Here is a 72089-nt window from a genome sequence, read left to right as displayed (position 1 = left end):
GATTTCTTGTCATCCTTGGTCCTTCTTCTGTAGTCATAGGGCTTGTTTTCCTTCTCAGTTGATACTCGACTGTCTTTCTTTGGCTTCGGACAGTCTGTTATGAAATGACCAGATTTACCACAGTTGTAGCAAACATAGAATTCTTCTTTGGATTGGTTTTTTTCGATATTTCTTCTGGAATTTTCCTTGATTCCTCCCCACAAACCTTCCAAATTTCTTCACAAACAATGACATAGCATCATTACTCAGTTGATCAGCAGATTTGTCAACTGAACAAGTTGGTTCCAGTCTGACAGCAATTAAAGCAGTTGTGGTAGTAGGTGTGGAAGGTTCTCCTTCTCTAGTTTGTAGTTCAAACTCGTAAGCCTTTAGATCAGCAAACAAGTCATGAAGTTCGACCTTGTTCAGGTCCTTAGATTCTCTCATTGCCATGGTCTTGACATCCCATTCTTTGGGAAGACCTCTGACCACCTTCAGTGTCACTTCTTTGTTTGAATACACTTTTTCAAGTGCATTCAGCTCATTGATAATACCACTGATCCTCTCATCATATTCGTGTAAGTAATCTCCAGCTTTCATCTTGATGTTATCAAACTTCTGAACAACAACTGATAGCTTGTTCTCTTTTGTTTGCTCATTTCCTTCACACAGCTGGATCATTTTCTCCCATATTTCTTTGCCAGTTTTGCACATCTTGATTTTGCTGAAACTGACTTTATCCAGCGTTTTATATAAGATATCCTTAGCCACATTGTTTAGGTTGGCTTTCCTTTTATCCTCGGTTGTCCATTCATCTCTGGGATTTTCTATGCTATGAGATGCCTCACCAGTGATGGCAACTGCTGTATTAGCTTTTAGGATCTTCATGGGACCATCAGTAATGACATACCACATGTCGTCATCTTGTTCAGCTAAATGAGCCTGCATCCTGATTTTTCAGTCGTCAAAATCTTCTCTGGAAAAACATCGGTATTTTATTGAATGAAGACACGTTGATCAGTTTTGAATAAGAGTATCTTGAGACAAGATTCAACTGCTCTGATACCACTTGTTATAATCGGTTGATAGGTTGAAATGTGTTTAGAAGGGAGGGTTGAATAAACACTCATGATTTTTTGAATCTTTTCGAATGAAGTGTCAGTTCTGTGACAAATTGAAACTAGGAATCTTGTCAGTCAATGACAATCAGTTTAACTGATAACAGTTGCGGAAATAAACTGACTGAAAGATAGAATAAATAACTAAAGTAATAACACAAAGATTTATGGATGTTCGGAGAATGAAATAACTTCTACGTCACCCCTTCTATCACAAGGATAGGATATGCACTAAAAGACTTTGATCGATACAAAGATTGTACAGACCCACTTGAGTTTTGACTTAACACTGTCAAAACTGAAACTCTTAGTTAACTGAAACTCACAGTTCTTCGACTAACTTAGCAATACTGATCTAGATAAGATCAAATAAACAATAAAACTATTTGTGCTTGTAAGCTCGAAATATAGCCTCAAATGCTATAGATAAATCAAATAAATTTGAGCTTTTGATCTTTGAGTGAGAGATATGAATTCAGCAGGGTAACAGCAAGCTTGAGAATTGATAGATCGATTGGTTGCTTGCTCAACTGCTCTTCTTACCTATTTATAGGCTTCTCTTCAATGGTAACATTAAATATAATTTAAAACAATATATCAGTTGATTGCCACGTCAATATTCTTTTGATATTCGTACACTGTAAGCTCTGAAATGCGACGTTCCACTACGAGTTGCAGTATGATTTGTACTGTTGTCGGTTGAATGTCCTTTTCAACTGATGACTGTGTACAGCTGAATGATCAGCTTGATAAGTAAACGCTGGTAAGCTCTCAACTGAATATATCAACTTATCAGTTTCCAACTGATCAGTTAGTTGTCTTTGATAGTTCAGTTCAGCTGGTTTCAGTTGCCTTCGATAAACTGCGCATTAATCTTCAGTTAGGAAACTTGTCAGTTCTTGATCAGTTAGTCAAATAGATTTAAACACAGTTTGTCAAACCACAGAAATTAAGTTTCCAACATGTCTCATACCAAGCTCTTGTTGCTTGTTTAAGACCATATAAATCTTTGTTCAAATGATAGACATGATCAAGAAAAGAGTGATTGATAAAACCCGGAGGTTGTTCAACATAAACTTCTTCTTGCAATTGACCATTCAGAAATACACTTTTTACATCTATTTGATAGACTTTAAAGTTCTTGAATGATGCATAGGCAAGGAACATTCTTATTGCTTCTAGTCTTGCAACTGATGCATACTTTTCATCATAGTATTCCTTCTTTCTGCCGATATCCTTGTGCAACAAGTCTTGCTTTATTGTGTGCAACTGAACAATCTTCGTTCTGTTTATTTCTGAATACCCATTTTGTACCTATAATAGTTTTGCAAACTGGTCTTGGAACTAAAATCCAGACATTGTTATGGGTAAACTGATTTAGCTCCTCTTGCATTGCATTTATCCAGTTAGGATCCGCAAGAGCTTCATCAGTTTTCTTTGGTTCCAGTTGTGAGACAAAATCAGAATGAATGAACAAATTAAGCATTTGATTTCTTGTTCTTACCGGGTCAAATGGATTACCTATCACCAATTCTGGTGGATGAGATTTATTCCATCTGAGTTCAGCATTAGTTGTTTCCATATCAGCAACTGCTTCTGTTGGCGACTGAATGTTTTCAGTTTCAGTTAGAGCTGTATCAGTTGGTAACTGAATATCATCTGTTTGTTCCACCAACTGATTATCAGGAGCAGGTTCATGTTCAACTGATTGATCTAATATTTCTGGTTCAGGTGTTTGAAGGATATTTCTTTTGATATTATTTTCTTCTTCACTTTCATCCTCCAAACTGATCTCTGTAAATCGATCAACTAGCTCAACTGGATCAGTTGGCTTATCAGTTAGTACAGTTTCATCAAAACAAAATAAATGGATTCTTCAACATTTAAAGAATTTTTATTAAAAACTTAACATGCTTTGCTAACTAGAATATCCAAGAAATATTCCCTCTGCAGATTTAGCATCAAAGGCTTCTAAATGACTTTTACCATTATCAAGAATAAAACATTTGCAGCCAAATATCTTGAAATAAGAAACCACACTTTTTCTTCCATTCCAAATCTCATATGGTGTTTTCACATGATTCTTATTAATCATTGATCTGTTCTGAGTATAACATGTAGTGTTTACTGCTTCAGTCCAAAACTTTTGAGAAATACCAGAATCAACAAGCATTGTTCTAGCAGCTTCTTTAAGGGTCGGATTTCTTCTCTCAGCTACACAATTTTGCTGATGTGTTCTAGCTACTGAGAGCTCATGCTTGATTCCAGTGTTCTCTAAAAAAGTTGAAAGATTTTGATTGATGAATTCAGCCCCTCTGTCAGACCTTATTCGATCAATCCCAACTAATTTTTTATTTACATGTCTTTTGAAGAGCTCAATCAGTTGTGCAACAGTTTGGTCTTTTTATTTGAGAAAAAATAACCCAAGTAAATCTTGAAAAGTCATCCACAACTAGGGTGTATTTCTTTCCCCCTAAACTCATGACTGGTATTGGACCAAAAAGATCCATATGCAACAGTTCTAAGCATCGGGAAGATGATTTACAACCTCTGTTTTTGAATGAAGATCTTACTTATTTACCAAACTGACATGCTGAACAAACTTTATCTTTTGAAAAATCTATTTTGGGCAAACCAGTTACAAGATCATGGTTACTTAGATAGGCAGTAGATTTAAAGTTTAAGTGGTTCAACCTCTTATGCCACAACTAGTTTTTAGAAGATTTGGAAGCAATGAAACAAATTGGAGCATAAGGTTGTTCAGTCTAACTGACTTTCTAAGTATTTCCACATCGATTTTTAGTTAGAATGACCTCATCAGTTGAGTCTCTAAATTAACAAGTGTGTCTGTCAAACTGAAGTGATAAATTATTGTCGCATAAATGATTGATGCTTATCAAGTTATACTTCAAATTCTCAACTAGAAAAACATCTTTAATTTTAAAGTTACCATGGATAAGCTTACCCTTACCCACAATTGTATCTTTGGATTTGTCTCCAAAACTGATGTTTGGTCCAGTATATTTGATCAGTTGAGATAGCAAATTTGCATCTCCTATCATATGTCTCGAACAGCAACTGTCTAGATACCAAGTTGTTTCTTTGATTGTACCTATTACCTGCAATCACACAGTATATATAATTTTGGTACCCATAGTTCATTTGGGTCCTAAATTGATTAGTCCTTTAGAACCCAGACTTGGATCAGTCTAACTGACCTCCCAGTCACTGTGTTCCAAATGATTTTTCTCGAAGTCTTGGCAATATGTGTTTGATGTGAGGATAAAACAGTATGACTTGTATCTTTTTTCAACTGAATATTCTTTTGATATCGTTTCTGAACTTGCTTACAGTTGTAGTAATTTTAATAGTCATTCCTTGAGTACTGATTTTTGTGACTGAATTGTTTAGGTGACCAGTTTCTTGTATCAGTTGAACTCTCAGAGCTATATCCAATTCCATACTATTTTCCTTTGTTCTTACTTTCAGTCAATTGAACAGCTGGTTTACTAGGTTCTGAGAATTCATTTACCATGGTTGATTTTACAAAGGTAATATACTTTCCTTTGTTTTCATTCAACCTTGGTTTTGTATCACTTGCAGAATTTTCAACATGATTGTTAAAGCCTAAACCAGTTTTATCATCAACGAATTTTTGTGAATTCTGCATTTTTGTCAGTGCAACTGAAGACTTGTTCCAAGCTTGAATCAGTTCAATATGTTTTGAAATTTCTGTTTTTAACTGACATATCAAAGGTTGATTTTCAATCATTTCAGCTTTTTGTTGAGCAATCTCCCTTTTTAAATTCAACAGTTCAACTGACTTATCAGTTTCTGTTTTTTTGTCATTGGGATCAGTTTGCTCAGTTCTAACCTTCGGAAATGATTGAGCAAGTTTGTGACACTCATCTACCATGTCATGCAATGTGGTAAAGAGTTCCTCACGAGTGAATTCAGAAGAGCTGAAGTCAAATACCTGTTCACTTGCTGACTCCAGTTTAGCATCATCTTCCATTAAGCACTGGACTTCCTCTTCATCTTCACTTGAACTGATTGGGCTTTCTGGTTCTGACTCATCACTGTCAGTTTCAGCCCACTTAGATTTACTCTCTTCAGCCAAAAGCACTTCATGTTTCTTTTTAAAAGATTTATTGTCATCCTTGGTCTTTCTTCTGTGCTCATAGGACTTCTTTCCCTTTTTAGTTTATACTCGACTGTCCTTCTTTGATTTAGGACAGTCTGGTATGAAATGACCAGATTTGCCACAGTTGAAGCAAGCATCGGATTCTTCTTTGGAGTGATCTTTCTGATACTGCTTCTGGAAGTTTCCTTGATTCCTCCTCATAAACCTTTCAAATTTCTTCACAAACAATGACATAGCATCATTGTTCAGTTGATCAGCATATTTTTCAATTGAACCAATTGGTTCCAGTCTGACAGCAGTTAAAGCAGTTGTGGCAGCAGCTGTAGAAGGTTCTCCTTCTCAGGTTTGTAGTTCAAACTCGTAAGCTTTTAGATCAGCAACCAAGTCATGAAATTCGACCTTGTTCAGGTCCTTAGATTCTCTCATTGCCATGGTCTTGACATCCCAATCTTTGGGAATACCTCTGACCACCTTCAGTGCCACTTCTTTGTTCGAATACACTTTACTGAGTGCATTCAGCTCATTGATAATACCACTGATCCTCTCATAATATTCGTGTCAGGATTCTCCAGCTTTCATCTTGATGTTATCAAACTTATGAACAGCAACTGATAGCTTGTTCTCTTTTGTTTGCTCGTTTCCTTCACACAGCTGGATCAGTTTCTCCCATATTTCTTTACCAGTTTTGCACATCTTGATTTTGCTAAAAGTGACTTTATCCAGCGTTTTATATAAGATATCCGTAGCCACATTGTCTAGGTTGGCTTTCCTTTTATCCTCAGTTGTCTATTCATCTCTAGGCTTTTCTATGCGATGAGGTGCCTCACCAGTGATGGCAACTGCTGTATTTGCTTTTAGGATCTTCATGGGACCATCAGTAATACATACCACATGTCGTCATCTTGTGCAGTTCAATGAGCCTTCATTCTGATTTTTCAGTCGTCAAAATCTTCTCTGGAAAACATCGGTATTTTATTGAATGAAGACATGTTGATCAGTTTTGAGAATAAAAGTATTCTGAGACAAGATTCAACTGCTCTGATACCACTTGTTAGGATCGGTTGATAGGCTGAGATGTGTTTAGAAGGAAGGGTTGAATAAACACTCATGATGTTTGAATCTTTTCGAATGAAGTGTCAGTTCTGTGACATGCTGAAACTAGTAATCTTGTCAGTCAATGACAATCAGTATAACTGATAACAGTTGCAGAAATAAACTGACTGAAAGATAGAATAAATAACTGAAGTAATAACACGAAGATTTATGGATGTTTGGAGAATGAAATAACTTCTACGTCACCCCTTCTATCACAAGGATAGGATATGCACTAAAAGACTTTGATCGATACAAAGATTGTACAGACCCACTTCAGTTTGGACTTAACACTGCCAAAACTGAAACACTTAGTTTACTAAATATCTCAAAGTTCTTCGACTTAACTTAGCACAACTGATCTAGATAAGATCAAATAAATAATAAAACGATTTGTGCTTGTAAGCTCAAAAGGTAGCCTCAAATGCTACAGATAAATCAGATAAGTGTGAGCTTTTGATATTTGAGTGAGAGCTATGAATTCAGCAGGGTAACAGCAAGCTTGAGAATAGATAGATCGATTGATTACTTGCTCAACTGCTCTTCTCACGTATTTATAGGCTTCTTTTCAACGGTAACTTTAAATATAATTTGAATCATTATATCTGTTGATTTCCACGTCGATATTCTTCAGACATTCGTACATTGTAAGCTCTGAAATGTGGCGTTCCACTACGAGTTGTAGTCTGCTTTGTGCTGTTTTCGGTTAAACATCCTTTTCAACTGATGACATATACAGCTAATGATCAGCTGATAAGCTCACAACTGAATATGTCAACTGATCAGTTTCCAACTGATTAGTCAATTGTCTTCGTAAGTTCTGTTCAGCTGGTTTCAGTTGCCTTCGATAAACTGCGCATTAATATTCAGTTAGGCAACTGTCGGATTGGTTTGAGTACTTCAGTTACTACAAGTTACTTAATCAGTTAGTCCAATTAATTACTTAGTTTGTCAAACAACCGAAATTAAGTTTCCAACAACTACCTTCAGCGCTGCTTCTTTATTTGAATATACCTTTCCAAGTGCATTAAATTTGTTTATTATTATGTTGATTCTCTCATCATATTCGTGCATAGATTCTCCAATCTTCATTTTAATATTATTGAATTTTTTGAACAGCAACTGAAAGTTTTTTCTCTTTGGTTTCCTCATTGCCTTGCAGAGCTGATTCAACTTTTCCTATATTTCTTTTGCAGTCTTGAACATCTTTATATTGCCTGAAAGTGATTTTATCCAGCGTTTTGTACAGGATATCGTTTGCCACATTTTCCAAGTTGGCTTTTCTTTTGTCCTCTGTTGTCCATTCTTCGCTTGGCTTTTCAATACGACGTGGTGCGCCATCAGTTATGGCAACAACATTATTTGATTTCAGTATTCTCATGGGTCCGTCAGTAATGACATACCACATGTCATCATCTTATGCAGCTAGATGAGCCTGCATCCTAATCTTCCAGTCATCGAACTCTTCTCTTGAGAACGTTGGAATTTTGTTGAAGGAAGACATTGTAATCATATTTTGTAGGTAGGAATATTCTGGAACAAGATTCAACTGCTCTGATACCACTTGATAGGATCGGTTGGTAGGTGAAAGAGTGTTTAGAAGGGGGATGGGTTGAATAAACACTTGACAATTTTACCACATTTTCGAATTATGAGTCAGTTTAGTGATAAACTGAACTCGGGAATCTTGTTCTGTCAATGTCAATCAGTTAACTAATGAAAATGCGCAAATAAACTGACTGACAGATAGAATAAAACTGAAACTAAGAGACACAATATTTTTTGATGTTTGTAGATTTCAAACACTCCTAAACACAAGACTTTGATCAATACAAGACTTGTACAGACCCTCTTCAGTTTTTGACTTAACAATGACAAATTGAAACTCTTAGTTTCAATACAGTTTATCAGTTGTCAACTGATCTGAAACTACTCAGCACAACTGATCTCTATAAGATCAAATATTACAACGATAAGTGTTTGTGCTTGTAAGCTCAATGTATAGCCCTGAATGCTATGAATGTATATGCTAAGTGTGAGCTTTTGAAATCTTTTGAATATGAACATAAAGCTTGTGAGGAGATTTCAGCAGAATGACAACTTGGTAGTCTGGTTCGTTATGTATTCTTAACTGCACTTCTCGACTATTTATATACTTTTCTTCCAACGGTAACAATGAATACGTTTGAATCTTTCTATTCGTTGTTTCCCACGTCAATATCCTTCTGACAATCGTACATTGTAGCATTGCTGAAATACGGCGTTCCTACTGAATGTAGCAGTCTGCCTTAAACAGTTGTGGGTTGATAGTTACATTCATTAACTGATGACGTGCCAAACTATTTTATCAGTTTGACACAACCCATAGAATTAGCTGATAGCTCTCAACTGATTGTAGTGAACCTGATCAGTTCCAACTGATCATCCAGTCCTACTACATAGTTCAGTTAGCTTAGTTCAGTTGCCTTATATGCGCACTAATCCTCAGTTAGGCATCCAATAGTTTGCATATTTTTAGATCAGTTCTTTTCATTCTTCTTGATCAGTTTGTTCAATCTTTATATACTCGGTTTCTCAAACTTCCGAAATTAAGTTTCCAACACATGTTATGTATATGTATTAACTATTATCGGTACCGGTGTTTTGAGGCTTTAGAATCACTAGGCATGTGTGATGTATGTGAGCATTTTGAGGAGGGGACTAGAGGTGCCGAACTCTGAGTAGGCAGGGCTAGATGTGCGCACATGACCCGAGAACTACACTTTTCCCCACATCACATTTTTATGAGCTTTGAGTAGAAATGTTCAGTTTTATACGTTATTATTATATGAAGTTGGTTTTCAGTACTTTACTCGTTTTATTTTGTTCATGCATGGTGGAGGGCCAAGTTAGAAAATTTGAAAAATGCAGTATTTTATCTGTTATTTGATCACAATTATTTTGTTAAAGGTGTATGTTTCAGCATTCGTGCATGCATGCAAGATTTTAAATTTAGAAGTTTACTTTACAAATAAAAAATTGTAGTATTTTTAAGTAGTAGATGTTTCAAAAAAAAAAAAAAGCAAGAGTATGAGCTTCCTCATCAGCATGAAGAAAATATTGCTGTTAATATTGAGGATGAGCGAGTTGTTGAACAACCAGATACTTAAGTTGATAATATTGCAAAAGTCAATCGAGCTGGTTTTCCAAGTGACCAGCCCGAGGTACAAGTCCTTACCTCTGATTAAATATTTGTTTTTATTGTTAATTAAGTATTATGATGTTCCCCATGATGTGGACATGACTTCTTCTTTTTTTGCTAACCAGCCATCATCATCGTGACCTTTGCATGAGGTTTCCTTGACCATGGTGGATGAATGGGTCAAGTCTTGGACCGAATTCAATTTTGTAGATGTTACCACGCCAGTCACCCTTCCAGATGTTAATAATTCAGAGATTCCTATGTTTACCGAGGATTAGAGTGATTATGAGATTATCACATAAGCTAAAATGACTACATATTGTAAGGTTTAGGAAAGTCGAGATACGTAACCTGACTGTATGCAATATAAGGTTTTACTAAAATAAGTGTTCAATTATTTTATTGTATGTTAATTTCATGAATATGTGTTTTAGTTCATGGTTTATTTATTGTTTCATGCATTAGAGATTTAAGTTGTATTTCGCGCTCGAACGAGAACGGAGACCAGGGATAATTAGGAAAAATATTTTTATTAAATTATTATTTTTAATTACTTAAATTATGGTGTAATAAGGGAGAATTTCAAAAATGGGCATTGGTGGAGTTTTTTTACTCGCCCGATCATATTTTAAATCGGTATGCAAATTTTAGCGAGTCGGAGGACTTTTTGAGGATTCGAGCAATATTTTCAAAAAGGTACCTAAAGAAATATTATTCGAGAGTGTTATTGGGGTTGTTGAGTTTATTTAATTGCTTAATGGGCCAAAGACCCTTTTAATTCCTTTATTTTTAATTCAGGGCTCATTATCACCTTTTATTATGATTTAAACACCTCATTAGCAAACCCTAACCCTATTCTAACATCTCGACCGCCCCCGTCCTCCCATCAGCAGCAGATTTTCCTTCGAAACATCGGCAGTCACTCGAATTGTCTCCTAGGTTTTCAGGAAAACTCCTTCCCTGCCTCTACGGTGCAAGTTCTACGCGTATATATCAAGGTTTACGAGCGTATAAACGCAAAGGACATGCCATAAATCCCATTTTTCTCATCATTCACTGCTACTTTATTCTGGTGTGTGTGTTTGCATGAGGAATCCTTTAATCTTTTACGTTGAATCGTATATGAATCGTTTTGTCACAAAATATGCATTTGTTGTCATGTAACTCACGTTTTATTTTTGTTGTCGTGTAAGGGGCTGCTGATTTGTGATGCTATGGAGCTGAACACATCGAGGGTTAAGGTATATAAGTGCTGGAGTCGAGGGAACCATGGTGAGGACCGATCGAGCCTAGGTTATGTTTGTGAGGTTTGTGGCTAGATCGAGCTTGGGGATGAGAACCGGCTGTAGGGGAGCCTATCCAAGCCACGGTGCAGTCGGGGGTTAAGACGTGGTCTAGGAGGGCTCAACTGCAGTTGGTCATGTTGTAGGGGTCGGTCGATGTGCTTGTACCGAGAAGGCTTGAGGTTGGGCTTGTTTTTTGGTGAATCGTGTGGGACGGTTTGCTTGGGCAGTATGCGTGGCTAGGGTTGGTCCAATAGGGCATCCTTGGCGTGATCTTACTCCTTGGTGACATTGGCTCAAGGCTGGTTTGAGCCGGTTAGCTCTAGGATAGAAATATTGGGGGCTAGATGCATTAGGGTTTGTAGAAAATCAAAGTGCCGAAAATCCAGCAAGTTTCAGGGGCTGTTTGAGGGACTTAAGTGGTCGGATCCAGGTGGTTCAGGGGCGGTAGGGTACGATTAAGGCGTGGTTTATGGTTGGAAAGAATTGGTTGAGTTTCAGGTTAATTCGGATTAAAATTGGGACCCGGTCTAAGTTTTAAAACGAATTATAAAAGTTCTTGCATGGGCTCGAGTTTATGTCTAAGGAGCGATTATAATTATGTTTTGAGGTGTTTTGAGGATTTTGGTTGGCTTTGGGTCGAAATTTTGAGGTCCAGGGGTAAATGATCATTTTGCACACGGGCCGATTTAACAGTCCTGGCAGTGCCCTGATCAAAATTTGACATGTTTTAAATGTATATGTTATATCGATCATGACTTTTTATGCATATATGAAAATATGTTGCATGCTTGATTTTAAGGAAATTTACGTATATACATGATTTTTATAAGTGATGAATATGTTGACATGTTTTGAAAGATGTGAGTTGGTTGTGACTAATACAAACACGGATGCGAATATGAATATGTAAGGCCAAGGCTCAGTTGATGGTAAAACTTTCACTGATGTCCCCTCTGCTGGGTACCACGGTTATACGTAGATGGATCCAACGAATAGAGATGATATGAAAGTCACAACTAATGAACGAAATTCAAATAAAGAAAATGAACACGTATATGATGATATGATGAGACATGTTTTCACATTTTATGTTTTGATACGATATGGTTATTGTAATACCCGGTTACTCGTACAATGATAATAGTGCGTTTATGTCGTTTATTATGTAGTTATTTAGCTCATTAGATTTCACGTGATGATTGTGGTATCAATATTGAGATTGAACATGATTTTTATATTGTTCATGGTGTATTGAGAATGAATATATGTCTAAATAGTTATAGTAAGATGTGTAGGTAGAAATAGTGTAATGAAGTGGTAGGAAATGAGATGAAAATATGGTAGTTTTTAAGGGTTTTAGCATAATGATTTGAATATTGATCCAAATTGTATGAGGCCAACACCATTAGAAAGCTAAGATATAATGCTACGATTTTCATGTTTTGGGTTTTGTCCAAATCATTGTGGAAGACAAGCCAAATGTGCCCCGAAGTGTGTCGTGTATACCGTCATTCCCTCACTGACACATGTTAGGAGAATAAGCATAACGTTTTTACTCAGACCTCCAAATGACATGAAACCAGTTGGAGATTCAAGCCAAGACATAGGACTACAACTTTCATGTTTACCAGCTTTTCAAATTATGAATGGAAGAGCTATTTCTGGAGCAATCTTTGACGAAGCAGTGCGCAGAGGCAGAACATGTGGCACCCGAGCGGTAGAAAATGACTGTCCGAGCGCCAATGCACTACAAGTCTCGCATTTTTACAGAAAATTCCGCGCCCGGGCGGTAGAAAATGACCGCCCGGGCGCCGCTTTGCATAAGAAAAGATAAGTATCGATTTTCTAAGCCATTTTATCAGTTCTTTCCTTTCCCTTCACAGCAAGACACGAAAGAAAAACCAATAAATCTTCCTCCAAAGCTTCCTTCTTCATTCCTTTCAAAGTTTTGAAGCTAGAACTTAATTCTCCATCATAAAGAGTTCCTAAGGGTGTAAGTTTTCTTCTCTTTTAATTGTTCTACATGTAAAGGAGTAGCTTTCACCTACTAGAGACATAGTGACTGAACTATTGGTTTATTGACAGCATAAGACTGATAAACATCGTCTCAAACCATTGTTCTTACGCTTGAACTGTAAGTTGGCATGTTCTTGAAGTAATACGTGAGTAATATTATGATTTCAAATACTTCTCATTGACTATTGTTATATGTACATTGTTAGTATGTTTATTGATGAAAACATAGCACCATATTCCATTGTTATGTATTAAATATTAAAGAAACTCATGAATATTGAAGATGGGTGCTATGTAATGAACATGAAAGGAAAATGTCTGATTTTACATGATATAGAGCTTGTTGACATCATGGGTGGTTTTAAGTCCACCAAACCTATTGGCCAATATATGTTCATGGGGCGTGGGGTTGCCAAAGGTTGCTCCCTGACGTCTAAAACAGTAGTAGCTATATAATAAAGCAAGCACGGTAGTACATGTCAACTAATGAGGCTCAAGTACAAAAATGAACATGAATATATGCTATAGTATGACATGGTTTAAAGATTCATTGTCGTTCACGACTTGATATGTATGTTCCTTCTACGCATATTGATACGTATAAGTGCCAACTTATTGAGTTTTATAAACTCACGTAGCTCATGTATTACAGGATCAGGTAATGAAGATACATAGGATGCCGGTTCTCCAATGGATGCTTGTGACGTGCCTCACGTCGACAAGAACCTGGACGTCTTATTGTATAGCTTCCGCATATGTATTATAGTGGATTGTCTGTCAGGGCAGGGTTTGAAACAAGTTTCACGACGTTTATGATTATATGTATAACAATACAGTGTATGTTTGAGTATGATTATATGTATGTATAGATATTGTTGCTTGAGTTTGGATTTTACAAAATATAGGGACATCGTGCCAAAAATTTTAAAAACCGTCAAATTGATATCCCTTGTTTGAATTGGTTCATACTATAGGTATATCATTCAAATCCTATTTTGATTATGGTAATCATGTCAAGTATAGAGTAAGGGTGTGACAGTTACGTTCATGCTTTTAGATCATTAAATGTATTTTAAGTACAGTACTTTTCATTGTTGTATGTTATATATATGTACTTGTTATAACAATTCAGGTGTGTTGAGTTTTTAGACTCACTAGGTGTGAATGATGGAGGTGAGCATATTGATGAGGAGATTGGATGCGCCGATGACTGAGAAGACGGAGTTGGATGTACGCACGCTAACCTGATGACCATACTTTTTCTGCACATTATGTTCATGAGTTAGGAGCGTTCGTGGATATTTTCCTATACACCCGTTTTAAAAATGTTGATGGTTGTCAGGATTTTTGCAGGATTCATTTGTGAATTTTTTTTAAATGACAGTCTAGGGTTTGACGTTTTTCCACATTTTTTAAAATTTTTACTGATAGTTGAATACTTCTATTTTAAAAATGTGTAATTTTTCAGTGGTTATCGCATTCTGAATAAAAATGTATATTTCGAGATTTAGCTTTCAAAAAAATAATTATAGTAGTATTTTAAGTAGTAAACGTTTCACATATTCTCTACTTCCAGCAACTCCAGCAAGTGGAAATATGGATAATCAATATTATGATAACTCTCCAATAATTCCTTCTATTGGTGAGAGTTTGGATGTCTAGATTGCTACTGCTTATGTAATGACCGGCCATACCTCAATATTTCAAAAACAGCTCAAAATGGTCTATCCAAAAATGAAAATGACAATAATCAGTATGAGATTGAAGAAGAAGAGTACGATTTTGGCTATTTTAAATCTATACTCACAGACGGAGACACTCAACGCAAGTAGGCAATATTGAAGCTACACAGTTTGCTTCTGACACCAAACTTTCTGAATTCAAAAGCCAGATGCTCAAAGATCTTGCTTCACTACACAAACATAATTTCAAATTCAATAAGATTGAGTTTCTAAAGACTCATAACACATAGTTTGTTGCAATGCTCTCCGGCCATATCACTCAATTTCAGCAAAATCTCGAGGCCAATATTGATAATTTATAGTCTTGGCTTCCAACCTTCAAAAATTGATGGATTATATGTAGCATGGTGATGCCAAAAAAAAGGAAGAGTTTCGGAATCTGGAAGATCAGATAACGTAAGAAGAGAAGACAAGGAAGCAAGAAGAATCTTTAAGAGCATAAGACGCAATAAAGAAAAAGATCCAAGACTACCATAAAAAAGATGGTGGTCAGGAGGTAGTGGTGGTGTTAGAGGAGGAAGTGGAAATGGAGCATACCAGCAAACATATTTGATACCCCCATAAGAGCCCGGGTCATTAACGGCCCGGGATATAAAAATGGATAGCCCAAATCAGAGTCAATGTGCAGAATGCTTTCTTCAGCAGCCGGGCAGAGAGACGCCCAGGAAATTTTCTCTTCGGGAAATCAGGAGCCCGGGCTATCATACAAGCTCTCGGGAAATTTCTACCTGGGCTACCTCGAGAAGCGCACCTCACTCGAGTGTATCAGTATGGGCTACCTTGTTCTTAGTAATCATTGTTGTCAGAACTACAGGGTTTGGCGTGTCAAAGAAGTCATCAGAAGCAGGGTATGGGCAGCCGCCTTACCATATTTAGCAGGTGAGCACAGAAAACTAGGTAATCATGGGATTTCCTCCTATAAATAGCCGGTATACTTCTCATTTGAAAGATTCTGGATTTCTGAATTCTTAAGCATTTCATGTATATTCACTCACATATACAGCTTTTATCCTTCTTCTTCACCTGCTGACTTAAGCATCGGAGTGGTCACGTCGGACACCCCTCTGGTGCCCATTCACGAGTTCATTCTCTTGTTCGCAGGTCATTGTTGCAGAAGCCATCTCACAGAGAAATATCTTCATCACTGATATCTTCTTCCTTACTCATTTTCCCTAAACATTTGTATTATCATCCGATGGATTGCACCCAGCTCACCCGATTCACCTGGATATCATCATTGGCACCGTCTGTGGGAACTTGAGTTCAAGAAATTGACATGGCTCCTACCAGAAGGACAAATCAAGATACTTCCCAAGCTCTCGGAGATGATGAACTTATCTCTGGACAAGGTGGTCTTCCTCCCACAGGACCTCCGCCTGTTATCACTTTATCCCCGGAGGAGTTGGCTAATATTATATCCAATGCCGAAGAGAAAGCCGTAGCCCGGAGAGATCTTTCTCATCTTGATACACAGCCGGGAGGAGAGCATGATAGAGAGGAGGAGGTAGGGGAGGAGGAAGTAAGGATGGAGGAGATAAAATCTAGTGCCGGTTCCAAGTCCCCGACTATCGCGGAGGAGTTGCAAGAAGTGGTGGAGATTGGACCAGGCAAGGATATCCGGGTGGCTCAGGATCTTGACTCATCCACCCAGGTTAGTTTAATAAATTGTTTAAAAACTAAAGTTAATGTTTTTTCCTGATCCCAGCAGGAGTTGGTCGGGGTCTCTCCCCGAGTAGTTGAACATCATCTGAACATCCTCTTGGGATCTCAACCTGTGAAGCAGAAGAAGAGACACTTTGGTCCACAGAAGGACAACGTAATTGATGTACAGGTTCGAGATTTGCTGAAAGCTAGTCACATTCAGGAAATAGAATTTCCTACCTGGCTCTCGAATATGGTGCTGGTACCAAAATCTATCGGGAAGTGGAGGATGTGTGTTGATTTCAGAGATCTCAACAAGGCTTGCCCCAAAGACCATTATCCCCTGCCCAGAATTGATCAGATGGTGGATTCCACCTCTGGCTATGAACTGCTTAGTTTCATGGATGCTTACCAGGAGTATCATCAAATTCCCTCTGGCCAAGAATTATCAAGATAAGGTCAGCTTCATCACTTTGGGAGGCACATTTTGCTATGTTGTCATGCCTTTCGGATTGAATAATGCTGGGGCCACATATCAGCGTCTAATGAACAAGGTATTTGAGAAGTAGCTGGGGAGAAATGTGGAAGTGTATATTTTGATTACATCTTAGGCAAGTCTATGAAGGTTTCTTGCTTCATCTCTGACTTAGAAGAGACTTTTTCCTCTCTTATGCACTATGAGATTAAGCTTAATCCAGCCAAGTGCATATTCAGCGTAAAGAGTGGTAAATTTTTTAGTTTTATGCTCACTGACCGGGGGATCGAGGTTAATCAAGAGAAATTCAAGTCAGTGTTAAAAATTTCGTCCCCTCGATCTATCCTGGAAGTGCAGAAGCTGACAGGGAGATTTGCTTCTCTTTCTCGGTTCATATCCCGGTTAGCACATCGGAGTTATCCATTTTTTAAGGTTTTTAGGAAGGCACTAAAGTTTGGGTGAGATGACAAATGTGAGCAGGCCTTCCGAGACCTTAAAAGCCATCTGGTAGAGCTTCTTGTCCTAGTGAAGCCAGACCCCGGGGAGAAATTATTTGTCTATCTGTCAACTATGGAGTATGCTGTCAGCTCGGTACTTGTGAAGGAAGATGGCTCTGATCAGAAGCCTGTCTATTATGTCAGCCACGCTCTTAGGGTTCCCGAGTTCCGATATAACAAAGTGGAGAAGATAGCTCTAGCTCTTGTTATGAATGCCCGGAAATTGCGACCTTATTTATAGTCACATCAAATTATTGTGTTACTAATAGTCCTCTCGGGAGGATTATGAATCATTCAGAAGTGTATGGGAGATTGATCAAATGTACAGTCGAGCTGAGAGAGTATGACATTGAGTACAGTCCCCAGGTTGCCATCAAAGCACAAGCCTTGTCAGATTTCTTATCCGAGATGGTTCAACCTGATGAAGAGGAGGTACGGAGGGTATTTGTGGATGGAGCTTCTAGCCTTTCTAGATGTGGGGTAGGAGTAGTGGTAATAGCTCCCCCGGGAGAGAAGATTAAATTGGCTTTGAGGATTGACTCTCGAGTGACTAATAATGAAGCAGAGTATGAGGCTGTTCTAGCCAGCATTTGAGCTGCCCGGGAGATTGGAGCTTCCCGGATCATTTTGTATTCTGATTCACAGTTAATTACCCGACAGATAAAGTTCATATATGAAGCTAAAGACGACATGATGCTTAAATATCTAAAGCTCATCAAAGCCCAGGCCGAATCTTTTGTGGATTGGAGTATTGAGCAGATCCCCCGGGACAAGAATGGGGAAGCAGATGCTTTGGCTAAAATGACCGCTTCCTTATCAGAATTCAATACCCGGGAAGTATTGCATGTTACCCGGCTAATTCTTTCCACAGATGAAGAGATATTGCCAACACCAGAGGATTCTTGGATGACACATCTGATCAAATTCATTATCAATAATGAATTGCCTGAAGATAAAGTTCAAACTCAGAAGATCAAGAGACAAGCTACCAGGTTTGTTCTCTTAAATAATATCTTATACAAGAGATAATTTCAAGGACCTCTGTTAAAGTGCTTATCTATGGGAGAGGTGGATTATGTCCTCCGGGTGATTCATGAAGGGAGTTGTGGAGAGCATCTCGGAGGAATAGCATTAGCCAAAAAAGCAATGCTTGCCGGATTTTGGTGGCCTACTGTTAGCCAAGACGATGCTCGAGTGGTTTGGGCATGTGAGGGTTGTCAACATCATTTTAATTTTCAGCACAGTTCGATCACTCTCATGAAGCCTATCTGGGCGTCTTGCCCTTTGATAAGTGGGAGATGGATATTTTTGGCCCCTTTCCAGTTGCCCGGGCTCAGACGAAATTTATTTTGGTGGCAGCTGATTATTTTTCTTTGTAGGTAGAGGCCGAGCACTTGGCCAGAATTACGAAGAATGATGTTTTGAGATTTCTGTGGAAGAATATTGTATGTCGTTTTGGAGTCCCCAGGAGATTAATTTCAGACAATGGGATGCAGTTTTAGGGAAAAGATATCACAGCCTGGTGCCAGGAAATGAAAATCACTCAGTCTTTCACTTCTGTTACTTATCCTCAAGCCAATGGTGAAATAGAGGTTGTGAACAGAATTATTGTGCAAGCCTTGAAAACTAGGCTACAGCGAAAAGGAAAAGACTAGGTGGAAAAATTGCCTAGTGTTCTATGGGCACATAGAACTACTCCCCGAGCATCTACTCAAGAGACTCCTTTTAATCTGGTATATGGTACTAAAGCAGTTCTGTCGGTTGAAATAGGACAATTTTCTGCCCGTGTAAAATCTTACCCGGATGACAATTATCAAAGCCGGGCAATGGAGTTGGATCTAGTAAGAGATAAGAGAGAGGAGGTTATAATTCAAATGAAAGCTTACCGAGGCCAGGTTATGAAATCATACAACAAAAGAGTTTGAATCCGAGACTTTCAAATAGGAGATCTGGTAATGAAAAAAGTTAATCCAACTGGAAACGTCGGTAAATTGGAAGCTCGGTGAGAAGGGACTTTTAAGATAACCCAGAAGGTTAGCTCGGGAGATTTTTATCTGGAGGATGCTCAAGGAAGCTCTCTCAAGCAGCCATGGAATGTATTTAATTTTAAAAATAAAATATTACGCTTGGAAGATGTAATTGATGTTTGAGGATATAATGAAGAGATCTTTTTCTTCTCAGAAAGTGTGGAGGTACAAAGCTCCGGTTAATCTATAAGTCTCGGGACATGATCCCCAGCCCAAGGCTCCTTACCTTGGTTATTGAATAAGCCCAAGGCTCCATACCCTGGCTCGGGACATAATACCTCGACAATTCCCAAGTCCTGGGAGATGATCCCCGGCCCAAGGCTCGTACATTGGTTATTAATAAGCCTAGGGTTCCATACCTTGGTTGGGACACGACACCTTGACCATTCCCAAGTCCCGGTACATGTTCCTCATCCCAAGGCTCCGTACCTTGGTTATTAATAAGCCTAGGGCTCCATACCCTCGCTCAAGGCAACACACCTCGACCATTCCCATGTCCCTAGACATTATCCTCGGCCCAAGGCTCTGTACCTTTGTTATTAATAAGCCCAGGGCTTCATACTCTGGCTCATGGCACCACACCTTGACAATTCCCAAGTCCAGGGACATGATCCCCGGCCTAAGGCTCCGTACCTTGGTTATTAATAAGCCCAATGCTCCATACCCTGGCTCAGGGCACCATATATCGACCATTCCCAAGTCCTGAGACATGATCCCAACTCAAGGCTCCGTACCTTGGTTATTAATAAGCCCAGGGCTCCATACTCTGGCTCGAGGCACCACACATTGACCATTCCCATGTCCTGGGACATGATCCCCGGCCCAAGGCTCCGTACCTTTGTTATTAACAAGCTCAGAGCTCCATACCCTGGCTCGAGGCATCACACCTCGACCATTCCTAAGTCTGGGGACATGATCCCGGACCCAAGGCTCCGTACCTTAGTTATTCATAACCTCAAGGGCTCTATACCCTAGCTCGGGGCACCACACCTCCACCATTCCAAAGTCCCGAGACATGATCCCCAACCCAAAGCTCTGTACCTTGGTTATTAATAAGCCCAGGGCTCCATACCCTGGCTCGGGGCATCACACCTCGACCATTCCCAAGTCCCGGTACTTGATTCCCGGCCCAAGGCTCGTAACTTGGTTATTAATAAGCCCAGGGCTCCATACCCTGGCTCGGGGCACCACACCTCGACCATTCCCAAGTCCCGGGACATGATCCCCGGCCCAAGGCTCTGTACCTTGGTTAATAATAAGCTCAGGACTCCATACCCTGGCTCGGGGCAACACACATCGACCATTCCCAAGTCCTGGGACATGATCCCCGGCCCAAGGCTCCGTACCTTAGTTATTAATAGGACCAATGCTCCATACCCTGGTTCGGGACACCACACCTCGACCATTCCCAAGTCCTAGGACAAGATCCCCGACCGAAGGCTCCGTACCTTGGTTATTAATAAGCAAGGGCTCCATACCCTGGCTTGGGGCACCACACCTCGACTATTTCCAAGTCCCGGGACATAATCTTCGGCCCAAGGCTCTGTACCTTGGTTTTAAATATGCCGAGGGCTCCATACCCTGGTTCGGGGCACCACACCTCAACCATTCCCAAGTCCCGGGACATGATCCCCTGCCCAAGGCTCTGTACCTTGGTTATTAATAAGTCCAGGGCTCCATAGCCTGGCTCGGGCACCACATCTCGACCATTCCCAAGTTCCGGGACATGATCCCCGGCCCAAAGCTCCGTACATTGGCTATTGAATAAGCCCAAGGCTCCATACCATGTTTCGGGGCACCACACCTCGACCATTCCCAAGTCCCGGTACATGATCCCTGGCCTAGAACTTTGCACTCTTGTTATTTATAAAATAAAGTGTTCTATACCCTAATTTAGGGGTTATACAACTCGATCGTTTACTAAGCACCGGGATTTCTATTCGGTTCAGGGCTCAACATCCCGACTACTTATTTGAAGTTACTGGTTATTTTCCAACACTTGGAAAATTTCTGAATTTTATCATTCACAAACAGTGTGGGATTAACTTTGCAGAGGCCGGTTAGTTGTATGATGTTTTCATTTATGGAAGCAAAATAATTAGAGAGAAAAATGAAATTTCATTAACAAGAGCCCAGAGGTAAAAGTTTAAAAGCAAAAAAAAAAAAAAAAAAGAGAGCAAAGGAAAATACAAGCCTACTCTAAGTCTATATGGTCCGACCCTGGCTGCTCTCCTTCTTAAGTATCCTCCTTCTCCTCCCCAGCATCCTTGGGAAGGGATGCTATGGCTTTATCAAGGTCAGGGAAGCCTTTCATATACCTAGGCAGGAGCTTGGCCTCTTCAAATTGTTCACGTCATTTGTAAAATCTGGTCTTGAAAAGGGGATAGGAGCGATCTTCGACTTCCGCCTTGAATTCCGAAGATAAGAGGAAGGAGGCCTCCAGTTGCTCCTTATTTAGCAGCCAGGGCCCTCTCGGCGGCCTCTGCCCAGGACATTTTTCTTTCCATGTCCTCATACAAGGATTTACTCTTGGCTTCAAGGATAGAGAGATGCCCTTGTAGAGTCTCCTCCCGGATGAGGCCTTCATTAATATCGTCCCGGGCCTTTTTCAGCTGCTGGTTAACCTTGTCTAGGGAAGCAAGGAGGACAGCTACCTCTTCTTCGTGGGCAGTATGAGCCCGAGCAAGCTCTCCTTGAATCTGCTCATGAAGCTCTCGAGCAGCCCGGGCCTGATGGTTCTTTACAGAAGCTGCTGCAGCCACCTCTTCAAAGTCTTCCACCAGGATTTGAACACCCTGTTCAAAAAAGAGGATAAAAAAAAGGGAAGAGAGAAGGGAAGGAATACTTATGGATAAGAGCTGGTTTGAGCCCTCGAAGAATTTGGCGGTCGGCCGAGAGCTCTTCAAGAAGGCATCTTCAACAGGAATAAGCATTTATTTAAGGAGGTGGACCCTTGTGGGAGTCGCTCCCTCCGAGAAGATGCTGGCCCGGGTCAACTGGCCAGGCTGAAGCAGCTCTTGCCGTGGTTGATCTTGTGTAGGAGGAGGGGTTGATCGGGTGGTTTGGGAGGTGCCCTGGTCTTCCGCCCGGTTATTCTCTAGCAGTATCAGCTCCGGGCTTGTTGCAGCCTTTCGCTTCATCTAATTGAGAGGAACATGGTCTTCGGATTCTTCTTGGGAGTCAGCCCGAGATGCCTCCCTTTCTTGTTGAGTATTTTCCCAGACAGATTTAGTCTGTAGGGCCGCCTCCTCCTCGGCCAATCTTTTCTTCTCAACATCTTCTCGCTGAGCTGCCACTTTATTCTCCTTGGCCGCCTTCTCGGCCTCCCATTTTCTAGCAAAAGCCTTTTGCATCTTGGAGTTATCTTCACAAGGAGAAAGAGGGTTAGTATGGTTACCAAATAAAGAGATAAAAAGAAAATGCCTTAAAGAAGAGAGTTACTGGGTTGAGTGCCCGAGCCTGCCAATTCATCGACTACCTGATCTAGAGGGTCTTCTACCTGGTCACTCAACCCGTAAGCGATTAAATTCTCGTTAGAAATGAGGATGGAAGAGGAAAATTTTTGACCCTCCACTAAAGCTTGGCTTCAAAGGTAAGGTTCTTCAAATTTGTAAGCTCGAGGGAGGCCAGGTTGAGTAGGGAGAGAAGGAAGAAAGCCGGTTAAACAAGAGAGAGGGGTCGGGAGGTGGATGTAAAAGTAGCGCCCTTTCCATCCCTTCTGGGAAGAAAGAATATCATCAAGGAACCTGGACTTTAGCCGGGCAGACAGGGAGAAGGCATTGTCTCCCAGCCGAAAAACGATGAAATAAAGGAGAACAAGGGGGTTGATGAGAAGGCTGTTCATTTTGAAGAGGATGTAGGTAGCGTTATTATTCGGAAGGAGTTGGGATGGAATTGATTTACAGGCACACCAAAGAACTTGGCGACCTCAATATAAAAAAAGAAATGGGAAAGCGAAGGCCATTCCTAACCTGGTCTTGAAAGAAGGTAGTGAAACTAGGGTGAGGTTGATCGTCCCTATCATAGGGGCCGGGAATTAGAATAGGAAGTGAAGAAGGGATAGAGCCCAGAACTCGGAGCTCCTCGTCAGCCCCCGAGCGCAGCGTGCTGCTCATTGAGGTGAACCAAGGAACTCCTGCAGTATCCGATTGAGGGAGGGAGGAAGCTCGGGTTTTGCTCTTTCCCTTGCTCTTTTTCATAGCTCGGGAAGGACCTGAAGACAAGGATTTGGACTGTTTAGCTTTGGGTTTTTTAGAAGGTTGGATAATAAAACATTGTGGGGAGGAGAAGGGGTTGAGTCGGAACGCATCACGGTGGACTCTTCACTAGGCAAGCCTCGAGCATTCGCTCCGGAGGTGGAAGAGGTGGAGTTCGACATATTGGGAATAAAATAAAGAAGAAAACTTACAAGTTTGAAGGAAGGAATTGGTGGCTGATCGAACGAAGAGGTTGCTGTGGACGAAAGTTCGCCTGAGTGAAGAGGAGCGCCGTGGCGGAGCGAGAGAATTTGGGAGTATTTGAAATTTGAAATTTCAGAAAGTGATAAATGAAGGGGGTGTGTTGTTGTATATAGGTGGAGGGAATTGATCTTAACCGTTGACCTAAAGTTGAATCGACCGGTCAGGAGGCATCTTTGAAATTGTGCAGGCATATGAAAGGACGTGCACGGATATCGAAGCGTTAGACTTATCATATTCTCGGAATACGAAACGTTTCGGACCGTTGGAATTCTAGGGCATACGTCATCATGACATCAGCCCGACTGCCCGAGAATACTAAACGACAAGAATATTCAAAGTCCGGGAGACATGAGGCCCCGACATCTTATGTAGAGACCGGCAGACCTGAGGTCCCGGCACCTCATCCCATCTCTAGGGTATTTGAAGCCCACGATGCTTTTATAGCCAGGATTGATCATCTTTTTGTTGGAGTCCAAGCACGACTGATCGGAACAGCGAGTAAGACTCTAGCCAGACTATTTAAGAGATGGGTGGTGATACACCCATAAGAGCGCGGATCATGGATGACCCGGGATATTAAATGGATAGCTTAAATCAGAGTCAATGTGCAGAATGCTTTCTTCAGCAGTCGGGCGGGGAGACGCCCCGAGACATTTTCTGCCCGGGAAATCAGGAACTCGGGCTATCATGCAAGCACTCAGGGACTTTCTACCCGGGCTACATCGAGAAACGCACCTCACTCGAGTGTATCAGCATGTGCTACCTTGTGCTTAGCAATCATTGTTGTCAAAACTATAGGGGTTTGGCGTGTCAAAGAAGTCATTAGAAGCAGGATATGGGCAGTCTCCTTACCATATTTAGCAGGTGGACACTGAAAACTAGGTAATCATGGTATTTCCTCCTATAAATAGCAGGTATACTTCTCATTTGAAAGATTATCGATTTCCGAATTCTTAAACATTTCACGTATATTCACTCACATATACAGCTTATATCATTCTTTTTCACCTGCTGACTTAAGCATCGGAGTGACCAAGCCAGACACCCCTCCGACGCCCATTCACGAGTTCATTCTCTTGTTCATAGGTCATAGTTGCAGAAGTCATCTCACAGAGAAATATCTTCATCACGGATATCTTCTTACTTACTTATTGTACCTAAACATTTGTATTATCATCCGGTGGATTGCACCCAGCTCACCTAATTCACCGTGTTATCGTCAATATTCATAACATAGATCTTTTGATAGGACTGTTGGTGCAAAAGATCTTTTGATAGGGCTGTAGGTGCAGCAGACTTTCCTTTGCTTTGAAATTTTTGTGACCATGCAATTTCGTTAATTCAATGTAATACATTGTTTTTCTCCAAATATTATCTAATTGTTATAATATTTTGATGTATCATTTTAAGTCTAACAACTTAGTTTTTTCATCCCAAAATTAAGAAAATTTGTAAGATTGATCAAATTCATTAATTTTGAATGATAACAAATAGTATTTAGTTGTTTCAGGAACCAACTGCATTTTTATAATCCATTTACATGTATTGAGTGACTCGAGCTTTTCGATTCTAACATATTATCAGTAATAATTTATAATTCATGAGATTAGCGTTATATTAGTTTAAAGTTTGTTGTAAGTATAACGATTTTAGACATATATACACAAGATATTTTTTGAATTAAAAATCAGTTTAAGTATATTTTAAAAGTCTTCCTTTATGATATTTTCCATGAAATAATATGTACGTGTGTGTGCGCATATATATATAACATTCTGTTAGGTATATTTTGTAAATAATGCAACTAAAGTATTATTTGTTGAGTAATATCACATGTATAACTAAATTTGTACAACAAGTTTTAAAACACAAAAATTCAATACAAAAATTTCATTTATCAAAATCTCATGAGATAATAGCAAAACATCATTATATAATAACAAAAATCTCACAATATAGTTGTTGTAAATATTACTGTACAATTTATTTGTAGTATCTTTTGCATTTTTCTTATTTGTTTTATAATTGAGTATATACGCTATGTGTAGTTTTGAAAATTTATATATCTTTAATCTAAAGGAAAAAAAACACCCTTTATTGTCTCGAGGGCCTAAGTTCAGCTCAGACTTCGAAATTCTCGTGTACGGCAGTGCTTGGATCACCCTATTTTTTAATAAGGTAGGTAATGGGTAAATGTGAAAATAGAATGTGTAAATTAATTTTTTTAAAAAAAAAAAACCATATAATACAAAGTACTCTCTTTATTTTCCATGAATCGCCCTTATAGTAATAACTGTATTAATATCATTACATCTATAAAATTAGTATTGGTCCGTAAACATATTTAAGGAAAAATCTGCTTACCACATCCACGTGCGATGCGGCCCACTAAAGGCTGCAATTGGGTGTGGCTATATCTATACTCGAAGAGGAGCATAGTCTCCCCCCAAGCAATTAAGTGGCAGCGGCCCATGTGCGGCTATTTGAATCAAAATTGATTTGAAATGATATCACTGTCAATCACACCCACTAAAATTATGTTTTTCCTGTCTCAACTTTCTTTCTTATTTGCAAATTAAAATTACATAAAAATTATGAACTATTGAAATTGGCTTAATTCCAAAGAAAATGAGACATTAAAATAAAACCGACAAGTTGTGAAATTTTTTGGAATACATATACGACTCATGCATTATGTGCCAAAGGAGTGCATGCTGGAGTTATAAATTGATCCATAATCTTTCTACTAATTACCAAATACAAGACCTAAGCAGTCATTAGCAACAACACTTTTTTTTCCTGAAAAAATTAAAAACTTAATTGAAAAGGTGACATCGACAAAAATTACTTTCTGAATATTAAAGCCACAGCGCTCCAGCTTCCTTAAGGAGTGGGACCAAAGTGCCATTGATATGTGAAGCCATAACTCTGTCCATTGCTCCGATGAGTTTTCCGCCGATAAAAACCACCGGCACGGCGGAGTTGCCTCCGAGCAGCCGTGTGAGGGCCTTCTCAATCTCTTTTCCTTTGGGATCTTGATCGATCTCGTAAACTGTAGGGCTGACTCCCATCCCACTGAACAGCCTTTTCACTGCATGGCACATACAGCACGTGCTGACGCTGAACACCACCACCGCGCTGCCGGAGGCGAGCCTCAGAACCGTCTCCATTGGCTCCGATGAAACATTGCCTCCGCCTCCACCACAAGAAGAGGATGAGTAGTAGCTTCGTGACTCCGATTGGCAGTGCATGATTTTTAATATGTTAATTCTCCTCTTTCTAATTGCTTTCAGGAATTAAGTGAGAGCAAAAGCCCAGATATAAGCTGCTGCCGCAAAAAGGCAAGGAGTAGTGCGTAAAAAGGCAAGTATAGAGGAAGCGGTATAGAAGGAGAAAAAAGTGGAACGTGTGTCCGAGGATTCTTCGGATTACGGATGATGTGTGAAATGATAACTAGGAAGACAATATTTATAGCGTGGGAATCGGCGTGGGGTTGCTTTCAGCTGTAAAAGGGTCCCTGACGATTTATTTCATCCTACTCATGTATGTATTGTTCTCATGATAGGATGAATGGCCAAAATTTACCCTTGCATATACAATACTCACTTTTTTTTTTGAAATTGTATCTGTGACAAGATCTTACTCATTGAAATGAAGTGAGGATGGTGAACCTTTTATAGATGTTGATGCACATCCAATATATATATATATATCAAGATTTACCATTCTATAGTAATAACCTATTATATATGCTGATGCACATCCATAATATATATATATGTGTATATATATATATGTATGTATGTATATGTATGTATGTATGTACTGCCAACAGGGCGGGATGTCGGGGCTAGGTGTGATGTATAATTAATGAGACAACCTTAGTAAATAATGCAAGCACTTTTAATTATAATTGATAGCTATGGCCACAGCCATTATGGTTCCCAACGCTCCTAATGTCCCGACTTATTGCTCTAGCCGCATGTAATTCTAGCTTGATAGGAATGTGTTCGGGAAATCAACTTGTGTTTGGATTTTATTGAATTTTTTATAAAATTAATTTTTATTTGAATTATATTTTATAATTTTATCCAATTGTTATATTTACTTTATTTATATACTCATACAAAGTGCATAGATAAAGTTCTTGAGTATACAATATGTAGTACGAGGTCTGTCTCTAAACATAAAATCATGAAAGTCGATTAGCAATAAGCATAATCTAAACTGGTTTCTATTCGATTCAGTCGCCTAAAATAAGGATAAAGATCGATCGATTTTAAGATTAGCCTCTGTAAGGGATGGTTGCTTATAAACATACAGGAAATTAATTGAAATATTATAATGTGTGTATCAGAAGTTAGCGTTGTGCTCGTGTTAACTATCAGAAGTTTGTGTTGTGCTCTGGTGTTGTTAACACGAGCACACAACATGCAGCGGAAATTAAGTATTAACACACAAATATAACTTTAATAAATTAATATCAGATTTAAATTATGCACAAGTACGAATACTTGTGCGATGCCTCATGGCAAAAAATTCACTAGAAAAATAATGTAAATCGTTTACACCAAAACAATACTAGTGAGAAAACAAAACCAAATTCCTTGACACTCCAAATAATTAAATATGCATCAAAATAAATCACATAAAAACTAGATGCATAAAATAAACAACGTATTGCTTAAAATCAAAGAAACCACTCTTCGATCAACACTCTGCGTCAGTGTTGTTCTTGAGTGTTGGCAACACCAATCAGCAACACTGTATATGTGAATCAATCACACAAAATCTTCAACACGAAAATTTTCAATATCTGAACTCTCTGTGTGTTCCGAAAAATTCAGCAGCTCTCATACGCTGTAAAGTGATCAACCGATCACACAAAAACGTAGAGCAAATATATGTTGGACTCTTCTAATTTCTTCTATGTGAAAATCTCCCTAGTCCAACACACCAAAAGCCTCTCTCCACAAAAAGCCTCTTCTCTCTCTAAAGTCCTTCTTCTCTCTCTCTCTCTACAAAGCACTCTCTAAGCCCCATGTACGGTTATATGGCTATACATATTTAAATCCATGATTTGACCTAAAAGTTATTCCATAAAAGAGTCCTACAAAATATGGAAACAAGATTTTCATTAGATAAAAACTCTTTTAAACAAGAATAAAATATATTAGAGATAAAATCATATTAAAAACAAATCATATAGTATCTACATATAAATCAATCAAGTTCTTATCATCAAAAAATAAATCAAGAAAGATCTCATAATCTAAAAATAAGTAAACCAAAATATTATCATTTAGAATTAAATCAACCAATATTTGATAATCTAGAAAGGCAAAATTTTAAATTGATAATATCAATTAACAAAATAATAAAAGAATAAAATATTCCTTTCAATCTCCCCCTTTTTTCCTTTCTGGACAAAACATCCAAAAATGATAATCTTGGTCAGCATCGCAGTCAGTTAAGCTCCCCCTGCATTAGAGTGTGTCTGCCCCTGAGTCAAAGTTCATCTCCACCTGAATTAAACATGTTAGAGCACTGGTGTTGTTGACAGTGTTGTCAACACCATCATCAGAACACCTAAAAACATAAGGAGCCATACGAAAGAAAAATTCAATAATCACGTAAACAGATATAAGAGCGACCCAAAAACAACATTACTGACAGAACATAAGTATTCATCCTTTATCTTCTTATGTGTCATTTTTGGTTCTCCTACTCCCCCTTTTTGGCCAGAATGTAAGCCAACTTCCAAAAGCACCATCTACTCAGCCACTTGTAGAATATGAGAGAAAATTATAGAGGTATATCAGGAGTTACGCACAAAAACGCACAAAGAAATCATGAGAGTAAGGAAAGATTGCAAGGGTAAATGAAAACAAGCAAGAGTAATTATCAGGTATTCAACTGTAACAAAACATATATGCTCTTACTCTAACAAAAAATACAATGATTCAATTCTTCAGCTCCAAAAAAAATCCACATGGTAAAGGTAATATTTCCGAAATTTACCCAAAAAAACTAATAATGGTTCTCTCCCAAAATCAAACAGTAAAATTGATTCAAACTCGTGTTACGACGATTTCAAAAGAATATGCAGTAAAACCCACGCTCACTGACACAAGTATACACATAAATTCAAAATCTAGGTAATCAAGGTTTTTATCAACTGTCATAGGTCAACACTGATATGTCACTGCACATGATGAATTCACGAAACAAAAATCAATATGCATGTCCTAAATATGCCTCCAATATGATGAATTATCAAAATGTCAGGCAATGTATAAACTGTGCTGTGTCAGAACTTGGTGTTGGCAACACCTCCTGGCAACACCACTGAGTTTTATTCAAACCTCCATAAAATTTTATTTTGATTAAGAAATGGTAGCTCTCACACTAGAAGAACAGGTCTTCAAGGGACTCCCCTAGGTAGCTTTTTCTATTACTATTTTTACTTAGAAGTGGTAGCTCCCACACTAGAAGAACGGTCTTCAATGGACTCCTCTAGGTAGCTTTTTCCATTTTCTTCTAAACCATTTTTTTTTTTAATTTACCAATTTTCTGTTTTTCTCCTTATGCTCCCATTTTCAAGTCACTTTTTCACATTGGACAAGATCACGATTTCCATGAACATCCTCAACTACTCGATGCCTTGGATTGAGCATAATTCACTCTTCAATATTTTGATTAGAAGTATGAACACTCAGAGAGTACCTTTCAGAAATTGCCTTCACTGTTCAGACATTACACAAATAAATAGGATGGTTATGATTATGCAGTATGCCTAACATCCTAAAAATAGACATGCAAAAATGGTGTTGTCACCGGTGTTGGCAACACCAATGACAACATGTGTGTGTGATTATTGTACGCACATGCTGAGAGACTTCCGAAGATGGGAAAATCTTTCAAAGTCCAAAAGTTTCGTGAATATATCAGCCATTTGATTCTGAGTCCTAACAAATTCCAGTCGAATTATTCCATTTTCAACCAAATCTCGAATAAAGTGACGTCTTATGTCTATGTGTTTTGTTCGAGGGTGTTGAACAAGATTCTTAGAAATGTCTATAACACTTGAGTTGTCACAATATACCATCATGAAATTACTTAACTTGTAATCCATGAAAGAAATTTAGTTCTCCTACCATGGTCATTTTGAATTGTGATGACATGCAATCCACAAAGTTATTCACAAGTATTTGAGATAAAGAACCGAAAATAATATCATCTACATATACTTGACAGATCAAAATATCAGATTTCAGTTTTTGAATGAAAAGGGTTCTATCAACCTCACCTCGTTTGAAGCCCAAGTTTATCATATAGTCAGCTAACATACCGTACCATACCCGTGGGGCCTGTTTCAGTCCATACAGGGCCTTCTTCAGTTTGTAGACATGGTCCACGTGGTGAGGATCTTCAAATCCCTTATGTTGACTGACATAAACTTTCTCATTCAAAATTCCATTCAAAAAAGCACACTTTACATTCATTTGATATTATTTGACGCGCATGTGACATGCTACAGCAAGCAACAGTCGGACTGACTCCATTCGGGATACAGGAGCGAAGGTTTCATCAAAATTCACCCCTTCAACCTGTGTATACCCTTGGGCTATCAACCGAGCTTTTTTCCGAACAATGTTACCAGATTCATCTATTTTATTCTTGAAAATCCATTTTTTTCCAATAACATTGGTATTTAAAAGTCTAGGAACTAGATCACATACATCATTGCGCACAAATTGTTCAAGTTTTTCGTTCATTGCATTGACCCAAAATTCATCTTTTAATGCATCATTAATATTCTTGGGTTCAATTTGAGACACAAAACACGAGTGACTTACCTGGGAAAACGTGGAGCTCATGCAGATTAGTCCAATCATCTTTCGGTAGTCAACCTTCTCTTTTTTCCTAGTTTGCACACCTTCATGTAGTTCACCAATGATTTGTGATGATGGGTGATTCTTCTGAATTTTGCTTGGAATTTCTTTTCCACCATTGATTACCACATCATCATCATCATCGTTATCATTATCCACAGTTTTTGTTCGGTTCAGAGGCGTTGTTGTGCTTGGTGTTGCTTCACTGGTCTCAACACCAGACTCAACACTGTTTCTGGTCAGTGCCTCACTTATATCCAGCAATTCTTCTACATCATCCTCCGGTGTTTTAACTGTCAGATCTGCAAGATCATCAAACACAACGTTAATTGATTCCATTGTAGTCCTAGTTCTCAGATTAAATACACGATAAGCACGACCATTAGTAGAATATCCAAGAAAAAGACATTTATCACTTTTGAAATCAAATTTAGCTAGATGATCCTCTATCATTCAACACATAACCTACACATCCAAAAATATGAAAATATTTAAGGTTTGGTTTTCTTCCCATGATAATCTCATATGAGGTCATTGTAGAACCACTCCTTAAATAAACACGGTTGGAAATGTGACATGCTGTATTTAAAGCTTTGGTCTAAAAACATTTTGACACATTCTTAGAACTAAGCATGACCCGAGCCATTTCTCGAAAGGTTCGATTTTTCCTTTCAGCTATGCCGATTTTTTGAGGGGTCTTCGGAGATGAATATTCATGAGTGATACCTTTCTTATGGCTCAAAGAAATAAAATGAGAATTTTCGAACTCCTCACCATGATCGGTTCTTATTTTAACCACCCTCATATCATACAGATTTGTTATCCTAGCATGCAATTTCTTAAAAGCATCAAAAGTATCAGATTTTTCTCTAAGAAAACTTACCCAAGTAAAATGCGAAAAATCATCAACACAAACAAATGAATATTTCTTACCACCCAAGCTTTCAATTTCCATCGGACCCATTAGATCCATATGCAAGAGTTCAAGGCATCGTGTTGTCCCAAAGTGTTGCAACACCGGGTGCGCAACACGGGTTTGTTTACCTTTCTGACACGGTCCACAGAAATAAGTATTAATTGAACTCAAATTTGGCATACCTCTCATAGCATCAAACTTACACAGATTCTTCAAAGTCTTGAAGCTCACATGTCCTAGTTTTTGATGCCATAGGTCTAAATCACTCATCTTGGCACTTCGGCAACCATCACCTTCTCCCAATTGATGGCGATTGTCAGCAGAACGAGTACCTGACATTACACAAACATTGACATCATTAAAAACTTCACAATTATTTTTATTGAACTTAACATGTAAATCATTGTCACAAAGTTGACTTATGTTTATTAAGTTTGAGTTAAGTCCTTCAACGTATAGAACATTATGAAGTTCAGGAAGTCCGTCAACATTTAGGGTTCCTTTGCCTACAATTCTTCCTTTGGCACCACCACCATAGGTTACACTCCCACTTTTTACTTCAACATAATTCATGAGGTGTTCTTTAGATCCGGTCATGTGGTGTGAGCACCCACTGTAAAAGTACCATGCACCTGCAATGTTAGTTTTTAAAGAAGTATAAATGACATTACAATGAATAACAGCTTTTGGTACCCAAACTTTCTTCACATTAGGTTTCTTGACTGTTGTGTTGCGCCTGGTGTTGGGCAACACAGTGGGCAACACCAGATTTGCATACCAGTTCATATAGTCATTTCTCAGTTTAAAACAGAAGGGTTTGATGTGACCTGGCTTATGACAGTAGTGGCAAATAAAATGTCGCTTTCTTTGCTTTGATTTAGAAGTTGACACTGGCTTCTTGGTTTGTGACATCTTCACTGGCGGGTCAACTTTCAAATGAGAAGAGGAAGCTCTGTTTTGTTTCAGCAATCGTTCCGAGGCTTGCTTTGAGATTGGCAGAGTCTTCATGGGAGGTTTCACTATTAAGGGGACAGAGCAGTCTTCACTTGCCTTTACAAACACGGATGATTTTGATTTAGAGTTGGAAGTTTCACCATGTTCATATGTGCTTTCAACATATCCAAGACCAGTTCTGTTGTTCTTTCCCATAGTTAGCATTGAGTCAAGTTTTGATGAATTTGAGCTGAATTTAGCAATAGTCTTTGTGGCTTCCTCAAGATCATCCTTGACTTTGCACAGTTCGAAGTCCTTCTTACTCAACAAGACATCCAGTCGAGACATGCTACTCTTTAACCCAGTATTTTCCTTTGATAGCATAGAATTTATTTTATTTCTTTTGATCCAATCTTCGTATAGCTCTTCATACATAGCCTGCACACTTTCAAAGGTGAGTTCATCAGAATCAGTATCCTGGATTTCATGATTACCTGAGTCATTGTGAGATTTAGCATTGAAACACAAGGATTTTGAAGTGGTGTTGCGTCCCGGTGTCGCAACACCAGAGGCAACACCGTGCGGGTTGACTTGCTGCCAGCATTTTTCCTGCAAAACAGCAGTGTTTGTAGACAGTACGTCCATTGGGATTCTGTAAAATTTCCTGCAAACAAAAACAACAATAAACCAGAATCAATCACTTAGTGTATCAAGCGTTGGCTCTGATACCACTTGTAAGGGATGGTTGCTCATAAACATACAGAAATTAATTGAAATATTATAATGTGTATACCAGAAGTTAGTGTTATGCTCTGGTGTTGTTAACACGAGCACACAACATGTAGCGGAAATTAAGTATTAACACACAAATATAAATTTAATAAATTAATATCAGATTTAAATTATGTACAAGTACGAATACTTGTGCGATGCCTCATGGCAAAAAATGCACTAGAAAAATTATGTAAATCGTTTACACCAAAACAATACTAGTGAGAAAACAAAACCAAATTTCTTGACACTCCAAGGAATTAAATATGCATCAAAATAAATCACATAAAAACTAGATGCATAAAATAAACAACGTATTGCTTAAAACCAAAGAAACCACTCTTCGATCAACACTCTGCGTCAGTGTTGTTCTTGAGTGTTGGCAACACCAATCAGCAACACGGTATATGTGAATCAATCACACAAAATCTTCAACACGAAAATCTTCAATATCTGAACTCTCTGTGTGTTCCGAAAAATTCAGCAGCTCTCATACGCTGTAAAGTGATCAACCGATCACACAAAAACGTAGAGCAAATATATGTTAGACTCTTCTAATTTCTTCTATGTGAAAATCTCCCTAGTCCAACACACCAAAAGCCTCTCTCCACAAAAAGCCTCTTCTCTCTCTAAAGCCCTTCTTCTCTCTCTCTCTACAAAGCACTCTCTAAGCCCCATGTACGGCTATATGGCTATACATATTTAAATCCATGATTTGACCTAAAAGTTATTCCATAAAAGAGTCCTACAAAATATGGAAACAAGATTTTCATTAGATAAAAAACTCTTTCAAACAAGAATAAAATATATTAGAGATAAAATCATATTAAAAACAAATCATATAATATCTAGATATAAATAAATCAAGTTCTTATCATCAAAAAATAAATCAAAAAGATCTCATAATCTAGAAATAATTAAACCAAGATATTATCATTTAGAATTAAATCAAGCAATATTTGATAATCTAGAAAGGCATAATTTTAAATTGATAATATCAATTTAGCAAAATAATAAAGGAATAAAATATTCCTTTCAGCCTCTATGATGTAAACATCATGTTTCATTAAAAATGATATCGGGTCGTCCTAGAGCTCTAATCGTAGAAGGATCGAAAAGATAAGGGAAGCTAGAATAAGAACCAGACCGGGTACATCCTTATATTTGTAGTGACCGGGTAAGTTGATCAAACCAACACATGTTCAATTCAACTGGGGCTCTCAGCTTAGCTCGGGTAGTGTAAAACGACTAAGAAGACATGGCCTCGCACCTCAATCATCTGCCTCAGCACCTCGGTACAGGTGTCATTTCTAGATCCATAGATATGAGATACTATGTCTCGAAATCATTAGCTTGACAATCAGTGCCCATGACAACACCAGAAAAGTATGGGTCCCCATGCCTACTGACTAAGGACAGAGCTCGGGCAGTTTTCAGACGACAGGACGTGGGCAGATTTCTAATGAGGAACAGTGACCAGGCATCATAATGACGTCATCTTCTTCCCTATAAATACCTAGGTTTGCTCATTCATGTGGGGTATCAGATATTGCATTCTACCGCACTCAATAAATTCTCTCTCTACTCAGTGAACTATATATTGACTTGAGCGTCGGAGTTGCCACACAGGAAACTCTTCGACGCATCCACTGACATTTTCTTATTGACTGTGTACTGATCGTCTGACCCAAGATCATCTAGATTTGTTTTCAATTTCAATGGTGGTGATGTCTCTTGGAAGGGTTCCAAGCAATACATCACAACACATTCAACCACCAATGCTGAAGACAGGATGATCTATTACCGCTTAAAAACCGGGATAGTTGGAGCCAACGTTAAATATGAAAAGGTAAATCAAATCTAAACGCTCTGTGAAGGGTTTTAAATCATATAACACCCAATAACGCTTTGAGCATCAAAAGAAAATTTTAAAACTTCCACTATATTATAAGTACGAGAAAAAAGTACACCAACATTATCGACTTATTCCTATTGTTCAATCCAATGACTTTCCCATTTTTTATGAGAATAGTTATGTTTTATACATTTATAATAACTAAAAATAGTCTTAGAATATTGACTTAAATGTTGAAACTAGCTAGTCTAAATAAGAAAATTGGTAAATTATTTATATTATCTTTATTTCATTCTAGTAAAAATTAATTTAAAAAATTACATCGAGAAGATAAAGTAGAGAGCCTATAGATTGAATGGAAGTGTAAGCGAATATAAGCAAAAAATAGAACTTCTGTATAATTGAATCATAAAATGGACCTCTCTCTAAATTGGAAGAAAGTCATAAGTTCGATTAGATTTTTAAAAGTAAGTTAATGCGACTCCATCTTTTGGATATATATTGTAAGTTGAGAGGGGTAAAAGGCTTCTATCTTACTGAAGTATAAAAACAAATGTATTTTTAGCTAAAAAAATTTGAGAGATTATTTGATCATTTAAAATATAAAATTAAATTAAAAGAAGACGTTCGATAATAAGTTAGTTAAGGGAACTGGAATTTTAAACAGCTTATAAATCGTCGAACCAAGTTATATTTCTCTATAAATTTAAAGCTATCGAATATTAATTTAGAAAATGTTTAAAAAAATCGTGGTCCTCGCAGAAGTTTTCAGATTTTTAATTTCTTCTGTGAAAAACCAAGATTCATAAGCATGACGAAATAAAAAGGTCATGTGTGCTCATCAACATCAATTTGATGGATCGTATGTATAAAGAAGGGAATGCATTCCTTCAATTAATGCACGATATTATATCAACAGATAATAACTATTTATTATAAATAATAAATAATAGCACAATGTACGGACATTTATCATTTATGTATCGCAAATCCAATTGATAATAATAATAATAATAATAATTATAATAATATACGGGCATTTATGTTTGGAAAATTGAATGTCTGATCTTAGCTTGCCGTCGATTAATGCTTTTGGCGCAGCAACTTAATGTAATTGTCGTAGCCAGCCGTCAATAAAGTTACATCAGTAAGTGCATCATAATACATGGTAAGCTTTAATTCAATATCAATTTTTAAAAACGTAAAATGCCATCGTGATCTTTCGGAACGCAGTCTTTATTGGTAATTTTGATACCACCGGAATAAGGGATGTAAATGAACTAAATCGTTTGTGAGCTATTTAAAGCTCGATTCGATAAAAGCTCGTTTGAGCTCGTTTAATGAGGCTAATTAAGATAAACAAATCAAACTCAAGCTTTACAGTATTCGGCTCGTTAGCTCGTGAACATGTTCGTTGGTAAGTTCATGAGTAATCTTTTGGATGAAAAATAATAATTTTGATATCTGATTTATTGATTTTGCATATTATTTATGAAAAATATAGAAAAATCTATTAAATTTATTTATTATAATAAATTTACAAATTTTAATAAAAATAATATATTTTTCTTTAAATATATAATTTATTTTTAATTAATTTAATAAAAATTTAAATGCATAATTCATATTTATTAAGCTTATTTAGGCTCGATAAAGGTTTGAATAAGCTCGTGAGCCATGCATATATTCGTTAAATAAAGCTCGAGTTCGGCTCAATTATAAATGAGCCAAGCTCAAACATTCAAGAGTTCGGCTTGGCTCGACTCGATTACATCCCTAACCAGAAGTTCTTTATTTTCCTTCGCTTTTTTATTAATGGTTAATTAAATGAAATCAATTGGATTATTTGGAAATTTTACGAAGAAAAGCCATTTGCAAATCAAACAATTTTTTTAGGTAAATTGTTACGAGTCAAGAAGAGCTTGAGGGACTAAAGCAGAGGTCTCAACACATGAGAGGTGCACGCAGGAGATTGGTAGATGATATGATCTCGCTGAAATGGATGAGTTGTGTAAGAAGCTTCAACAGATCGAATCAGTAATTGTTAGTGTTAGGAATTTGAGTGAAGGTAATGGCTTGGATTAACACCTTGCAAACAAGAAAGTAACTCGTGAATGGGCGCCAGAGAAGTGTCCGACGTAGCCACTCCGATGCTCAAGTCAGCAGGTTGAAGATGAACACAAGCAAATATATGAGAGAGTATATGTGAGTGCGTGAGAGTTCAAAGATTTAGAATCCTTAAATGAGAAGTATACCTGATATTTATAGTAGAAAACGAGGTAGGTACCTCGATTCCAGTGCCACCTATTAAGTATAGCAAGTCGGCTGCCCATACTATAGATTCTGATGACTTCTAAAATACTCCAAGTCCAAGTTGCTCTGACAGATTATACATCTTGCATCAATCGAACTCGAGTGTGGTGCAATTCTCGAGGTGGTCCGGGTGGTAAGGTACCCGGGTATTTGTCTGAGGGCCCGGGCTTTTAGATGATTACCCGGGCAGAGAAGAAGTGCTCGGGTCTTCAGGAAAGTGCCTGGCATATTGGCTATGATCTGGGCTATCCAAGTAATAAGTCGGGTTAATGATGACCCAGATCTTTATAGGGGCATCACCACCCATCCCTAAAATAGTCGGTCTAGAGTCTTACTCGCTGTCCCGATCAATATTGTAGAAACATAATTCAGGATGTGTAAGGGTATCGGGGGCTTCAAATATCCCATAGATGGGATGGTATAACGGGGTCTGATACCACCCAGAATTAAGACAATATGTCAGAGCCTCATGTCTCCCGGGCTTTGAATAATGTGCCGGAGCCTCATGTCTCCCGGGCTTTGAATAATGTGCCGGAGCCTCATGTCTCTCGATCTTTGAATAATATGCCGGGGTCTCATGTCTCCCGGACTTTGAATATTTTGTCGTTTAGTATTCTCAAGAAGTCAAAAGGGTGTCATTATGACGCGTGCTTTAGCATTTATACCGCCGATAAATCGTTCGTATTCCGAGTTAATAATGAGCCTGTCTCCTCGATATCCGTACGCGTCCTTTCACCTGTCTGCACAACTTCCTAGATTAATTCTGATCGTCCGATCTGATCTAGATCAATGGTGGAGATTTATCTCCTCCCCTATATATAGTAGTCCACCTATTTTTCAAAAATCACTTTATAATTCAAAATTTCGGCGCAGCTCTTGCGAATTATTCTCTCAACTTTCCTCCGTGCAAGTTCCTTAACTCCGGCGACCTTCAAGTCTTCTTCAATCATCCAGCCACCGCTTCTCTTCAAAAACTCGTAAGTTCATCTATCTTTTCCCCCAAAAATATGTCAAATTCTACCTCCTCTACTTCAGGAGCCAATGCGCGAGGCTCATCAGGCTATGTGTCCACCGCGCTGCGCTCCGATTCATCCCCTTCCCCTCCTCGCCGCTCTATTACTCAACCCTCCAAAAAACCAGTGGCCCATCAAACCAAACCTATTTCTTCCAAACCCTCTTCCTCGGGCACTTCCTGAGTCCTGAAGAAGGACAAGGGCAAGGGCAAGGCCCAAGCTTCTGACCCTCCATCGACCGACGCCCCGGGGGTTCCCTGGTTCTCCTCAAGGAGCAGCACCTTGCGCTCGGGGTCGGACAAGGAACTCCGGGTCTTGGGCTCTATCCCCTCTCATCTTTCCATTCTAATTCACGGCCCATCAGATAGGGCAAACAACCATCCTCCGGCTATACCAACTTCTTCAGGGACCAACTTAGAAATGGTCTCCGATTTCCCATCAATTCTTTCTATATCAAGGTCGCCAAGATTTTTTGGCGTGCCTATTAACCAACTTCATCCAAATTTTTTTAGGATTATGGCCTCTGCTTATGTCATCTTTAAAATGAACAATTTTTCCATCTCCCCCCTCATCCTCCATTATTTCTTTACTTGCAAACTCGGGGATAATGCTCTCTCCTTGACTGCCCGATTGAATGCCCGATTCCTTGATAACATCCCTTTCTCTCAGAAGGGTTGGAAAGGAAGATACTTATTTATTCAACTCCCAAGTCCCCTCCCTTGTCTAACCGGCTTCCTCCCTTATTTGCCTCCACACCCACCCTCCCCAAGACATACGAATTCGAAGAGCCCTTTCTTGTAAGCCAAACATTGGTGGAGGGACGTAAATACTCTCTTCTACCCTCATCTCGGATGAGAATTTGATTGCCTACGGGTTGAGTGCCCAGACTGTGGACCCCTTGGACCGGGTAATTGATGAGGTGGCTGGCTAGGGCTCTCAACCTGGTAATTCTTCTTCCCTTCTCCTTTATTTTTTTAGTCTTTACATTTAATGTTCACATAACCCTGCTATTCTCTTGTGCAGATAATCTCGAGATGCAAACAGCATTTGCCAGCGGCCCAGGAGAAGGAGATGGCAGCTAGCCGGGCAACTGCTGAAGAAAAGAGAAGGCAGGCCGTGGAGGAGGCAGTCCCGGATACCGAATCTACTCGAGAAAATACTTCGTCCGGGACCACGGAGGACACTGAAGATCATATTCCTCTCAGGCAGAGGAAGCGAAAGCCTGCAATGGAACCCGAGCTGATCGTCCTCAAGGATCTCCCCGAGGGTGGTCAAGGCACCTCCCGGTCCTCCTGTTCACCTCCCCCCCGCCAACAACCTACTGATGAACCCCACCAGGGGCCCTTTCAAGCTGATCAGCCTACCCGGGCTAATATCTTTTTTGAGGGGGCTACTGCAACCAGTGTTCATCTCCTCAAGCAGATGCTCATCCCTACTAAGGAAGCATTTTTGAAGAACTCCCTACCGGGTTCCCGGTTTCTGGAGTGCTTGAACCGGCTATTACAGGCTACTCAGATGATAGTGTCGGCCTTCGAGGAGGTGGCCGCAGTGGCCACTAAAAATGGCCAACAAGTCCAGGGCCAGCCAGGATCTCTCCAGGAAGATGCAAGAAGAGCTGGACCAAGTTACTAGGGCTCACGAGAAATAGACCGCCGGTCTCAAGGCCTCTCTTGAAATGTCCATCCAACAACTGTCCTCTGCCCAGACTGCCCGTGATGAAGTCTTGGTCCAAGAGGAGAAGTCTAAAATGGCGGAATTCCTTATTGGAATCCAGAATTCACTTCCTCGAAGACGAAGCCAGCGTACAACAACATCGAGCTGTTACTGCTGAGGAAAAGCAGAGGGCCCTGCAGCTGACTCAAGAGGAATGGTGGGCCCTTTTCCTCCACTCCTCGGAATTTCAAGCTGCTATTGAAGATAAGTCCTATAACTACTTCAAAGTCGGGTTTGAGAAGTGCCTAGGAGCAATTGGAGGAAGATGGTCTTATCCCGCCAGATAAGGAGGGCTTCTCGGACATTGATAAGGCCATCGATTCCCTTCCCAAGGACGATGCAGAAGGGAAAGAGAACCGCGAAGGCCCCTGAGGAAACCGAGGAACAACCTATCCCATAGAATAGAATTGTATTTTTCATTTCCGTGTAATTTGTATTTCTCGGCCTCCGGGCTCTTATCAATGAAAATTTCCAATTTCCTTCAACTGTTCTTTACAATAATATTTTGATAAGTATTCAAGAAACCCGGGTAATATAATTGCTAGATTGTATAAAATCAGAAATTTTACTATGTGTTGAGGAATAGGTAACTTCAAATAAATACCTGGGATCTTGATCCCTCGGGATTGAGACTGGTCGAGGTGTGGTGCCCTGAACCAGGGTGTAGTGCCCTGGGCTTTCTAAGAACCAAGGTACGGAGCCTTGGATCAGGGGAGCATGTCCCAGGACTTGGGAATGGTCGAGGTGTGATGCCCCGAGCCAGGGTATAGTGCCCTGGGCTTTTTAAGAACCAAGGTACGGAGCTTTGGGCCGGGGAGCATGTCCCGGGATTCGGGAATGGTCGAGGTGTGGTGCCCCGAGCCAGGGTGTAGTGCCCTGGGCTTTTTAAGAACCAAGGTACGGAGCCTTGGGCCGGAGAGCATGTCTCGGGACTTGGGAATGGTTGAGGTGTGGTGCCCCGAGCCAGGGTGCAGTGCACTGGGCTTTTTAAGAACAAAGGTACGGAGCCTTAGGCCGGGGAGCATGTTCCGGGACTAGGGAATGGTAGAGGTGTGGTGCCCCGAGCCAGGGTGTAGTGCCCTAGGCTTTTTAAGAACCAAGGTACGAAGCCTTGGGCCAGGGAGCATGTCCCTGGACTTTGGAATGGTCGTGGTGTGGTGCCCCGAGCCAGAGTGTAGTGTCCTGGGCTTTTTAAGAACCAAGGTATGGAACCTTGTGCCGGGGAGCATGTCCCGGGACTTGGGAATGGTCGAGGTGTGCTGTCCCGAGCCAAGGTGTAGTGACTTGGGCTTTTTAAGAACCAAGGTATGGAGCCTTGGGCCGAGGAACATGTCCCGGGACTTGGGAATGGTGGAGGTGTGGTGCCCCGAGTCAGGGTGTAGTGCCCTGGGCTTTTTAAGAATCAAGGTACGGAGCCTTGGGCCGGGGAGCATGTCCCAAGACTTGGGAATGGTCAAAGTGTGGTGCCCTGAGCCAGGGTATAGTGCCCTGGGCTTTTTAAGAACTAAGATACGAAGCTTTGGGCCGGTGAGCATGTCTCGGGATTTGGGAATGGTCGAAGTGTGGTGCCCCGAGCCAGGGTGTAGTGCCCTGGGCTTTTTAAGAAACAAGGTACGGAGCCTTGGGCCGGGGAGCATGTCCTGGGACTAGGGAATGGTCGAGGTGTGGTGCCCCGAGCCAGGGTGCAGTGCCCTAGGCTTTTTAAAAACCAAGGTACGAAGCCTTGGGCCGGGGAGCATGTCCCGGGACTTGGGAATGGTCGAGGTCTGGTGCCCCGAGCAAGGGTGTAGTGCCCTGGGCTTTTTAAAAACCAAGGTACGGAGCCTTGTGCCGGGGAGCATGTCCCGGGACTTGGGAATGGTCGAGGTCTGGTGCCCCGAGCAAGGGTGTAGTGCCCTGGGCTTTTTAAAAACCAAGGTACGGAGCCTTGTGCCAGGGAGCATGTCCCGGGACTTGGGAATGATCGAGGTGTGCTGTCCCGAGCCAAGGTGTAGTGCCCTGGGCTTTTTAAGAACCAAGGTATGGAGCCTTGAGCCGAGGAGCATGTCCCGGGACTTTGGAATGGTGGAGGTGTGGTGCCCCGAGCCAGGGTGTAGTGCCCTGGGCTTTTTAAGAATCTAGGTACAGAGCCTTGGGTCGGGGAGCATGTCCCAGGACTTGGGAATGGTCGAGGTGTGGTGACTCGAGCCAGGGTGTAGTGCCCTGGGCTTTTTAAGAACCAAGGTACGGAGCCTTGGGCCGGGGAGCATGTCCCGGGACTTGGGAATGGTCGAGGTGTGGTGCTCCGAGCCAGGGTGTAGTGCCCTGGGCTTATTAAATAACGGGGCTTTGTACCTCCTGGGTTAAGATATAAGAAACATAACAATTTTCTTTTGAGAAAACAAATCTTTCATTATATCTTCCATCAAATAATTACATATGTCAAGCATAATACTTCTTTGAATTAAATACATTCCAAGGTCTTTTGAGAGAATGTCCTTGAGCATCCTCTAGATAAAAGAATCCCGAGCTGACCCTTCGGGTTATTTTGTTAGGCCATTCCCACCGAGCTTCCAGCTTTCCAACATGCCCAGCTGAATTGACTTTCTTCTTGACTAAATCCCCTACTTGAAAGTCTCGGATTCGGACCTTTCTGTTATATGATTTCATAATCCGGCCCCGGTATACTTTGATTCGGATCAACGCTCGATCTCTCTTTTCTTCTACCAAGTCCAACTCCATGGCCCGGCTTTGATCATTGTTATCCGGGTAAGATTCTACCCAAGAAGAAGTTTGCCCTATTTCAACTGGAAGGACTGCTTCAGAACCGTATATCAAGTTGAAGGGAGTTTCTTGAGTAGGTGCCCGGGGAGTTGTTCTGTACGTCCAGAGAACACTGGGTAATTCTTCCACCCAGTCTTTTCCTTTGCCTTGTAGCCTGGTTTTCAGTGCTTGTACAATAATTCTATTCACAACTTCTGTTTGGCCATTAGCTTGAGGATAGGCAATAGAGGTGAAAGACTGAGTGATCTTCATTTCTCGGCATCAGGATGTAATTTATTTGACCTGAAACTTTCTTCAATTATCTGAGATCAATCTTCTGGGTACTCCGAAACCGGCATACAATGTTTTTCCACAGAAATTTCAAAACTTCTTGCTCAGTGATCTTGGCCAAGGGCTCAGCTGCTACCCACTTGGAAAAATAATCCACAGCCACCAGCAAAAATTCTTCTGAGCCCAGGCAATTGGGAAGGGACCCACAATATCCATACCCCGCTGATCAAAGGGGCAAGATGCCCAAATAGGATTCATAAGAGTGGCTGGAATATGTTGAAAATTTGAATGATGTTGACAACCCTCACAAGCCTGGACCACTCGAGCAGAATCTTGGCTAAGAGTTGGCCACCAGAACCCGGCAAGCATTGTCTTCCGGGCCAAAAATATTTCCTCCGAGATGCTCAGCACAACACCCTTCATGAATCTCTCGAAGGACATAATCCACTTCTCCCTCAGATAAGCATTTTAATAGTGGTCTCTGGAATGATCTCCTGTATAAGACATTATTTAAGAGAACAAACCTGGGAGCTTGTCTCTTAATCTTCTGAGCTCGGGCTTTGTCCTCGGGTAATTCATTGTTCACAATGAACTTTACTAGAGGCGTCATCCGAGAATTCTCAAGTGTTGATAATGCTTCTTTTTCAGTAGAAAGGACCAACCGGGAAACATGCAAGACTTCCCGGGTGCTGACTTCTGACAAAGAAGCAGTCATTTTTGCCAGAGCATCTGCCTCTCCATTCTCCTCCCGGGGTATTTGTTTAATACTCCAATCCACAAAAATTTTCGCCTGGGCTTGGATGAGCTGTAAATATTTGAGCATCCTGTCATCCTTAGCTTCATAAACGCCCTTTATCAGCTGAGTGATTAGCTGTAAATCAGAGTACAGAATAATCCGGGATGCTCCAATCTCCCGGGCAGCTCGGATCCAGCAAGGATAGCTTCATACTCGGCCTCATTATTAGTTACCCGGGAATCAATCCTTAGGGCCAATTTAATCTTTTCTCCCGATGGGGATACTATCACAACCCCTACTCCACACCCAGCAAGGTTAGATGCCCCCCATCCACAAAAACTCTCCACACCTCTTCTTCCTCGGATTGAACCATCTCGGATAAGAAATCTGATAAGGCTTGCGCTTTGATGGCAACCCGGGGCTTGTATTCAATGTCATACTCTCCCAACTCCACTGTCCACTTGATCATCCGCCCGGATACTTCTGAGTGAGTCATAATCCTGCCAAGATGACTATTGGTAAGAACAATGATTTGATGCGACAGAAAGTAAGGTCGCAGCTTCTGGGCGGTCATAATCAAGGCCAAAGGAATCTTCTCTATTTCACTATACCGAAGCTCGGGGCCTCTAAGAGCATGGCTGAAATAGTAGACAGGCTTTTGATCAGAGCCTTCTTCTTTTATCAGAACTGAGCTGATAGCATACTCCGTAGTAGATAGATAAACAAACAGTTTCTCCCCGGGCTCCGGCTTGACAAATACAGGAAGCTCCTCAAGGTGGATCTTCAAATCCTGGAAGGCCTGTTCACATTTCTCATCCCATCCGAATTGTTGAGCCTTCCTTAGGACCTGAAAGAAAAGATAACTCATGTGTGCTGACTGAGATATAAATCGAGAAAGGGAAGCAATCCTCCCGATCAGCTTCTGCACTTCTTTGACAAATCGGGGAGATGACATGCACAACACGGACTTGACTTTCTCCTGATTTACCTCAATCCCCCGGTCTGTCACTATGAAACCAAAAAACTTGCCACTCTTTACACCCAAAATGCATTTGGCAGGGTTGAGCTTGATTCCATAATGCCTCAGAGTGACAAAGGTTTCCTCCAAATCAGTGATGAAGTCCGCAACCTCTTTAGACTTGCCCAACGTGTCGTCTCCATACACCTCCACAATCTGGCCCAATTTCTTTTCAAAGACTTTGTTCATAAGACGCTGGTAAGTGGCCCCTGCATTCTTCAACCCGAAATGCATTACAACATAACAAAATGTACCTCTCGAGGTGATGAAGCTGGCTTTATCTTGATCACTCTTGGCCAGGGGGATTTGATGATACCCCTGGTAAGCATCCATGAAACTCTGCAGTTCAAAGCCCGGGGTGGAATCCACCAGTTGATGAATCCTGGGCAGGGGATAATGGTCTTTGGGGCAAGCTTTGTTGAGATCACGGAAATCCACGCACATCCACCACTTCTCGTTGGACTTAGGCACCAACACTACATTCGAGAGCCATGTAGGAAATTCAATTTCCCGAATATGGCCGGCCTTCAGCAGATCTCTCACCTGTTCATCAATAACTTTGTCCTTTTCCAGACCAAAGTGTCTTTTCTTCTGCTTCACCGGGTGAGATCTCGAGAGAATGTTTAAATGATGCTCAGATATCAGGGGCGAGATCCCTGTCAATTCCTGCTGGGACCAGGAAAAAGCATGAATATTAGTTTTTATACAATTAATCAAACTAACCCAGGTGGATGCACTGAGGTATCGAGCCACCCGAATTTGCTGGCCAGGTCCAATTTCTACAACCTCCTGCTCTTCTTCAGCCACAAAATGTACTTCCCCCTTCTCCACTACTCTCCCTCCTACTTCATCAACTTTGGCCTTCTTTCCCTCCCTCTTGGTTTTACTTTGATCAGCCCGAACTGCTTCCACATAGCATTTTCGAGAAGAAGGTTGATCTCCCCGGACTTCTCCTACCCGGGCTCCCACAGGAAACTTGATCTTTTGGTAGTAGGTGGATACCACGGCCCTCAGCTCATTCATGGCCGGCCTCCCCAGAATGATGTTATACGATGATGGGGAGTCCACCACAATGAAAGAGGTCATCAATGTCTTTTTAAGATTTTGGGAGCCCAAAGTTAGTGGCAAGACAATTTCTCCTTCCGGGTAAACCACATGGCCAGCAAAACCAAAGAGTGCAGTCTCCACAGCTTCTAAATGATAACCCTGCAAGTCCATCTGTATGAGGGATTCTTTAAAGATTACTTTCACAGAACTGTCCGAGTCAATAAAGTCTCTCATAACATCATAGTTGGCCACCCAGGCTTGGATGACTAGGGCATCATTGTGGGGCAGATTTACTCCCTTCAAATCCTCCGGGCGAAAACTGATTACCGCCTCATTCCTCCTCATCCCCTCTACTTCCATGCAATCCCTCCTACTCTTGGATTTCCTCGCCCGGTTAGAGTCACCATCAGTGGATCCTCCAGAAATCGTTTTGATTACCCCCATAGCCAGGGGTGAATTCTTCTTTCTCTCGGGCTCGGGTTCTCTCCTTCTCCCGAGCTCACTCCTCAAATTTCTCCTCACATCTCCTCCTCGGGCACTGGACTCTGGCTGTCGAGATGTCCATGGCGGCAATCTCGGTCTCTTGTTGGCTTGACTAGGTCCCGGGATGGAAGGTAAGGCATAGTCTCCCTTCAACGTTTTACAGTCCTTTGTGTTGTGATAACATACCTTGTGGAGAGTTCAAAACCCTCTCTTCTCAGGTCCGAGATAGCTGATAATCCGGGGCCAGATCTCTACTGCACTTCTGGACCTTCCTGTCCCGGGCAATCATTAGAGGCACATGGTGAGAAAATTGCCCTGGATTACCCTTCCTTTGTCTTTTCTCCTCGGGCTTAGACACCCGGTCCACTCTCTCCTTCCTTACAGCCTCCCTTTTCTGCTTCTGGGCTTCTTCCATGTTGATATATTTTTCTTCCCGGGATAATAAGTCATCGAAGTCCCCTGGCACTTTCTTGGTCAACTACTTAAAAAATTCACCCTTCCTCAAACCTTGGGCGAATGCTGTAGTCTTCGTTTCGGTGGCACAAGTGGGAACATCCAAAGACACTCTGCTAAATCTTCTGATTTAAGCTCTTAGAATCTCCCCCGAGCTTTTTTTGACTTCAAAAAGAATAAAAGCAGTCTTTTTGTACTTCTTGCTGCTGCTGAAATAGTGTGAAAACACCTTCTGAAAGTCCTTGAATGAATTAATACTTTGAGGGGCTAACCCCTCAAACCATCTCTAAGCAGAATCCACCAATGTTGTGAGGAAAACCTTACACTTGATTCGAACAGTGTAACATTGTAACATGGCCATATTCTCGAACCTGGCCAGGTGTTCCTCGGGGTTCGCATTGCCATCGTAATCTTTCACTTGGGCAGATTTGAAGTTCCCGGGAAGAGGTTCTCGAACAATGATATCAGCAAAAGGGCATCATTTGGTGACTGCCTAGGAAGTGCCCCGGGTTTCCAACTGTCCTTCCAAGACCTTCATTTTTTGTCTTAATTCCAACAATTCTTCTGCCACAGTAGGAGATTTGGACCTGGTGCTAGACTCATCGTCTTCTCTTCTCATCTCATCCTCCTCCCTCAACTCCTGATGCTTCTGCTCATTCTCCTGTCTCCCCCAGGTGGGGTAACTTGATGAGAAGCATCTTTCCTGGTCATGTCTTGTTTTACTGCCTCGGATACAATTCTGGCCAATTCCACTAGGGACGTGGTAATAAGATTGGGTCCGGTGGTATGAACACCACCTTGTCCCGAATTCTGTGTACCATCTCCAGGGACCGAGAATTGTCCTGGTTAGTTCTTCTTGTTCGAGCCATATCAACGCCTTAATCTCAAGTTTCCCACAGACGGCGCCAATGATGTGATCTCGCTGAAATGGATGAGATGGGTAAGAAGCTCCAACGGATCGAATCAGTAATTTTTAGTGTAGGAATTTGAGTGAAGGTAATGGCTTGGATTAACACCTGCAAACAAGAAAGTATCTCGTGAATGGGCGCCGGAGGAGTGTCCGGCGTAGCCATTCCGATGCTTAAGTCAGCAGGTTGAAAATGAACACAAGCAAATATATGAGAGAGTATATGTGAGTTCTTGAGAGTTCAAAGATTCAAAATCCTTAAATGAGAAGTATACCTGCTATTTATAATAGAAAATTCGGTAGGTACCTCGATTCCAGTGCCATCTACTAAGTATGGCAAGTCGGATGCCCATACTATAGCTTCTGATGACTTCTAAAATACTCCAAGTCCAAGTTTCTCTGACAGATTAGACTTCCTGTATCAATCGCACTCAAGTGTGGTGCAATTCTCGAGATGGCCCGGGTGGTAAGGTACCCGGGTATTTGTCTGAGGACCAGGGCTTTTAGGTTATTACTAGGGCAGAGAAGAAGTGCCGGGTCTTGAGGAAAGTGCCCGGCATATTGGCTCTGATATGGGCTATCCAAGAAATAAGCCGGGTTAATGAGGACCCGGATCCTTATGGGGGTATCAGTAGAGTTTATATTGGAGTAACTCTCTAGCATTTTTGATAGAATTTGTAAAAAACATGGAATAATTTTTAGGAAACAAAAAACGTTTTTAGCTTTGCTATTGTAAGCCAAAAAAAATTAAAAAAAATATGATCTGCATATAAATGGAAGAAATAAAAGAAAAGGGAGCAGGTTCCCAAATTCAAGTTCCAAACCTTTTGTACTTCTATAATTTCTCTATGTGAATTTCTCTTCTTCAGGCGCTAACCTGCAGGTGGATCTGATCTATTGAAGCGGTACTCTAATATTGGCACTCTCGTTGAGTATTTTTTCACTCAATTAACAGTGTGATATAGCTGGTGAATTTTCAAATCATTGAAGCGATGTTGGAAGGCACACAGTTTGCTAGATTAAAGGAAACTATTTCCAAACTTATCACTCTCCAAGAATCTCAAGCGATTTAATTGAAAAGTGACATACGAGCATTTATACCGTCAATACTTTACTCGGTGAGCTTACGGTTGGCTTAAAAACCCTTTATGCGAAGGTGGAGCAGCAAATTAGGCGCAACATCCCATCGGTTGGACCGAGTTCACTGCCACCACCACCGTTGGTGAATAGATCGAGTAGGTTACAGAGCTCCGAGCTTCTGTCGGTGCATAGACGATGATAATTGATTTTCTGAGATTTTCAGGTGATCATCCTGTTAGAGTAGATGCCCTGCAAGCCAACTGTTGGCTAGGGATTTTATTGACTCAGTTGTAATAAACAATCTTTATTTTAATATAATTCATTATTTCATGGTTTGTTATTTTTTATCTGTATACCCATGTTATCAAACATAGATAAAGACCTTGATTATACTTTAATACAAATGAATCGTAATTCGATGTTGAAACTCATTTGTAAACAATGTATGATCTAAATTTGTTCCTAGTCGATTCAGCCGCCTAAAACATGGATAAAGGTCGTTTGAGCTCCAGACTAGCATCTGTTATGTTGTGTACAGCGTTTCTTGGTAAAGGCATAGAGATGTCCAATCATATAGATGGGTAGTCATATGATGATTATACCGAACAACCCTCCCTCGGACTTTTCAAGTGGTTATAATTCATTGAGAGAATAAGTCCGTGGTTATGATTGTACACCATTAGTCCTTACGACACGGGACAACACTGATGCTCTATATGCTAGGGCTGTGCTTTGACTCGTTTACCGGCTCCAGGAGAGTCATCAGGTGGCGAGGTTGGGTACAGTTGCGACACATATAAGGAGCCAGTGCATTGTAGTCGAGGATTCACCGCTCATCTACTGGTGTGGATATCCTATGTGATCTGATGAAATAATAGTGCGTGGAATCTTTGGCCAGAGTATGAGATGTACATTGGAGAAGGAGTTCTCCAAAGGTACATGCGATGCCATTATTTATATTTATCACATAGTTGTCGAATTATTATGCAACCCTCGATGAACCAATGGTTGCAGATTCGATCGGGATATATGAGATGAAGGGACCGTACTGTACGCTAATCATAATCGACTGGTTCTTGCAGGCACTATCAGTGATACCTAGGGAATCATGAGGCGATGCTACTAGACGCTCTTATCATGGTTCGATGGGTTTAATCAGAAATATGATTTCTGAAATTCTTATGATCAATCGTTGATACATAGAATGGGGCAAATAAGGTAAGCTCGAATAATGGATTATGTCCTGAATCACAAGGAGTTGTGAACCCACGGCTAGCTGTATCCCTGAACCATTGAGGGTCGCACAAGCACTGGATCATTTGTTCCCGTTGAGAGAATAAATTCGACGGAGTTGAATTTATATTATGATATAGTAAATTCAAGGAGTTGAATTTATGATAATTAAATTTTGAGAAAATAAATTCAAGAAGTTGAATTTGTAAGATAGTAAATTCAAGAAGTTGAATTTAGTGAAATTTGAAGAGAATAAATTCAAAGGAGTTGAATTTATAAAATTTGATGATTTAGTTTATTAAGCTCAAAATTTGAGTTTATTAAATATTAAATTTTGGAGGTGATAAATTCAAAGAGTTAAATTTATAATTTAAATATTAAATTCAAATATTGAATTTATAAGGTAGTAAATTAAATGGAATGGGTATATATGTATAATGGGCTTGTAGGAGCACAAGACTAACATATATATTATTAAAGTTCTTACTTGGACTTTAAAAGATTAATTAATTAATTAAACTAGTTGGACTAGAATAATTAATAATTAATTAATTAAGCCCATTAAGTATTTAATTTATTAATGGGCCATAAGCTTATATATATGTGTATTAGGGTTAAGGTTAAACACAATTCATTCACAATTTTTGAAAAAACCCTAGCCTCCACTCTCTTGTGTTTTTCGAAAATTCCTCTCTTTCCTCTCTCAAAATTTCGGCACTCTCTTTTGAAAGGAGATTGAGCCGTCTCTCAAACTTTGATCTCCAACGAAAAACATCTTCTAAATTTCTAGTGCAATTTAGAAGAGGAATAAATCTTCTAGTTGTGGATCTAATTTGAAGATTGAAGGAATGAGTTTTGAAGATCGTTCGTAGGGATTCATCAAGAGCTATATCCGCCTATATCGGATTAGTTGGAGCCAAGTGATTTAATTTACTTAAAGTATAATTACAACAACCTTTGAATGTTTAATCATAAAACCATACGAGTGTTCAAACAAACATATTTTGATTGTCAAAATAAATAAAAGTTTTAAAACTTCCGCAGCATTTTGGGCACGAGAAAACCGAGATCTAACACATCCATCGGCATGGGTAGCTCACATTCATAGGTACTTTGATTATTATAGAACACCAGAATCTAAACATTTAATTGTCACATAATTTCATTTAGATGTTGATACTTTGGATTGGTTCGATTGGATGAATCATTAATTGATTTCTGGTTGGACTAAGTTTTTAGTGCTATTATAAAACGATTAAGAACATCGGAGTATGAAGATCATTTTGGAAAATTGAGTAAACTCACACAATCACGCTCTCTGGCTGAGTATCAACATAAGTTTGAACAATTGGCCAATAATATTTTGGATGTGCCCGAACATGTGCTTATTAGTTTTATTGTATCCAGATTACGACCAGAAATTCGCAAAAAAATGTAAGTTTATAGGCCACGATTACTAATTCAAGCCAATGATTTTGCAAAGTTGTACAAGGATAAATTTCTGGATAGTGTTGGCATGTCAGTTAATTGGGGAGACAAATCAGCTGCTTCTAAACAATCCTTTACAAAGGCTCATCTTACTCGACCTCCTTTACTTCCTAATCCACCGGGCCCTAAGAAATCTTATCCGATGAAGCACCTCACTCGAGCAAAAATGTGGGCACGACGGGAGAAATGATTGTGCTATAATCGTGACGAATTTTTTTTTTCCAGTCATAAATGTAAGGCGCAATTTTTTTTATGCATTGTTCCTGAGGATGAAGCGGCAGAGGAAGTTGGTGGGGGATGAATGATCATTTTTATCGCCAGGGAGTGTGGGTATACAAGAATGTCCAAAAATTAGTTTGCAGGCATTAGCAAGGCATCTTTGTCCTCGTACATTATGACTGAAGGCCTTAATAAAGGGTGTGCAAGTGCAAACTCTGATTGTTGGGGAGAGCACTCATAATTTCATCCTGGAGCATCTTGCTAGATTTTTGAAGCTTGCAATTATTCCTTCCCCTAATTTTTGGTTATGATAGGCAATGGTCACACTACGACATGCCAAGGGTATTGTCCGAAGCTGACAATAGAATTGAACACCGAATCATTTGAGATTGATCTCTATGTTATCTAAGTGCTAGGGCTGAGGTCGTTTTTGGGGTGCAATGGCTCTAAAGATTGGGAAAATTTGCTATGGAATATAAACAACTTTATATGGAATATATGTACAATGGGAAGTTAGTTAAACTACGTGGGCAACCATTGGTACAAGTGGAAGAGCTGAATTCACTTCAAAGTCGGCGTTTGTCAGATACGGAGTATGGAGGGAAACGCTGGATGTTTCCAGCTATTTTCCTTGACTGCTAATTTTCACAATAAAGATAAGGTGCATTCAAATTCATGGCCTTTGGCAGCTCTCCTTGAACTGTATCAGGATATGTTCATGGAACCAAGTTCCATTCTACCTCGTCGCTCCATCAACCATTCCATCTATTATCTTCCAAACACCAAGTCAATAAACTTTAAGCCTCACCATTATGGTCATTTCCAGAAATCTGAAATTGAAAGGCTGGTAACAAAAATGCTTAACAGTGGAATCATTCAACATAGCCACAGCCTTTTTTCGTCCCCAGTTTTTCTCGTAAAAAAAAGATGGGACTTGGCGTTTTTGTGTCGATTATCGAGCTCTCAACCATGTTACTATTAAAGACCCACTATTGATTGAACTTCTGGATGAATAGCATGGTGCCACCATCTTTTATAAACTAGACTTGAGAGCAGGTTACCATCAAATTCGTGTGAATTCTAATGGCATCACTAAAACTACGTTCTGCATTCTGTACTCACGAGGGTCACTATGAGTTTCTAGTGATTCCTTTTGGTCTTACAAATGCACCCACCCAATACATTCAAGCTTCAATGAACCTTATTTTTAAACCATTTCTGTACAAATTTTTCATCATGTTCTTTGATGACAACTTGGTTTATAGCCGATCATGTGATGATCATGTTTCAAACTTGCAACAGATTCTGCAGTGCCTTCGAGAAAATTAATTTATTGCTAAAAAGTTCAAGTGTTCTTTTGCACAACCTTTCATTGATTACCTTGGACACATAGTTTCTGCTCAGGGAGTGCAACCCGATCCTGAAAAATCGAAGCCATTATGTCGTGGGCCATACTTAAGAATTTGATAGCCTTAAGGAGTTTTTTGGGTTCGTCAGGTTTCTATCGAATGTTTTTGAGCGGTTATGCCTCCATTGCGCATGCCCTCACTGAACTCCTAAAAAAGGTAGCTTTTGTTGGTCATCTACAGCCCAAGCTTCTTTCGATTACCTTAAACATGCACTAAGCCATACACCTTGTTGGGAAATTACAAATTTCGGAGTTTGACAAAACAATTAGTAACAGAACTAATGTAACGTCTAAAAGCCAAACCACGTAAACCACATGCATGGAAATGCTTTAAATTTCTTAATTGTTTTATTTAATGGATTTTAAATGCTTGCATGATGCATACTAGATGATTAAGGGTCTAATTGCATTATTTTGTGAAAACTGTAGATTTTACCCGAATATTCTATAAGAGGCTGGGAAAGGAGATCGGGGACGACCAAGATAAAATAAATATTTTTCAATAAGTATTTTCAAGGCTTATTAATATGATTAAATATGATTAAATATTTCTAAAAATGGTAGAATTCAAATTATTTTACGAGACGAGCTTGATTCTATTCGAAAAGCCGATTTTGGGAAAACGAGAGATTTTTAAAAGGACTTAAATTATTATATTTTGAAAACTAATTTTTATAAACTTTTATTTTTCAATTAAATAGGTGTTATTGGGGCTAAATTACCTAATATTAATATGCCTAATTGCTCCTAAATTCAAAGGCCCAAAACCTAAGCCCATTAACATGAAAATTAAATCTATAAAAAAGAAATCCTAAGTCTTTTTGAAGCACATAGCAGCCGTCCACTTCACACACGACACACACATAATTTTCAAAAATTTGGAGAGGAAGAAACAAGTATTCTTCGTCGCCCGTTCGTCCTTCTTCGTGCACCACACCAATTATCGTATATTCGAGTGTTCTAAACAGCAAAGGCACACTTCTAAACTCTTTTGACGCACAATTCAAATCATATTCTGCATGTTTTTATGTATTTTTGCATGAAAAATATTTGAGTTCAAATTGCTTAACATTTCGACGATTATTTTCAAAGTAGTGAATATTTTACGCTTGTGTGAAACACTTTATGATTCCTAAGGATATGCTGCCATTATAAGATGTTTAAGGAATGTAAAAACGGTCGTCTAAGGGTGGAACTGAGGCTGGAACGTGCATGGGTTAAGAAGAAATGAGCCTAGGGTTTTCTATGGGAGGAACATGCGAATATGGGCTCGGCTTGGTGCATGGTAGCGTGTGGCTTTGTCAGGGCCTGTACGTGGCTGAGTCTAGAGGCTAGGAGGAGTCCACGAGTGGTTGGACTCGGTGGCGAGAGGGAATGAGGAGTCCACAAGCGCTAGGACTCAAAACCATGAGCGTGCGGCTGGGGTATTTCAGGAGAGGGTGCTGCTCGGTTGGGGGTTGTCTAGGCTGGTCCAGTAGGGTCTAGGGAAGAAGGCTAGAAGTCGTAGCAGGGTATGGTGCATCCATGGTCCATGGTGGCTTGATTTGGATGAGGGCCAGGACTTGAATGATAGGAGAGGAACTCACACGGCTGGCTACTGGAACTGGGCTAGGTGCATGGGTCCAGGGCGAGTTCAGGAGGGCCCAAAAGGGTCAAGTTTAGGTTTGGTCCACAGTGGCTCGAGGGTGGCTCGGGTTTAGGGGAAGCCGTGGCTTGTTTTAGGTATTAGGGTTCGGTTTCGAGCCTAGGAGAAGAAGTGGTTCAAACCATGGTCCATGGGGGTCGATTCATGGTTCACGAGGGTAGTTTAAGTATAAAAAGTTTATGTTTAAAGTTTGGGAAGAAAATATTAAACATGAGATTAATTCGTAATTAAAACGCTTTACGGTTTAGTAAAAAAGGAATTAAATCAAAAAGCTCGAGTTTACGTTAAAAATATTAAAAGTAAAATTTAAACTTAAATAATTATTTGGGATAATCTCGAGTCAATAAAAGTGAGAAAAATTCAAAATCGATAATTTTAGGGTCCAAGAGCAAAACGATCATTTTACACCTAGGTAGTACAAAAATGGTTGGCAGTGTCACAAGGGATTATAACGCATGTTAAATGATATTTATATATCGTTTATGATGAAAATATGAGATTTTATGATTTATGGTAAAGCTGTACAATTTTACTGTTAAAATGCTATTTTTCAAATGTGGAAAGGACACAATATTTTATGATTAAAAAGAAAATAAAAAATATTTTGAAGAATGTGAATTGATTGTGATAAAGGATATGATATATGATTTTTGGTAATATTGTGAGGGAAAAAGCCCCAGTGAGAGGCCGTTTACGGGAGAAGGCCCCAGAGGGAGCCCAACAATCGTATTTCCATTTCATGTCGGTGCCTAGTCCCCGTCCCCATGTGCAATGATGTTCTAAGACTGGTCAATCGACCAGAGGATAAAAGCTAGTCACTTTCAAGGATCAAAATTCAACCAAAATGATAAATGATTGAAAGCTTTAAGATTTGACGATTTATGATTTATTTATGCTTACAAGTTTATTTTAATAAAAGTATGATTTAATGCATGTGCTTGTATATGTATTATTTGTTACTCCTGTTTAGAACGTGCTGAGTCATTAGACTCGCTAGGTTTGAATGCTGCAGGTGATGATGTTATTGAGGGAGGCGCTGATGCTTGAGTAGATCGAGTCCGACAGTACACTCCCGGGGGACTTTATTTTCTGCATTAGCTTAACAGATAAATGTTTAAAGATTTTGTTAACGATTTAATTAGAGATTTTTATACTTTAATTTGAAGTTAGTTTTGATCATGTTAAAAGATGAAGTTGGATTTTTGTTAATTGACATTTTAGATATTTTATGCACTTGAGATTTTAAATGTTAATTAAGTTTTTGGTTATGGAAATTTTGAGTTAATTTAAATATGATTTTTGAATTTTATAAATTAAAATAAAATTTTAGTAGGATTTTAAATTTAAAAAGTAGTGGACGTTTCAGTTAGTATCAGAGCGAAGGATCCCCAAAGGATTGTGTTGTTGCCGCTCAGAGAAGCTCAGAAGTAACACCTCAAGTCTGTGAGTTTTTACTGCTTTAGATTTTAGATGCTTAATTTTTAAATGCTTTCATGGTGCATAATATAGAGGTTAGGTGCATGATATTTTTAAATATTAAGCGCATGTTAGTTACGTGGTATGGACGATTTGTACAGAGATGTCTCCTAGACGAGTTCTTCGTAGGGATAGTGAGGATAGATATGAGGAGGAGAATCTACATCCTTTACCTAGTGAGGATGCTAGTGCCCGTGTACTAGCCGGTATGGCTCGTTTACTAGAGCAGCACAGTGGGAAATGGTGCGAAGGTCCGGCGGAAGCTGTCTACGAGCAATTTATGAGGATGGATCCCGTGGATTTCTCTGGCACTACTGATCCATTCGTGGCTGAGGGATGAATTAGATCTTTAGAGGTGATCTTTCGATATATGGACATGGCGGACGCCGACCGAGTTCATTGTACCATCTACCTGCTGAAAGGCGACGCTTCCTTATGGTGGGAGGGAGCGGAGCGAGGGGTGAAACTAGCGACACTGACTTGGAAGGATTTCAAGAGGATATTCTATGATAAATATTTCACTACCGATGTTCTTTCAAGGTTGAAGAGAGAGTTTATGAGTCTCCGTCAGGGGGACTTGACTGTTGCTGAGTTTGTGCAGAAGTTTTATATGGGCTGTCATTTTGTGCCCTTGATTTCTAATGATGATGTAGAGAACTTACGAAATTTCTTGGATGGTTTGAGGCCGAAGATTCGTCAAGATGTGATGCTCACTTATCCTATTTACTATACTACTGCCGTTGCAAAAGCATTTTGAACCGAGCAATCACTTAAGGATATTGATTGGGAGATGCAGCGTAAGAGGAATCGCGCCCAGCAAGCTAGTCAGCATAATAATAAACCATTCACGGGACCACCTAAGCGACTGGGACAGCCAAAACTACCTAAAAAAAATGTTCCGAAGACTACTGAGAATCCGCTTTGCAAGGAGCGTGATCGCCATCACTATGGCAAGTGTAATGTCCCGAAAATTTGAAGGTCCACGTGAACCACATGCATGCAAGTTATCAAATTTTTTATGTATATTAATTAATTTGTTTTAATTGCATGTAATAAATATGGTTGGCATGTTTACATGTTTAAAAAATGGTTTTCAACTAGAATGCATAAAACTGTGTTTTAAAGGTTATTCGAGAAAAGCTATATTAAGTAAAATTATTTTTACTGTTGCATGCGATTGTATATGTATTACTTGTTATCATGGTTAAAGTTTGCTGAGTCAATAAACTCACTAGGTGTGATCGATGCAGGTGAGCATGATATTGTTGTTACTGGAGGCCTTGATGGTTGATCTTGCTGGATTGAATGTGCGCACAACCCGAGGACCAACGCTAGTTTTCCGCAATTAATGTGACGGACCGAACTATTTAATACTTAAAATTTGCGGAAAAATTAAAAATTTTCTTAAATATAAACATCCATACGGTCGTCATCTCATCAATCATAAAAATATCTTTGAAATCATCCATCACCAAATAAATTTGCTAACAAAATACTTGCTCAAACCTCTCTCATCACAACATAAAATCAGAGTATTTTAAACTTGCATAAAAATATTAAAATAACGTGAGCGGTCCTCGGGTCTAGCCTCCCGCTCAGTCCAAGCCTGCTCCTTGGTCCCCACCTCCTGTCTCCTCATAGACATCCTCACCTGCATCGATCAAGTCTAGTGAGTCTAAAGACTCAACACGTATAAACTGAGAATAGCAAGTAATACATAATAAAATCGCATGCAACTTTAAAATAGAACATACATACTTGAAGCTTGGAATTGAAATGAGCTTGAACTTGCATACATACATAGATGTGCCATATCTTAAAAGCTTTCATAAACATGCTTGCATACTTGATCATACTTGAACAAACATGACTTCGTTTTGCGTAGAGGATGTTTTAAAGCAAGTGACCCATACATAATAAACGCCTGATCAGACAAACCACAGTACTGGGCTGACAGGGAAGTATCCACTGCCACATACATGAGATCCCCGTTCATAATTTAACGGGCTGGTTGGTCCCCGTTCATAATTTAACGCTTTCCAACCACGATTGAACCCGTTCATAATTTAACGGGGTGGAGAGGTCCTCGTCCACGTTCACCGACTTCCAAACCCATTCAATTTAATCACAAGACATTTAGCATACCTAAAAAACTTAAAATATTTCCTTGCACGTCAACATACTTACTTGGCGTTGAGGGATTCGTTGGACTTCGACCGGGGTCGTTGCTGCAACATACTACGTGAATTCATAAACTTAACTTGCATAACTTAGACGTAAATATCATACTTAGTTACTAGCTCAATCAATTCCTTAGGAAGTTCTAAAATTCCGACGACTCGACTTTGTAAATCATTGTACTAAACCTTGACCTCAAACCTCAAAGCATACTATTAATTTTCCCAAAATATGAAGGACACAGACCCCGTGCCTGCCTCCGTGTATGGGTCCGTGTAGGTTCGGGTGAGAAGAACTCGAAAGGAGGGGTGGACACGGACCCCGTGTCAGGGTCCGTCTGAAGGTCCGTCTAGACTCTGTAAAAAGACACCGAAGGGAAACAAAGGACGGACCCCGTGTCAGGGTCCGGGTAGACATCCGTGTAGGCACTGGAAAAATACCCTAAGTGAAACACAAAGGCACGGACCCCGTGCTCTCATCCGTGTAGGGGTCCGTGTAGCTACTGTGAACGCATACCTACGAGAATTCAAGTGCTTGTGGCTTCCTCTTCCTATTTTGATCACCCAACCGTGACTCGACACCTCGAGACCCGTCCTAGAGCGTCAGACATTGTACCAAACCCAAGTAAGCCATTATAATTGTTCCCAAGTGTGACAATCCACAACTAATGACACAACTCGAAGTTCGGCACCATTTTCCTCCTCGACTCTTGATTCCACTTGGTGCCTAACGACACGAAAAGAGACACCAAAAATCATCCCAATATCGAACTAAACATACCTAGACTGCAGCAACGATCACCCGTCGATTCCCAACGAAGCCTGCAACAATTAAACTTCAAGAACACAATTTACGTAAAAGTCGCAGTTTGAGCAGTCCCACGAAAAATGCTATAACTCACTCAATTTTTGTCCAAAAATTTCGAATCATATATCAAATCGAAGGTATCAAAAAGCTCTACAGTTTTTGTACGTTGAAAGTTTTCTCAAAATCCCGACCGAAAATTCGCAGATTTAAGAAGAACAGTAAAAACATGATTTAGATCTAAAAATTTTCCTTCAAAATCGATCCAATCAATTATCCGCTCAAACTATGAATATCATACATGGATTTTATGCATAAAATAACGCAACGCATAATATGACATGATCGACGCAGCATAAGAGAGATTATATGTGCCTTATGATATCAAACGTTACCGAAACGGCGTCACCGAAGCGGAGATAGAAGCGATGTTGATCCGGGACGATTGTGGCGCTAAAATTCTTGAAGGGAACACACGAAAATTCGCTGAAAATTAATGGAGAAGGGGGCGGCTGCTTATACTCAAGGAACCCTAGTATTTTCTCTCAAAACAATTCTGAAAAATATAAAACATGTGTGTGTGTTGTCTGTTTTACGTGTCTAGTGTGTGTTAGTGGTGTGTGTGCGTGCGTTAGGTAATTAAGGGGAGATAATTATGCTTAATTCAATATTTAACATGCTAATTTAAAAATGCTAATTCTCCCCTAATTAAAGTAAAATACACATTAATTTTAAATAGCTCCTTAATTAAAATAACACCCACACAATAAAAAGTTTAAAAGTTTTAAACTCTCAAAATTACTAAATAAGTGATTTAAGCTTAAAAATGCTAAAACTCAATAAATTATTTAAAACACCCCATTCCCGACTTAAAATAAAATACCGCATAAAATTTTCAAAATCGTCACCGGTCTCTTCCTCGATCCCGCCTCGAATAATCGCCTGAAATATGAAACTTGAAAACATTCTAACGTGCATCACATAAACATGAATAATTAAAATAATGCATTTAAATAAATCATGCAATGCTAAGACTCGTTTTAAAATTAATTAAAATGCTTTAATGATTAAACAAATGCATGGGTTATACGTGTACTGAATTTGGGCACTACTGTTCCTCCTCCACTTATAAAAATTTCGTCCTCTAAATTTAGGTCTTATCAAACAACTCCGGGTAGCGAATCCTCATGTCCGCTTCTGACTCCCAAGTGGCCTCTTCGACCGATTGATTTAGCCACCGGACTTTGACTAGCTTAGTCACTTTGTTCCGGAGTCTGCGCTCCTGTATGTCCAGGATTTGAGTCAGTCGCTCCTCATAAGACAGGTCTGAAGCCAACTGCAACGGCTCGTAGCTCAGAACATGCGAAGGATTAGCTAGATACTTTCTCAACATAGAAACGTGGAACACATTGTGTACCCCGGTCAGATTCGGCGGAAGGGCTATACGGTAAGCTAATGTCCCAACTCTGTCCAAAATCTCGAACGGCCCAATAAACCTCGGGCTCAGCTTGCCTCTCTTCCCAAATCTCATTACACCCTTCATAGGTGCTATCTTGATGAACACGTGATCACCAACGACAAACTCGAGATCTCTCCTCCTCTTATCAGCATAGCTCTTCTGACGGCTTTGGGCAGTCTTCATTCTGACACGAATCTTAACCACCACATATGTAGTCTGCTGAACTATCTCTGGACCAAGATCTGCTCTCTCACCAACTTCATCCCAATGAACCGGTGATCTGCACTTTCTTCCATACAAAGCCTCGTAGGGAGCCATACCTATAGATGATTGGAAGCTGTTGTTGTAGGTAAACTCCACTAGAGGTAGCTAAGACTCCCAAGTCCCCTGAAAATCAATCATACAGGCTCTCAGCAAATCCTCTAAAATCTGAATCACTCGCTCAGACTGGCCATCTGTCTGCGGGTGAAAAGCTGTACTGAACAGCAACTTTGTCTCCATGGCTGCATGTAAGCTCTTCCAGAAGGACGACGTAAACCTCGGGTCCCTGTCGGACACAATTGAAACTGGGTACCCATATAAACGGACTATCTCCCTGATATAAAGCTCCGCATACTGCGTCATGGAGAAAGTCGTCTTCACTGGCAAAAAGTGCGCTGACATAGTGAGCCGGTCCACTATAACCCAAATGGCATTAAAGCCTCTGACTGATCTAGGCAATCCAACGACGAAGTCCTTCGTGATGTTCTCCCATTTCCACTCTGGGATGGGGAGTGGCTTAACCAATCCTGCTGGCCTCTGATGCTCTGCCTTTACCTGCTGACAAGTGAGGCATTCAGATACAAATCTGCGGATGTCTCTCTTCATCCTTGGCCACCAATATAGAATCTGTAGGTCGTTATACATCTTGGTACCTCCTGGATGGATAGAATACGGAGATGCATGTGCCTCTGTCAGAATATCCTGTCTGATCGAATCGACACTAGGCACCCACATTCTGCCTCTGTATCTCACAATTCCATCTGACACTGTGTAGAGAACACTGCTCTTGGCTTCGTCTTTCAGTCTCCATTTCTGCAATTGCTCATCTGAAGACTGACCTGCCCATATACGGTCTAGCAGAGAAGACTGGACCGTCAAATTAGACAGTCTTGGTGCCCTGCCCTCACGGTATACTTCCAAACCAAACCTCTGAATCTCAAACTGAAGAGGTCTCTGCACGGATAGCTGAGCTATGACTGCAACTTTCCTGCTCAAGGCATCTGCCACAACATTAGCTTTTCCCGGATGGTAGCTAATCTCGCAATCATAGTCCATCACCAGTTCCAACCACAGTCTCTGCCTCATGTTTAGTTCCTTCTGCGTGAAGAAATATTTCAGACTTTTGTGGTCAGTGAAAATCTGACACTTCTCGCCATACAAGTAGTGTCTCCAAATCTTCAACGCGAAGACGACTGCGGCTAATTCTAAATCATGTGTCGGGTAATTCTTATCATGCACCTTCAACTGCCTGGAAGCATAAGCTATAACCCGACCTTGCTGCATCAACACTGCGCCTAATCCGAGCTTAGATGCATCAGTATAAAGCACAAATTTACCCTGCCCTGTCGGCATGGCTAGCACTGGTGCAGAAATAAGAGCTTGTTTCAAAGTATCAAAGCTCTTTTGACATTCATCACTCCACACGAATTTAGCATTCTTCTTGGTCAGTGAAGTGAGTGGCACTGCTATGGATGAAAATCCCCGAATGAACTTACGGTAGTAACCGGCTAAACCCAGAAAACTGCGGATCTCTGATGCATTCTTTGGCTCAACCCATTCCTTAACAGCTGTTATCTTTGCTGGATCCACTTCAATGCCACTGCTAGACACTATATGCCCCAAAAACGCTACTTTCTGCAACCAAAACTCGCACTTACTGAACTTCGCAAATAACTTGCGACTCTGCAAAACCTGCAACACTGTCCTTAAATGCTGGCTATGCTCCTCATGGCTCTTCGAGTATATGAGAATATCATCAATAAATACTATGACAAACTAATCAAGATACGGCTGAAATACTGGGTTCATGAGGTCCATGAAAATTGCTGGATCATTTGTCAACACAAATGGAATTACTAAGAACTCGTAATGCCCATACCTGGTCCTGAAGGCCGTCTTGTGAACATCTGCCTCCTTCACCTTCAGCTGCTGATACCCTGATCGAAGATCTATCTTAGAGAACACTGTGGCTCCCTGTAACTGATCAAAAAAGTCTTCGTTTCTAGGAAGTGGGTACTTATTCTTTATCGTTACCTTGTTCAACTCACGGTAATCGATGCACAGCCTTATACTCCCATCTTTCTTCTTCACAAAAAGTACTTGCGCGCCCAACGGTGAGAAACTAGGGCGAATGAACTCCTTGTTGAGAAGCTCTTGAATATGTTGTTTGAGTTCTAACATCTCAGCTGGAGCTAATAGGTACGGCGCCTTAGAGATTGGCACTGTGCCTGACATGAGATCAATAGCAAACTCCACCTCTCTCTCTGGTGGAAGGCCTGAAACATCGTCTGGGAAGACGTCTGGGAATTCACTGACTACTGGCACGACGGATAAAGATGGAGTGGGCACGTCAGGCACTGAAATAATACTGGCCAAGAAGGCCTGACACCCCCCTTGGAAATCAGCCTCCTCGCTTGCATGCACGAAATCATGCGAGGGAAGTTTCTCCATCTGGCTGGCATAAAAATGAACTGTTCCATGCCCAGCGGCCTAACCAATACTGATCTTTTCTGGAAGTCAATCAGAACCCTGTTCTTTGACAACCAGTCCATTCCCAAAATAATGTCGAACTCTGGCATCGGCAGTAGAATCAAATCTGCATATACTAGATGGCCCTGCAGTTCCAGATCGATATCCCTGATCACGCTAGTTGCTAACAGCTCTTCCCCGGATGGGACTGTCACCGAAAAATTTATATCTAGGCCAATGGACTTGATGTCCAGATGATTAACAAAAGTTTCTGAGATAAAGGAGTGAGTGGCTCCTGAATCTATCAGTGCCGTCGTGGCTAATCTCTTAATGAAAATATTCCCTGAGATGCGTTAGCACAACAAACTAACTTATATTCCAAAAATTTTACAATAAACCTCATGAAACAAAAGACACCCACAATTCCAACTAAAACACTAGTATTCCAATTAAAATTAAACATGCAAGGCAAAGAAACCAATACTGTACTGAATTAAATAAATTACCAGTCAAAAGGATAGTGTCTGGATTCGTCTCTTGGGCATGCATGGCGAATACTCTCCCTTGGGTTGGCTGCTTCCAGTGTGGGCACTCCTTCAACATGTGGTCCGTAGCTCCACATTTAAAACATTTCCCGGATCCCCATAAGCACTGACCGGGATGCTGGCGATTTCATTTCTGACACACGGGGAAGTTACCGGGCTTTTGAGGCGCCCCCTGCTGCTGTAACGGACCCTTGCCTTCGGCGGTCCCTGATAAGGTTTCTTCCCTGGTGGCCCCTGGTACTGCTTCTTTAACTGGGGCCTCTGATGCTGTTGCTGCTGGTGTTGCGATGGTGCCTGAGAGGGCCTCTTTCCCTGCCTGTCAGCCTCTATATCCCTCAGGTCCTGCTCTGCTGCCAAAGCTCTAGATACGGCAACAGCGTAAGTAGTAGGACCAGCAACTCGGACGTCACGGCGCAAGGTCGGCCGCAATCCATCCATGAAATGTCTCAGCTTTGCCTGGGCATCATTCGCAATGAGAGGCATGAAGTAACATCCCCTCTCAAACCTCCTAACAAACTCTGCAACACTGCTGTCTCCTTGTCGCAGCGTCATAAATTCCCTAGTTAGTCGGGATCGTACTTCCTCAGTGAAGTACTTGGCGAAGAACACTTCTTTGAATCCATCCAGGACAACGTCGGCAAGTTAACTGCCACTGACGCACTGTCCCACCAACGTCTGGCATCGCCTGCTAAAAGGAATATGGCACAACAGACTCTGTCTGCATCCTGCAGCTCCATGTAGTCAAAGATCACTTCGATGGACCTTAATCCATCCCTCTGCTACAATTGGGTCAGTAGATCCCGAAAACTCTTTAGGATTCATCCTCTGGAACCTCTCATACACCGCTTCTGGTCTAGGCCTCTCCCCTACACCTGCCGCTGTAGCCTGGTTCCCCGCAAACTGCGCGAAGAACTGCGTCATACCAGCAAGCATCTGAGCTTGCATGTCTGGAGGTGGAGGTGGAGGTGGAGGATTGGCCCTCTCTTCATTTCGGGCCTCTCTGTCCTCTTCCCTGGCTTCTCGGTCAACTACACGTCTAGGAGGCATTCTGTTCCGGCAATTTACCCAACACGAAAACTCAATATGCATGAACACGATATCAATGATATATGATGCACGTACTATAACTTTAAAATATGCACGTACTGAAATCAGAACTTAATGCTCACGACATAACATAAATTTGAAACTTTAAAACTTACAGACTTGAGGTATGACCTCGTGAGCTTCTTGCGACTGGCAGTAGGCATAACCCTTTACAAGAACACCGCTCTGATACCAACTGTGACGGACCGAACTTTTTAATACTTAAAATTTGCGGAAAAATTAAAAATTTTCTTAACTATAAACATCCATACGGTCGTAATCTCATCAATCATAAAAATATCTTTGAAATCATCCATCACCAAATAAATTTGCTAACAAAATACTTGCTCAAACCTCTCTCATCACAACATAAAATCAGAGTATTTTAAACTTGCATAAAAATATTAAAATAACGTGGGCGGTCCTCGGGTCTAGCCTCCCGCTCAGTCCAAGCCTGCTCCTTGGTCCCCACCTCCTGTCTCCTCATAGACATCCTCACCTGCATTGATAAAGTCTAGTGAGTCTAAAGACTCAACACGTATAAACTGAGAATAGCAAGTAATACATAATAAAATCGCATGCAACTTTAAAATAGAACATACATACTTGAAGCTTGGAATTGAAATGAGCTTGAACTTGCATACATACATAGATGTGCCATATCTTAAAAGCTTTCATAAACATGCTTGAATACTTGATCATACTTGAACATACATGACTTCGTTTTGCGTAGAGGATGTTTCAAAGAAAGTGACCCATACATAATAAACGCCTGATCAGACGAATCACAGTACTGGGCTGACAGGGAAGTATCCACTGCCACATACATGAGATCCCCGTTCATAATTTAACGGGCTGGTTGGTCCCCGTTCATAATTTAACGCTTTTTAACCACGATCTAACCCGTTCATAATTTAACGGGGTGGAGAGGTCCTCGGCCACGTTCCCCGACTTCCAAACCCATTCAATTTGGTCACAAGACATTTAGCATACCTCAAAAACTTACAAAATTTTCTTGCACGTCAACATACTTACTTGGCGTTGAGGGATTCGTTGGACTTCGACTGAGGTCGTTGCTGCAACATACTATGTGAATTCATAAACTTAAATTGCATAATTTAGACGTAAATATCATACTTACTTACGAGCTCAATCAATTCCTTAGGAAGTTCTAAAATTCCCACGACTCGACTTTGTAAATCATTGTACTAAACCTTGACCTCAAACCTCAAAGCATACTATTAATTTTCCCAAAATATGAAGGACACAGACCCCGTGCCTGCCTCCGTGTATGGGTCCGTGTAGGTTCGGGTGAGAAGAACTCGAAAGGAGGGGTGGACACGGACCCCGTGTCAGGGTCTGTCTGAAGGTCCGTCTAAACTCTGTAAAAAGACACCGAAGGGAAACAAAGGTACGGACCCCGTGTCAGGGTCCGGGTAGACATCCGTGTAGGCACTGGAAAAATACCCTAAGTGAAACACAAAGGCACGGACCCCGTGCCCTCATCCGTGTAGGGGTCCGTGTAGCTACTGTGAACGCGTACCTACGAGAATTCAAGTGCTTGTGGCTTCCTCTTCCTATTTTGATCACCCAACCGTGACTCGACACCTCGAGACCGGTCCTAGAGCGTCAGACATTGTACCAAACCCAAGTAAGCCATTATAATTGTTCCCAAGTGTGACAATCCACAACTAATGACACAACTCGAAGTTCGGCACCATTTTCCTCCTCGACTCTTGATTCCACTTGGTGCCTGACGACACAAAAAGAGACAACAAAAATCATCCCAACATCGAACTAAACATACCTAGACGCAGCAATGATCACTCGTCGATTCCCAACGAAGCCTGCAACAATTAAACTTCAAGAACACAATTTACGTAAAAGTCGCAGTTTGAGCAGTCCCACGAAAAATGCTATAACTCACTCAATTTTTGTCTAAAAATTTCGAATCATATATCAAATCGAAGGTATCAAAAAGCTCTACGTTTTTTACGTTGAAAGTTTTCTCAAAATCTAGACCGAAAATTCGCAGTTTTAAGAAGAACAGTAAAAACGTGTTTTAGATCTAAAAATTTTCCTTCAAAATCGATCCAATCAATTATCCGCTCAAACTATGAACATCATACGTGGATTTTACGCATAAAATAATGCAATGCATAATATGAAATGATCGACGCAGCAAAAGAGAGATTATACGTGCCTTATGATATCAAACGTTACCGAAACGGCGTCATCGAAGCGGAGATAGAAGCGAGGTTGATTCGGGACGATTGTGGAGCTAAAATTCTTGAAGGGAACACACGAAAATTCGCTGAAAATTAATGGAGAAGGGGGCGGCTGCTTATACTCAAGGAACCCTAGTATTTTCTCTCAAAACAATTATGAAAAATGTAAAACATGTGTGTGTGTTGTGTGTTTTACGTGTTTAGTGTGTGTTAGTGGTGTGTGTGTGTGTGCGTTAGGTAATTAAGGGGAGATAATTAAGCTTAATTCAATAATTAACATGCTAATTTAAAAATGCTAATTCTCCCCTAATTAAAGTAAAATACACATTAATTTTAAATAGCCCCTTAATTAAAATAACACCCACACAATAAAAAGTCTAAAAGTTTTAAACTCTCAAAATTAATAAATAAGTGATTTAAGCTTAAAAATGCTAAAACTCAATAAATTATTTTAAACACCCCATTCCTGACTTAAAATAAAATACCGCATAAAATTTTCAAAATCGTCACCGGTCTCTTCCTCGATCCCGCCTCGAATAATCGCCTGAAATATGAAACTTGAAAAACATTCTAACTTGCATCACATAAACATGAATAATTAAAATAATGCATTTAAATAAATCATGCAATGCTAAGACTCGTTTTAAAATTAATTAAAATTCTTTAATGATTAAACAAATGCATGGGTTATACGTGTACTGAATTTGGGCACTACAATTAACTTATTGTACGTTTCAGCAAGTACTTGTGGGGCACCTACAAGTGCTTCAAGTGCGGAGGAATGGGGCATAAGGCTAAGCTGAAGCAACCCACGACTGGAAGGGCCTATGTGATGCACGCTGAGCAAGCGGAGCCAGACTCTACGCTTATTACAGGTACTTCGACTATTCAATCATTTAAAATTGCCTTATTTCTTGAGATAATAAGAATGAATGCTAGAATTGAATTGAGGTGCATGAAACTTGATGACTTAGAATTGAATGTTTCAAATTCTAGGGTTTAAGGAATTGAATTTTTGAAAACAATAAATTATTTGGATCAAATTGTAGAACACTGAAATTTAAGGGATTAAATAGCAATTTTTAAAATCTCTAGGGGTAAAATGGCAAAAACTTGAAATTTCCGAGGGTTAAATTGCAAATTTTCGAAACTTAAGGGTCTAATTAGCAATTTATGAAAGTTAAAGGGGTTGAAATGCTAATATGAGAACTAGAAGGGCCTAGATGATATTAAATTTCTAAATTTTATTGCCTTAATCGAGAATAATACATATATTACCAGGACGAATATTGCTAGAGGGAATAGCTACCTATGCTTTACTAGATTCTTGGGCTACGCACTCTTTCATATCTGAATCCTTCGTGAAGAAATTGAGAATCTTACCAGTGGACGTAGAGTTTGGATTCCGAGTTACAGTGCCTTCTGGAGAAGGATTTATTCTACATTGTCCAGAAAAAAGATGGGAGTATGAGATTGTGTATCGATTTCAGAGAGCTAAATAGAGTCGTAGTGAAAAATAAGTATCCATTGCCCCGAATCGAGGATTCATTCAATTGCAAGGAGCTTAGGTATTTTCAAAAATAGATAGATCTTAGAGCTGGATATCACCAGTTGAGGGTTAAGGACTCGGATGTACATGAGACGGCGTTCAGGACACGTTATGGACATTTTTAGTGATGTCGTTTGGGCTGACTAACGCCCCAGCGATCTTCATGGATCTCATAAATCGCGTATTTTAGTCATATCTCGATCAGTTCATTATTGTTTTTATCAATTATATCTTGATCTATTCCAAGAGCCATGAGGAGCATGATCAGCACTTGAGGACGACCTTTCAAGTTTTAAGAGATCGAAAATTATATGCAAAGTTCAGTAAGTGCGAGTTTTGGCTAAAGAGGGTGGCATTCTTAGGCCACATCGTGTCAAAAGAGGGAGTAGAGGTCGACCCTTCTAAGGTCGAGTTAGTTAAGCAGTGGCCAGTGCTTAAAAGTGTGACGGAAATACTCAGTTTCGTGGGTGCAGCTGGCTACTATCGTAAGTTCATCAAGGGTTTTTCATCCATTACAATACCCTTGACATCACCGACGAAGAAGAATGCCAAATTTGTAAGGGGACCGGAGTGTCAAAATAGCTTTGATCAGTTGGAGCAAGCACTCACTATAGCGCTAGTGTTAGAAATGCCGATAGAGAAAGGGGAATATGTAGTATTTACTGATGCTTCAAAGCTAGTATTGGGTGCAGTTCTTATGCAAAATGACCTAGTCATAGTGTATGCGTCTAGACAACTGAAACTACATGAGAAGAATAATCTGACGCATGATCTTGAGCTTGCAGCATTCGTATTTGTATTGAAAATTTGGAGGCACTACTTGTATGGTGAGAAATGCAAGATATTTACGAACCACAAAATCCACAAGTATTTCTTCACCCAAAAGAATTGAATATGAGACAAATACGGTGGCTAGAGCTTGTTAAGGACTACGGATGTGACATTAGCTATCATCCCGACAAAGCTAATGTGGTTGCAGATGCTTTGAGTAAGAAATGGACAGTCTTGACCCATTTATCAGTACAGAAACCCCTACAAGTGAAAATTCAGCGCTTCGAACTTGAAGTCTATGCTAGGGAAGAGGCCCCTAACCTTGCCACATTGACAGTGTATTCCACTTTACGAGATAAAATTCGAGCCGGACAGTCTACTGATGAGCAATTGCAGAAATGGAGACATCGAGATGAATCATATTGCGGCATGTTATATTCAGTCGAGAATGACATTATTAAGTATCGAGGTCGAGTATGGGTTCCTAGTGGTGATTCACTTAGAGTTGACATTATGACGGAAGCTCACAGTACCCCTTATTCCGTTCATCCCGGATGTACCAAGATGTACAAGGACTTGCAACTTTTTTATTGGTGGTGGGGATGAAATGAGACATTATGCGCTTCGTATCCGAATGCTTGACATGTCAACAAGTGAAGGCAGAGCATTAAAGATTAGGGGGAATACTTCGACCACTATCCATTCCCGAGTGGAAGTGGGAGAACATTTCCATGGATTTCGTGGTAGGATTGCCGAAGACGGTGAAAGGACTCAATGCCATTTGGGTAATAGTGGACCGTCTTACTAAGTCAGCACATTTACTACCGGTGAAGACTACATTTTCCATGACACATTATGCGGAGCTATACATTCGAGAGATAGTTAAACTGCATCGGATCACAGTGTCTATAGTGTCGGACCGAGACACACGATTTACTTCATCATTTTGAAAGAGTTTGCATGCAGCTTTGGGGACTAAACTACTATTCAGCACCGCATTTCATCCTCGGACCCATGGTCAGTCTGAGAGAGTCATACATATATCAGAGTATCTACTCCGAGCATGCGTGTTCGATTTCCAAGGGAGTAGGGAACCAAAGTTACCTCTAGTAGAGTTCACATACAATAATAGTTATTAGTCATCTATAGGAATGGCTCCATACGAGGCACTCTACGGAAGGAAATGTAGATCGCCCATCCATTGGGACGAGATAGGAGAGAGAGCTACATTAGGGCCCGAAATAGTTCAGCACACTGTAGAAATGGTCGCCAAGATATGAGATACAATGAAAATTGCTCAGAGCCGACAAAAGATCTACACGGACAAAAGAAGACGAGAGGAAGAAGCTACTTGGGAGACTGAGTCAGAGATGAGGAGTCGTTACCCCGAAATTTCGGTAAGTCTTAATTTCGAGGACAAAATTTAATTTAAGGGAGGAAAATTTG

The 72089-nt window shown here is 40.3% G+C and overlaps 2 protein-coding genes across 2 annotated transcripts; both read right to left on the bottom strand.

The window, feature by feature from the left end:
• Positions 1–26363: 26363 nt before the first annotated feature.
• LOC142524965 (glutaredoxin-C1-like) lies at positions 26364–27080 on the bottom strand. Its single transcript, XM_075629130.1, has one exon. It carries the CDS (start codon positions 26907–26909, stop codon positions 26517–26519), a length of 393 nt encoding a protein of 130 aa, XP_075485245.1. The 5' UTR covers positions 26910–27080; the 3' UTR covers positions 26364–26516.
• Positions 27081–44437: 17357 nt separating this feature from the next.
• Positions 44438–47799, bottom strand: LOC142523882 (uncharacterized). Its single transcript, XM_075627614.1, has 3 exons — positions 47653–47799; positions 45186–47531; positions 44438–44971 (listed from the first exon to the last, which is right to left on the bottom strand). The coding sequence occupies exons 1-3, from the start codon at positions 47797–47799 to the stop codon at positions 44438–44440; spliced, it is 3027 nt and encodes a 1008-aa protein (XP_075483729.1).
• Between the last annotated feature and the right edge of the window lie 24290 nt (positions 47800–72089).

This window comes from Primulina tabacum, chromosome 14 (assembly GCF_025594145.1).
Source record: "Primulina tabacum isolate GXHZ01 chromosome 14, ASM2559414v2, whole genome shotgun sequence".
Lineage (NCBI taxonomy): Eukaryota > Viridiplantae > Streptophyta > Magnoliopsida > Lamiales > Gesneriaceae > Primulina > Primulina tabacum.
The sequence above is the reverse complement of the archived record's forward strand: the minus strand, read 5'-3'. Positions and strand labels throughout refer to the sequence as shown.

What these genes read in the sequence shown, in the direction of transcription:
- LOC142524965 (XM_075629130.1), bottom strand. Translation starts at nt 26,909, where the DNA reads ATGCACTGCCAATCGGAGTCACGAAGCTACTACTCATCCTCTTCTTGT.
- LOC142523882 (XM_075627614.1), bottom strand. Translation starts at nt 47,799, where the DNA reads ATGGAAGAAGCCCAGAAGCAGAAAAGGGAGGCTGTAAGGAAGGAGAGA. An exon ending in TGATTGCCCGGGACAGGAAG is followed by an intron (nt 47,532 to 47,652) that starts GTCCAGAAGTGC and finishes AAAACGTTGAAG; the next exon opens with GGAGACTATGCCTTACCTTC. An exon ending in TTCAATCCGAGGAAGAAGAG is followed by an intron (nt 44,972 to 45,185) that starts GTGTGGAGAGTT and finishes TCTGATTTACAG; the next exon opens with CTAATCACTCAGCTGATAAA.